General features: G+C 43.3%; 2 protein-coding genes across 2 annotated transcripts; both read left to right on the top strand.

Annotated features, from left to right (window-relative positions):
* Nucleotides 1-2,943: 2,943 nt before the first annotated feature.
* sv2a (synaptic vesicle glycoprotein 2A) lies at nucleotides 2,944-47,328 on the top strand. The gene is made up of 13 exons (XM_035609053.2): nucleotides 2,944-3,068; nucleotides 22,929-23,696; nucleotides 31,196-31,376; nucleotides 32,406-32,557; nucleotides 33,855-33,988; nucleotides 35,017-35,106; nucleotides 35,387-35,494; nucleotides 36,987-37,075; nucleotides 37,601-37,765; nucleotides 38,258-38,391; nucleotides 41,651-41,857; nucleotides 42,590-42,749; nucleotides 43,346-47,328. Exons 2-13 carry the CDS (start codon nucleotides 23,090-23,092, stop codon nucleotides 43,527-43,529), a joined length of 2,211 nt encoding a protein of 736 aa, XP_035464946.2. The 5' UTR covers nucleotides 2,944-3,068; nucleotides 22,929-23,089; the 3' UTR covers nucleotides 43,530-47,328.
* A 640-nt stretch (nucleotides 47,329-47,968) lies between these two features.
* bola1 (bolA family member 1) lies at nucleotides 47,969-49,612 on the top strand. The gene is made up of 2 exons (XM_035609034.2): nucleotides 47,969-48,050; nucleotides 48,967-49,612. The coding sequence occupies exon 2, from the start codon at nucleotides 48,991-48,993 to the stop codon at nucleotides 49,441-49,443; it is 453 nt and encodes a 150-aa protein (XP_035464927.1). The 5' UTR covers nucleotides 47,969-48,050; nucleotides 48,967-48,990; the 3' UTR covers nucleotides 49,444-49,612.
* Nucleotides 49,613-56,777: the final 7,165 nt, after the last annotated feature.

The following is a 56,777-nucleotide window of genomic DNA, read 5'->3' as shown; positions in this document are numbered from 1 at the left end:
ATTAGGAACACGTGTACAGGCGAACTTATCCCATCATCCAATCATGTGGCAGCGGTGAAATGCATAAGTTTAAGTTTCCTCAGAAGGGTCCAGGGGGCAGCAGCAGCTCTGCAGACAGAAACGCCCTGCAGATGAGAGAGGTCCGAAGAGAACGACCAGACTACTCGGAGCTGACGGAAAAAGTAGCTCAGAATGAACAAAACGTCGAACCTTGAGGCGGACGGGCTGCAGCAGCCAAGACCACAAATCTGAGGCTGCACTGAAACTGCCTGGTCTGATGAATCTTGATTTCTGCCGAGGCTCCAGATGATCGGGTGAGAATTCAGCTTTTACAGCATGAACCCATGGACCCAACCGGCCCTTTGTGTCAACAGTCCAGGCTGCTGGTGGTGTAATGGTGTGAGGAATGTTCTATTGACATTCCCTGGACCCACTAAAACCAATCAATCTTCATTTGAACGCAGCGTACAGCAGATTGTTGTCGCTGCCCTCTATGGCCACGCCCTCTAATGGCTACTTCTTGCTACATCATGCCGCAAAGCGAAACCGGAAAGAGGCTTTCAAATTTAATTTTAGCTGCTTGAAATACCTGGATGGTGTTCCCATTAACCCTCAAGCATTTACAGCCCCAGTGTGTAATTTCTGTTAATTTCTAGCGACATCTGGTGGTAAAGTTGCAAACCTTGCGCCGTGTTCCGGACCGTTTTCTGCAACCGTATTTAATGCCGCGTCCCATTACACCTCGGAACTGCTCACACGCTGCCACATTGTCTCTTTAAGACATTCGTTCCTCACTCGTCGCCATAACACTGAGCAGGACAGAAGGTGGAGGCCTGCAGATAGCAGATTGCCCTTCAGGCCAGCTGATCAATAGATGACCCGGACAGACAAGAGCAGCTGAAAGCCTGACGGCGAGATGACAGGCCTCCTCCGACTCCGCCTCGCTCCCGACGACAATCAGACGACGGCTGGAGAGCCAGTGGAGATGTGACTGAACGACCGGCAGACTGGGGGAGACGGCCGCATATGTCGGGAAGCTCAACACCCTGCCCTCTCTCCCTCCCCCTACCCGCTTCTTCACTTTCATCAGTGCCTTTTACATTCATTACATTTAGCCTGCGGTGGAAATGTCCTTCCGGTCTACTTTTCCTATCTTCTATTCCTTGACCTCAGTGGAAAACGTCATGAGGTCAAGGAAAGGTGTAAAGGAGGACTGATAGGACTCGAGAATCCGACTCGACTTCCACTAAACCACGTCATCACGCGACGGCGGATGTCATTGACGTGCGTCTGCCGTGGAGAAACTACTTTACAAAAAAAGATGCACCAAAAACGCAGCGGCTCCAACAGCATTCTTCAGTGTGTTTTAGCACCGTGTGACATCAGATGTTTTATTGATTCATATGCAACAGTAACTTACATGCTGACGTGCGTCTCTTCTGGGTCATATTCATACTCTTCTACTTATTCTTCCTCTATTTCGGATTGAATCGATTACGTACGTCCATGGCGCGTCACATTAAATGTCGCTGCCGCAGTGAATTGTGGGGCGTCTTTATCTCCTTACTCTCACAAAGGAAGCTCCAGTGTACCCTATGCTAAATGAGATGGGAAAGGAAGCATTGAAGCTCCTTTCCTATTCATTTAGAGAATCCGAACAGCTCGTATCATGGCTGCTGATCAAATAGTTCTGGGTCACATCAGGATTTGGGAAACTTCCACGGCCAATTTGACAATTCGGCCTCACCCTCAGTCCGCACTCTGTGTCCTTTATATCGCACATTTATCAATTTATTTGGTATCCATTGTATTTCACATGTTGTACAGTATGTCCTTTTATATTGCACATTTTCAATTTATTTGGTTTCCATTGTATTTCACATGTTGTACAGTATGTCCTTTTATATTGCACATTTTCAATTTCTTAACTTCTCTGTAACCATTTGATTTTCCTTAGTTTTTCATTTATTTATTGTATATATTACTTAACTCATCTTATCTTTTTCGTGCCTATTGCACCGTGGGTCGGAGAGAAAGGGATTTTCGATTCCCCTGTGTGCCTGGAACATTTTGCAGAAATTGATGACAAAGTTGACTCTGACTTTGATGTGTCATTAAGATCCACCAGAGGTGGAAAAAAAAAGATATGCTTAACGGTTCTTGTATAAAGAGGCATTTTGAGGGGTTTTTCTCACTGCCATGAGTTTACTGGGGGAACCTGAATAGAATTAGTGATGATTGAACAGTTTGGACCAAATTAAACAGCACATACACATTAAGAGTAGATATAGCTTTGGAAATATGTTTTGGCAGTACTTTTACGTCATGAATCATGTGTGGGGCAAGCGACAAATTTGTTGTACATCCTATGAGGAGTTCCGGTGTTCATTTACAGGCTAGATTGCAGATCTCTATGTTTTTTTTGTGGTGTTATATTTAAAGGCCTATATATGTTTTATCAAATCCTTGGAATGGGATGGGACTTCGGTTGTGTTTCCACCAGGGTCGTCCTTGTGTTGTTGGGCTTTTTCCTTCTTCCTTCTAACAAGGCCAATTAGAGGCACGAGCCCAAGCACGTGCAGGGGCAGAGGCCCGTCCTGCACAGTTCACTGCACCAGCCAATTGGCGCACATAGAGCGAGTGACGGTCCGATCGAGATCCGCTGGGCATGAGCGCACCTGGCTGTGCGCACCGAACAGTGTGACCTGATAATATCTGTAGACTGGTCGAATCCCTCGGGAGAGAAATGTATATCGCCTCCTCTGGTTTCGGTCCCCCCCCCTCTCTCTCTTCTTTGCTCAGAGGAGTGGTGTCTGCTGGAAGAGGGATGGGAGTGGATGAGGAGGAAGAGGAGGAGGGGGCGGCGTCTCCATCCAAGAAGGATGGCGTGTACTGTCTAGTACGTAAACGGGGGGAGGAGGGTGCAGCTCTCTTCTACTACGTCAGTGCACATCACAGGAGAGCACAACCCCTCTTTTTTTTTCTTGCTTCCAGTACTCGGGGTGACTCCCTCGCACGGAAAAAAACCCCCCACGAATTCCGGTCACCCTGAAAATTCCCACCAAAAGGTAAGACGATAATGAATCCTCTTTTAAAATCTGTCCTAACATCCCTTTTAGTGCATGATCATCCGATGCTGTGGCCGTTTTCAAACGTGCCTGCAGGAGCCGGATGGCATTCATGAATATGTTCTTGTGTTTTTTTATTTATTTTTTATCAATACAACTCGACATTTAATTATGACGATTGAAAAAACAACAATGTATAGGCCTTTGCTGCGCAATGCAATGACCCCTAAACATGTGTGCGAACGGAATCGAGGCATAAGTGGACTCGCGGTGGAAAAGCATGAATTAATAATCAAAAAAAAAAATACTACAACCGAGACATGCAGGATTTGAATAAACATCCTGACTGCGGATTTTGGCGAATTGCTTCTGCTCGTTCTTGTTCTTGCTGGGAGGTCTTTCTTGCGCGCGTTCGGAGCGATCACCATCAGCATCATCATCATCCATCCATCCATCCATCCATCCCAGCGCAGAGAATTCACTCCGTGGACAGTGGAGGAGGACGAGAGGGGATGGTTGGAGGTTACAGGGGTTATGGTTTCATGTTTTCAAACGGTTCCTATGACCAGCTTCATCCCCTCATCGATCCGGTTTGATCTCTTTGGACGATGCTTTTGGCACCGGCGCCCTTGTCTCTCTCTCTCTCTCTCTCTCCTCCTCTTCCATTACGCGGACGTACATTTGCAGTTCTGTCTTAATGGCACTTTCTCAAAGATCATAAGAAGCCTTCCCCTTTGCGTGATGTTACAGTCGACTCGCACGACAAGCTCAAACGTGCCCACGCAGCCGTGGTGTCCCGTCCTGCGTCGTGCGCCACAATGACCTTGTAGAAACCCAGCGGGGAGAATGTGACGGAGAAGGAGCTGCGGTGGTTTCTGTCAGTGGTGGTGCTGGAAACGGGCTGGTTCGTTCGATATCGCGTCGAGGCTCATTTGAAAGAGGAATGAGGCTGCTGGAAAACCAATTCATGCACGGTCCATTCTGTGTTTGGAGATGACGCTTTAAAACATTTCTTTTTACCCAACTTCTCATGTCTGATGTCGTGTCCCTCATGGCAGCCATCAATGCAGCTCCCTCCTCTCAGTTTCTGAGCTCAGTGCGTGTGGATGCATCCAGTCCACGCGAGAGGTTGGGGGTGATGAGTTACCTGCTGTGCAGTCCTTTCTTCGACAGTATATGATTTATAATAGTCGGATTGTACAACTCAAACAGCCTGAAACACCTAATTAGTCTTCATTCGGCTGCAACAAGAGCTTTGGTAACGGCCCAAGTCCACAGCCATCAAATGCATCCTACAGAGAATGTTGATTTTCTCTTTTGCCTAGTGCTTGTGACTGAATCTTGAACAGACCCGGATGAATTTGACACCCATGAGATCGCCCGCTCCGTCCCTCAGGAGGCCTGTTTTTCCGTTTTGTGCGTCGGGGTAAGGCAGCAATCGATTTCTACACCACGGGTCATACCGGATTGGAGCCCGAGGGAGTGAAAAAACCCACATCCGTCTGGGATGATTGGCATCCGACAGTGCCAGACTTTTTATTAGAGGTTATCCTGAGTTGGGTGTAACTGTGACGTGTACTCAGACTTTGCAGTGGTTCAGATATGTGACGAGAGATTGCTGCAAGCTGTTCACCCAGATCCAAGCTTCAGAGGTGCAACGGTTAGATGTTTAGTTAACCATTTTGATCATTTTGGCAGTAATTTTAGTCTATTTTTAAACCAAAATGACAAATATTTGTTGGCTCCAGCTTCTAAAATGCAACGATTTCATGCTTTTCTTTCTCATATATGACAGAAAAATGAAGATGTCTGTGGTTTTTTCTCGGTAGAATAAAAAAAAAATTAAAATTACTGCATCCCCTTGGGAATATTCTCACATTTTATGGACACAACGATTAAATTGGGAAAATAGTCAAATTAATCATGAAAATAATCATCAGTTGCCACCCTCTTCCCTTTAGATGAGTGAAGGTGTCAATGTTCTTCTACATGCTGGCTTCTGAAGGGAATCAACTAAATGTGGATCGATTTATTTAAGATTTTGATTCATTATGAAACAGAAACAATGCCAATTCACATCCTTGTTGGGGGTCGAGGCTGCCATTCCCGTTTGGCTGTTCACGCCAGTTAAACACACAGGAACTCCACTTCAAACCAGCAGGAGCTGAGGGAGCTGCTCTGTTTGCCTCTCTCATTTTCTGCCTGTTACTCCTGCTGATTGGGCCGTGCTCCGGTCCGTCCGCAGAGATTAGCCCTGTCACAAGTTACGACTCGCCTCTCTCTGCAGTTGGGAGAGGTGGTGTTTTGGATGTATCGCGAATGACAGTTTGGAAAAAAAGGGAAAGAAAAGAAAAACAGGCTGTAGAACGAAGCTATCCCCCTCAGCTAACTTCTCCAACATCACCATCAATGAGCAAAAGCTGTTTGAACAGTTGGACGCGTGCATCGAGGAGCAGTGCTTCTGTAGTGGAGCATTGCTTTTTCTAGAGAGATCTTTCTTTTTGTCCGTGCGCTGCTGCTGAGAGTGATTCCTCTCCGCTGAAGATTTACTGTGTCAGAGATAATCGATGGCCTTTCCCCTCGTCGCCAGATGAGGTGAGGTGGGGGGCTCGAAAGCGGCGATAAGTGTCGAGCCCATAACTCTCCATTAACAAGTGACAGTGCGTTTAGGCCAGAAGACGTGTCCGACTCTGCTGTTGTAAACAGATACATATGATTAATAATCATTGGCCCAATGACATGACAGTGAGGTATACAATTCTGCAAAGATGAAAATTTCCCAATAATAAATACATTTTTATTTGAATTTAACTGCATCTAGGTGAGTTTTTCTACATTCAAGATACAAGATTTATTTTGGCAGTTCTTTCGAGGAGATTGCATCTTTACTATAGTTTGCTCTGAAAAACTACTTTGGTATTTTGGGGAGTAAAAGAAGAGAAGAGAAGCTGAGGCCAGGAGGCTCTTAGCTTAGCTTAGCATAAATGATTAAAAACAACAACAACCTAGAAGCACTTTCCTTGTCTGAGTTTGAGTATATAAGTTAAAAGAAATAACAACATGTCCATTGGTGAGTTTTACGGGTGCTGGCCTTGAGACAGAGCCAGGTACGACGAATCATTATTCATTACCGATTTAATAGGATGATATGTGATGACCAAATATTGATAGGAGTCTTTGGCGCTTAGACTCCATGGGTACATATGGTAGTTGAGGGCATCAGTACTGAGCAGCAGCAGTACTGATGCCCCCCCCCCCCCCCCCCCCCCCCAGCTGGTCGCTGAAATGACAGCCTGGGGAATTGACAGCCAGACACTGAGAGTGACTACAACTGACACATTAAGTGTCAAGTGGTCTTGAATTTCTACTCTAACTTGAACCTATTGAAACAAAGAAGCGAGTAAGCATATTCCCTGAAATGTAAAAAAAAAAAACATTCCTTGGATACTGATACTGTCTCAGATCATCGCCTTCCATGCAATTACTGTAGTAGCTAATTACAAGGATCTTGTAATTAGACGCTTTCTAGAAGATTGTTATGGGAGCTGGAAAAAAGAAAGCACCTCCTCTCCTCTGCTGCACTATACTTTAAAGAACAGTGTTCAGTAGATTGAATTCAACACAGTAATGAGGTGACACACAAACACACACAGTTGTGGCACAGTCGAATTCAGACAGCCGTTAAAAAGAAACAAAAAAACATTACACCCACTGTTCAGTGAGAGAGAAGGGGTGCAGCAGAGCATCTGCGAAGTGCAGTGCCGACGTTATCCGAGGACTGAAGTTTGCCTGAAGAAGCTTTATAGTCCTTCTCCGTAATCCATGCAGCATATTCTTGGGAGTCTGGAAAGATTCCACTCCAAACCTGGAAGTAGTGGTGCTCTGCAGTAAATTTGCAGGCAAATTTTGCAGTTACTTTGATTGTATGCACCACTTTGATCCACAGTGAAACATTTCCACATCTACTGGAAGGATGATGATGATCAACACATCCGTGGTCTCTAGAGGATGAATCCCTCTGACCTCGGTGATCGCCTGATTTTTTCATTTACCATGACTGGCAGGTCAACACGTCCAATAAACATATCTCAACATCTGCGAGAAGGATCGATCGGGCTACAGACCTCCATGCCTCCGACATGTTGAATCCTAAAGATGAATCCTCTAATGCTGCGTTCACACGTACGCGTTTGGAGGCATCGACGGAAACGCTGCCGACCGGGGCAACGTCATGCATCGCCGAAACTCCATCGTAGTTCCCCGCGGAGTGTGTTCATGTGGTTGTGGAGTTTATTTTCCTTTGGCATTGCATGGTCAGCTAGAATGACAGGTTAGCACGAAAGCCATGTGCTGTGTGCTCTGAGTGGTAAAACTGTGATTGGTTGTTGTTATGACGATCGTGCAAGCAGAAAGAATCAGGAACACCAACCGCTAAGGACGTGGGAGTGTTCCTAGTGCCACCACGAGGTCACCATTTGTGGTTATAGATTTAATTATCTTGATAACTGTGGTTTGGATTACTTTGTAATCTATATAATTTAGTTTTTTTTTACCTGACCTTTCATCTAGCGCCATCGACAGGTCTAACTTTGAATTGATGGCATCCACCCCATGTCCCTCAGCAGAACTTTGCCAATTTAATAAGAAAAAAAAGAAATCAATCTGCAAATAGTAGCATGCTGATTGGTTAAACTAAAATGATGAAAAACTACACATGTGGAACATCAGCATGTCAGCATGCAGCGGAAAGCAGCGCACTGCCTACTGTAAGTACAGCACGTCAGTCTTGTTGGTCTCAACACAGATAACATTACTCACCAAAGTCTTGATTATGTTTCATTACCCGAGGTCGTTGTCAGTAGCTGCTAATGAGTCACATTGCTGAATTTAGTTTGCTCCCCTCAGCTGGCCAGTCAGTGTCCAACAAACACACCTTCTGTTCAAAAGACATTTCGCGGTGTCCGCGGCTCACAACGCAATGAACTTTGCACAAGCGGTGAATGCTAATGAACAATGCTAATGAACGACTTCACAATAAAAGACTGAGAGCAATGAGAGAGGCTGTGTGAGAAGTTTTGCACACCGCTGTGTTGTCGTGTCTTTAATCCAGCCTGATGCCCTCAGTCTGACTCCCCTTCAGTCCATTTTGCAGTGAGCAAAGCCAAAATGGATGCAGGGATCTGACGTCACTGTGTTTGACATGGTGTGGCTGGCTGCCTTGGTGCCACCAGGGTGACAGTGCACACTGAGAGCCTGAGCAGGGGAACAATGACGTGACTCGCGTTAGGCTGCACATTCTCCCAAAGGGGACTTGTGTATGCACGTGCATGCACCAGAGCATGTACTGGAGCTGTGACCCAGTAAGCCTAACAAACCAATTGTCATACCCTCCTCTCAGGCTGCTGTTATGTACTTAGCCCGGATGAGCCTGAAGCCATGAAGGAACACGGTGCAGCGGAACGAAAACCGTCACTCCCCGCGTGACTGTGTGCAGATGTCACACTGCGGTTGGTGCAGACGAGCGGGGAACTGGACCTGTGTGGCTCCGTGAGACGTTTATATCGCACCAATACATCACGGCCGAGGGCCGAGCCGACTCTGCCACCGCAAACGCTGTTTCCACACGTGCTGCAATTACTGTAATCTCTCTCTTTTCCCACACGTTTTTTTCTTTGATGCGTTCACACTATCATCTCTCATTCCATCTCGTTAAGTGCAGCGTCTGTGCCAGCAAATGAGCATCGACACTTAATTTGGTGTGTAAATGAAAGTTGGAGAAGAGACATGGAGCAACAGCACAGAAACTACATTATATAGACACAGTTTGTGCAGTATAATTAGATCTGCATCTCGATTTCTGTTGTTGACTTTACTCATTTCAAAAAATGAATCCTTCGCACAACCTCAGCAGGACTTCCCCTTGAAGCTCGGACCAGAGTAGCTGATGGAAAAATGAGGGAGGAGGATGGGTTAGGAAGTAAAAAAAAAAAAAAGAAAGAAATGCTGATGGATGGGTGAAATCCTTGTGGTTGCCAAAAGAGGATGGGGCTGTGGCAGGACGATGAGTAAAAGCCAGCATGAATCTGTACTGTGTCTGTGCTAAAGAAGAACACTACATTTCCCACCTCACCCAGCTTAGAGGGCATTTCAATGACTTCACTTGAGGGGGGGACGCTTCTAAACCAACACTCGCAGGAAGCTAGTATTATTTTGATTAGTGTCAGAAGAGGATGTTGATTTAACATGCAGGTTGCTTGTTGAAGAAAATAGTCAGTATTCTAACAAGAAAAGCTTCAATGAAACTTATACACAGTTGGTTAAATCACTATATCATGACTCTGACAGCTTGCTTCTTGTTGCTCAGCAGTCTGTACATCCTCCCACAGTTAATGTGATGATCTTAAATGAACATACGGCTGAATCTAATCTCCTGCTGTGGTCGGAGTCCGTCATGGCGGCGGGCGGCGGCGTGCTTTATCATGCGCGTGGGTGTTTGTTGACTTGAGTCTTGTGGGGGAACATCTTCAAACAGAGCAGGCGCGTGGGCCGCGCTGACCCGACCCGGGATGCAACGCTCTCGTTACACTCGTGAGAGCAGAGAAAGGACTCGCCAACTGAGATATCGGTGGAGTGAGCGGGAATACACGAGCAGATTTTATTGACGCCTGTGTGCGTCTCATTGGGTTGTGAGGAGGTAACAGACAAACCGGCATCTTTCCTGTTGGTCCAGCAGCGACTGTGAAGAAAACAATAAAACCTGGAGAACAAAACTGTACTATGTTTAGTTGACGTCAGAAGGGACACCCACCACCATGACAGCAGTGCCTTGTTTTGCTAAGAAACCTTGTGAGGAGTTCAGTTTCAGAGTTCCGCTCCACTCAAAAAAGTGTTTTTCTTCTGTTTCCGTCCAAATGTCTGACATTGACTATAGGGACTTGTATCTGGGCGAATTTTCTCACTATAGAGGTGTTTTCACATTCCTCTCATGGAGTAGGAGATTCCTGTGCACCTATCTGCAATTTGATTGGAGAATCTCCACTTCTCTGGTGAAGGGGCGCGACATTCCTTTCACATTTTGACAGCGGTTGACCAGTCACAACAGACTGGGCCAACTGGCCAATCAGAGCAGACTGGGGTTTATCGGGAGGCGGGGCTAAAAGAAATCCAGGTGCTGCAGGAATGGGCAGGATGAGAACACTGATGCCTTTTCTGAACATTAGAGCATGTGAGCCTTTTCAAGTAGTAACTCAAATTACAAGCATAAACCCGAATATGAGCATAATATGTCACCTTTAAACTTTTAATGGGGTAAACAATGTTGAACAAAATATTGGACATAGCATGATTATTTAATATACTTTAAAGCGGGACTAGAGGGGTTCTTTAAAGTGTCACATCAACAGTGAGTCTCAAAAAACTGGGACAATCACTAAATGAAAATAAAAACACTTAAAAAACATAAAAGATCATAACTTGCAAATTAAATTTGTTATATGACGCCAAGCCTGTATTTCCGAAAGACAAAGAAATAATCAGAAACATGTTGAATGTTAGGTAAATGTTGAGCCAATTCAGGAATCAATTAATCATATTTTATTCAGCTTCCCTGCTTTTTCTTCACCATCTATACTTCCATCTATCAACATGTCCACACGATCGGGGTTGCGCTGAGACCCAGGGACGATCTATCAGAGAGAAAATTCATTGCGTGCGTCACAGCGAGCAACCAGAGATGTCAAGTGAAATTAATTCAGCGCTGCATGACATTATCAGCCATCTGCAGCTGGGAGGGTCCACCACTGACCTCGCCGTTTCCACTTCACTCTCTCAAACTCAACGCACGCACGCACGCACGCACGCACGTGCTGCAATTACTGTAATCTCTCTCTTTTCCCACACGTTTTTTTCTTTGATGCGTTCACACTATCATCTCTCATTCCATCTCGTTAAGTGCAGCGTCTGTGCCAGCAAATGAGCATCGACACTTAATTCGGTGTGTAAATGAAAGTTGGAGAAGAGACATGGAGCAACAGCACAGAAACTACATTATATAGACACAGTTTGTGCAGTATAATTAGATCTGCATCTCGATTTCTGTTGTTGACTTTACTCATTTCAAGCTAGGGCAGCAACTAACGACTATTTCCATAATGGATTAATCTGTCGATAATTGCCTCGATTACTGTAATCGATTCATTGTTTGGTCCATAAAATGTCATAAAATGGTGAACAATTGCGATTGTGTCTCCCAAATCCCAACATGGTGTTTTGTTTTGTCCACAAACCAAAGATATTTAGTTAACTGTCACAGAGGAGCAAAGAAACCAGAAAATATTCACATTTTAGAAGCTGAAATAAGAGAATTTTGACGTATTTTTCCATAAAAACTACTTGAACCGATAAATCGAGTATCAAAATAGTTGGCGATTAATTTAGTAATCGTTTACTAATCGATTAATCGATTAACTGTTGCAGCTCTATTTCAAGCCAAATTATAATAACACGTGATTTATCAAGGGGTTCACCTTTGACGTTATGCATGACAGTAGTAGACAGTTCTTTCTTTCTTATAAATTTCAGCTACGCAGCCTTAATTCACTGTATGATTGTGTGTGATGAACAGGGAGCGAAGGTTAACTCCTCCTGTGGTCTAAGTCCATCAGGTGTTTTATCATGAGCGTGGGTGTTTGCTGACTGAGTCTTGCGGAGAACATCTTCAAACAGAGGAGGTGCGTGGGCCGCGCTGACCCGACCCATGATGCAACACTGTCACACTCAGAACAGAACAGAAGAGCAGAAAAGGCCCATTAATTCGATCGTACAAATATTCAAAAAGTTGGAAAAACATTCATACATAGGTCAATGGCATTGCCTGTATGATTATCTGTGACAAGGTGGAGAGACGAAACAATAAACAAGTGTTTTGGGTTTGAGACTGTTAGTCAGACAAAACAACACATTTGGAGATGTTAGATTTAACATCAAAAAAGTAATTTGCAGATTAAGCCAGAAAGGAAATTTCAACTCTATTACAGCAATACAACAATTGGTCGCTTAGAAGTTTTGTCGGTTGATAGATAATTAATTGCCAACTTTTTTGATAATCAATGAATCTTTTGGGGTTGTTTCTTTAAGCAATAAATGCCAAACTTCTCCTGTTCGAGCTTCACCAGTGTGAATATCTGCTGGTTTGTTTGTAACCTGAATAGATTTTGTATTTTTGGTCGCACAAAAAGAGGACGTGCGAACTCATCACTTTGATTCAAAGCCATTTTCCACTTCTTTCTTTTTCCCCCCCATTATATTTGAGTGCATAATCATTCCTTTCAGTCCTGATGGGAGAGTGATAATTTATGCATGAAGTTGTGTTAACGTGTATTGCATACGAGAAGTTGTATAAATGTGTGTGGTGATGAAAGCCGAGGTGATATGTGGAGACGGGAATGAGTCATCCCGGCGGCACACGCGGGGCTGTTAATTGGACGCATTTTAAATGAAGGCGTTTACTCCTGTTTGATCCGGCTTTTATTCCCACTAACTGCTCGGCTCGCGCTGCCGCCGCCTCTCCAGCTGTGGTAGAATATTGTGTCGCGATGCACTGTGAGGGCTACGCTAAGAGAAATATTTCAAGGGCTGTTTCACCTTCCAGAGGCATCAAGCAGAAATATACAGTAATGGATCAGCTCTGAATGTAAAATGTAAAAACATTATGCAGTTCTTCATTTAATTATAGTAAATTCATGATATCATTGTAAAAAAGCAGTATTTTTTTTTGCATGTGCGGTGTTTGTTTGTTTTATCCTTTGCTCTGTAGAAAAAGCTCCTTCAAATAGTTTGGAGGGTTTTTTCTCCCAGCCACTCTTGCTTGAATCGCTGATCCATAACCACATTGTGTTCATTATTACTGTAACAAGGTGATGAACTTTGACTTTATTTGTCAGCCGCAAGTGCGAATGAATCCTGTTGAGTTCCCTGCGGTCGAGCAGTTTTTTTTTTTCATGTACAGAAAACAAAGCCCATCAATCACCTGACGGGAGTTTTGACGTTGTAGTCGCACTCATTGAACTGAACCATGGCTGCACAGTGTTTATTCCTCATGATCCCCGGCTCCCGGAACTGGACGTGGTGTCACTGTAACAAACACGCCAGACCTCCATTTGGAATTCTTGATATTTTGAACGATTCCTCGCTGAATATCGTAGATGAGCGCTGGTTTTTAATGACTTCTAAGCCTTTTTTTTCCCCACTGATCTAAAGTTCAGTATTACTCTTGAACTTGCTGGGCCTGGTTCTGGCTGATTATTGTAGTTAGGCACTTCAAAACTGAAAATCGTACCCGCCCTCCACAATTACTGTACATCGTGCAAGAAAAGGAGCGTTGAGCGGGAATGAAAGACGCTCACTTCTCCCGATTGCAAATCTGTTTAGCATCAAAATTACTGTGAAGCTGTTGTTTTAAAGTAGAAATAGTTAAAATAATTGCATACGGTCGCTTTAAACCAAACCATGATGTTCCTCGTGATCTAACAAAGTTGTGCCTAAACCTGACCAACCCTCAACCAGTGGACATGTGACAATCTGCGTCATTTAAGATGGAGGATTTCTTTTGAAGAGTTTTGTGCAAGGAGCAAAAAAATTTCCCTAGTTCTGTTGATGACATGTTTTTCTCAGCAGTTGCATCTCAGCGTATTGTCATTCTCAAACGAAAATGTTTTTTCTTTGAGATGCTGATACAACATCTTGGTCTCTGGTGGTTTGACTCCTACTACCACACACACAAGTATCTCCACCAGTCACATGGAGGCGTGCAGTAAAAGGATGCTGCAGTCATAATGGGATTTTCATCTGATTGTCATGTGAGATAATTAATAATCATGTTTCATTTTTTATTGGGAGGAGAGAGAAAGCAGGAGAAAATGTATTCACTTTGTGTATCTCCTTCTGTCAGGAAAATAAATCGAGGTGTGAGCGCGCTGGGATTTCATCAAAGCCCGTTTATTCAGCGAGTGGTTTCGGGGCGACGGTCACAGCGGCGCGTATGAGCTGTTCGCCGGTTTCTTCCTCCTCATCCATCTTCGCCGTGCCAGTAGCCTCTTGTCTGATTCCCTGCCAAAGAACTGCCCGCTGCTAAATTGGTCTTGTATTTCCACCGAATAAAATGTGCTGCTGAGTGCCGATGTGGGAGAGGAAATCTAGTTTTAACAGCTCAATTTAGCAGATGCAGTTATCGGTCGCGTTTCAACAGTGCAGTAAAGAGCAACTGATAAATGTCAGGCTCTCAGCCCCGACGCTGAACGCTTTTATGCTCTCCGGTGTTGACAGAACTGTCTTGACTGAGTCAGACTAATGTGGTTACGACTCCTTTAGCAGCCGTTGGAAACATCCAGTGCTCCGCTGTGAGGTAGATAGTTGAGATGTGGGCAGAATGTTCGCAAATTGAATAAAATTAAATATTCCCAAAGCACAACTTTACTGAAGAGTCAGAACGTGTAGAAAAATCAAATGCGCTTTCAGCTCGAAATACAAACAATGACAGAGTTGTGCTGTTTCATTAATTTGCAAACACTGCAATAACTATTCCCCCTAATAATAACATTCAACATAATCTCATTTTTTAGTAAGAAAACTTAGAAAGTTAAAAAAGTAGTGTGTTGAATTGGTTCAGCAGCAACAATTTCAGTCTGTCCAAATCTCAGAACAAATAATGTTTTCAAAATGGCAGCATAAGTAATATCGTATTATTTTCGTCATCATTTTAGCCCTTCCACCTGTAATTACTGAAGTAAGGACTACACATGATGGACCTGCATTCATGGATTGTATTCATCTCTTGTATTCATCCTGTGTTGGACAGATTGTGGACAGTTGGTTTATTAAAGGTGACATATTATGCTCATACTCAGGTTCATCATTTAATTTGGGTGACCACTTCAAAAGGTTTACATGCTCTAGGGTTCAGACAAGGCATCAGTGTTCTCACACTGCCCATTCCTGCAGCTCCTCTTTCCACCCTCTGTCTAAAACATCTGGATTTCTTTAAGCCCCGCCTCCCGATAAACCCCAGTCTGCTCTCATTGGCCAGCTGGCCCAGTCTGTTGTGACTGGTCAACAGATTTCAAAATGTGTAGGGAATGTCACGGCCCTTCACCAGAGAAGTGGAGATTCTCAGATTGCAGGCGGGGCTAAAAAAAGAGTCCAGAATTCTGAACCAGTTGTTCAGAGTCAGGCTTTAGGGTTTAGCCAGCTCACAACAAAACTTTTTCCACACTGAAAAACCACACTGACGGGGTGTGGTGGTGAGCGAACTGATAGGGCGAAGTTGTGTGGCTGTAAAATTAAAACAATAAGCTGAAAGACAGAGCTGCAAAGATTTGTTTGGTGATTCTCATGCGTCGTCACTGTGAGCTGTCATTTGATCCAATGCAGCGGAATTGAGGTGATCACTGCTCCTTCCCTTTATCACGTAGGCCTGCAGTGCTCATCCAGATGTTCCCCGCCAGACCGAACATCATTATTAGCTGGAAATTGTAGACTAAACTACTCATTACAGACGATCCAAGTCTTTCTAACCTTTTCAACAAGGCACGTGTTCCACTGAGCAATCCTGTGTTGTGTCATGACAAAAACCCCAAGCTGTCTTTGTATTTTGGATGAACTTTAATTTTCGACAAAAGTAAAATGATCTAACTGATCTCACATTTGCCAGCCATATGTAATCCAAGCATGTGGACATTAGCATTGCCGTCAATATGGACACACTGACCATCAGAACTGAGAAACCTCCATCCATCCATCCTCACCGCTTATGAGAAAAATGAAACAAGCAATATTCAGATTTTAGTTTTCAATGTCTCCCATCACTGAAGATCCGTAAAAACTGTGTGAATGCTTGACTCGAGGCAGCCGCAAGACATTGCCGTTCATTTCGTTCGCACGTTTCTTTGCCCGCTATCCTTTGTGAGCATGCTTTTAGCCCGCCACATTTTATGTTGCACACATGTCAGTGTGTGTTAGTTGAATGTGTGTGTGGCCACTTCCCACCCCTCAGGCGTCTTCTCCGCTCACTAGAAGAAAAATGGGATTACATCATTCTGTCTTTTCATCAGCAGCAAACAACTTGAGCCGGGGGGGGGTCTTCCTCTCCTCTCTCAACTGTTAATATACTATCAGCTCACACTTCATTACCGATGCCAGAACTTTGTTTCACATTAAGTCTTTACAGTCTGCACTCCTCCTAGTATTCTAGTTCCTCATTACTCTACGAAGCATTTAGCCTTCTCTGATGGCTAGTTGGATTCCAAGACATCATTCATAGAACATGATTGTATAGTTACTTTTGTGATCTTGGCTATATTTCACTGCAATGAGAAAGCAGCTCCAGCTGCACAGTAACCTGCATATGGTATACCATACACTGGAAATATATTTGTTATTCATAGGCAGAGAGTCAACCAGCAGCCACTCTCATCTCTCCGGCTTGTGAACGGCTAATGGGACGGTGATATGCTGCTTCATTGCTTTCAGATTGGCTTCAAGAATCTCCTGGTAAAAAAAAGAAAGAAAAAAGGTTGTGACCGTGGTGACGAAGGAGGAGCGACCAATCGTCTGACTCCACAGAAAGAGACAGAACATTGATTGAGTCAGTGCAGGGATGAGATCGCAGCTGGATGATCTGTGGAAGTGTGAGAGAAAATAATTGCAGTTGTGTGGTCAACCCGCGAACCAAACGGACACCGGGTGGCTGACGTGATGCCGCAGGCCGACAGGACAAAGGGACCTGGAACAAGAAGCCACGGGCTGGAACTCAACAAAAGTCATCACCGAGCTCACACAAACTGAAAATGAGCAATTCGTAGGGGGGCGAGTGTGCCAGGCTGGTGACAAAGCACCAAATGTCTTTCACAACCTTCCCTTGTGTTGCTGCCTCTCAGCGTGTGAAGCTGTTGAAGCAAGAGAGCTGCACCACAACTTTTTTCCTTCATAATAATATGATCACAAAATGAAGAATAGTGGATAGATGCGGATTAGTCAATGATGCCAGATATCTTAAGTGGTGCTGTACTCAACTCTGGCCTGAATCATTTGAATCCACATCATATCTAAAATCTGTGGCCTGAGGGACGTTTGTGAGCCAGGAAAATCCAAACAAATATTTTTATAGCAGTCGCCTTGGACATAGTTATTCAGTTAGGAATTCAAAAAGTGCCACTGAGGCTCCAATTCGAATGTACACAGGAAATCAATTTATCCCCTTGTGTTTGTTCCGGTGGTTCGGCCTGACAGTGTTTTTGTTTTTGACACTCCAATATAATTGCTTTTTAACTGCATTTCAATTTACTGGCATTTCATAAGCATGTTAGCGTCATTGATGTAAGCATGTACAGTAATATATTCTTCTCAGAGCACTGGTGCTCTTGGACTGTTGTTCCTCACATTCTTGAGTAAACTTGGAGCCAAAGATCAAAATTGAACGTCCTAGTCTTTTAGTAATTCTGAATATTTCATTTTTGAAATGATCTGAAGCAAATGCATTGCATTTAAAAAAGATAAAAGAGATATTAAAGCAGATTGCTCTGCACTAACCAGCAGACAGGAGCCCCTTAACGCAACACTCCTTGTTCTTCTCTGGCCTAATTTTCTGCTGGCTCTCAGCGAGCATGTTCTTAGAAACTCAGATATCCCAGAGGACCTTTGGGTCGTTCGATGTTGGCTCGGCAGTAAAGAGTGTGTCTGCCCAGCTCCCCCGAGGCTACGCATGAGGCTTTCGAAGATCACCCCCTCCCGCCTTCCCTCTGCTGTCGATCGCTGCCTCCTCTTTTCCTGTTACATCTGCCGTTTTTTCTCGGCGTAATCAAATCATTGTGCACTTTCGCAAAGAGGTTACAAACATTTTAATGAACAGGAACAACCATAGTAATAGTGTCAGCGAGGTTAGTTTGGCACTTATCCAGTGTAATTTTAACACTGCGCCTCCATCCAGCCTGATATTAATTACATGGCTCATTGATTGGTACACTGTGTTGGCAGTCTGATCACTTCCTGGACATGGACACAGCAGTAAATACAGAGCTCATATTGACACCCTGGTATTACAAAAAATGTGCATACAGTAAGATGAAGTGTTGTAGAGGGAAACAAGATGTGTGTTACCATCTTTTGTCCTCACAATACGACAACATGTAAGGGCATTAATGAACCTTTCCTGATTCAGACTGAAGAAATATATAAAATAAAAAATAAGCAGAAAGGGGATCAAGTCCTGCAGGGTGTAATATAGATAATTATATTTTAAAGTAAACTGCAAAACAGGTCTTTTTTATGACAGCTCAATAAAAGTGAAGTCAAAAAATTATGATCGCCCCCCTGGTGGCTGGCTGCGGTATAGGTCATTAACCCCGCCTCCGTCATGTTAGTGGATTGGACATGGGGCAGAATTAAAAAGTACACATTTACTAAAGATTTTTCAAAGATGGTTTCTGTCCTTTCAGGTAGTTCTAACCAAACTGATGTGTTAATTCCCCATAAAAACGGGGTGAAACGTCATGATTGACAGCTGAGACTGACTGGTGATGGGGGCCACGATACCACAGCTCCACCCGATCACTGCTGTGCAGACTCTGGCCGGTCCCCAGCGCAAGATGGCGGCACCCATGTCTAGGATATCTTGGCTTCAGTTTTGTACAGTGCAGACATGTCCTCCGTCTTTATTTACAGTCACTGATATTTCTCCTTATCATTTTTTGCACTCTTGCCTTTGTCACCTGTATCCTCAGACCTGTGCACAATATCATGAGGTTTCTTCTTCATCAAAGGCCTTTTTAAGATAATTTCACACAGTCAACCATTATAAGACGAGGCTGTTTCAGATCCCAACCATTTTTTTTTAACCAACACCCACTACAGCTACAGCTGATAGAATAGTGCCAGGTGTCATTTATGTCCTTGAAACTATGAGAGTAATCACATTGTTTCAAGAATAACGAAGAATAATGAAATCTGCCACTGAACTGCAAATATGCAATGCTAAAAATATAAGCTTGACAGTTGTATAAGCTGTGTGGTCTCTCGAGCAGCCATCATCATTCCACACCTAAATATTTAAAGTACACACATTTTAAGATGTGCAAATAGATCCAGTGAAAGCAAACAGTTCTGATATAGGCTCATTTCACATGTCTCCAGCTGAAGTGGGATTTTGGGAAGGGAGATAATAGAGAGATAAACATGGTTAGTTGTTAAACATTTGGCAGGCTCGGACCAGAGCAAACACAGAGGATGACTCACACGCACTGGCCGTGTGCCTGCAGTGCACCATGTGACACTTTCTTCACCCTGTTATTACTGCAGGACGGGGACTGAGGCAGAGCAGGAATACTCGTTTCACTTTAATATCCGTAAAATTAAGGGTTTTATGTGATGGGAGAGGGGAGGGTGACTGTTCTGTCACCTGCTGATACTGTCTGTAGGTTTATGTTAACTTGCATGAGTGTCCTGGCTTCACAGATAAACAGCTGGGGAACGCACCAACCCCTTTTGATCGTTATGGGGTGTTGATCACAAAAATGAGACACAAGATATATTTTTTTTTTCATTTTCATTGTGTGTATGTAAATAGGTTTATTGTATGACAAAATAAGAAATAGAAAGTACCAAGTCATTATTATTTTGTTGGCAACACTTTAATTGTATTTATTAGTAACAGAATTTAGTTTTGGTGAGCATGGTTTATGAACAATTTTTTTCAACAACTCTAACCCATAAGTGAAGGCTGGTCTATAAACAGATAATGGATGAGAGTAGAGTTAAACACAGTTATGATATTATGAAATGTCTTCATTGGAGAAGACAAACTGTAATTGCTGAAAAGTACTAAATTAATAAATCTTTAAAATGACGTTAAATCTGCGCCCAACTGCAATTTTTCAACATTTTGTTTTCAATGAAGAACAAATGCAAGCCGTTCAGTGCGGCCGGCTCCTTCAAGGTGAACCATGTCTCTCTCTCTTGCTGAGCTGCTGCTGCACTCTTTGAAGAAATTGTTGGGAAGCCACTAGAATGAAGTCAGCGTTGGCTGCAGCAGCAGTCGACCCCCAGAGACTTGTTTCTCTGCTCATGGTCTCCTGAGCACACGCATGCTGGAGATGTGATCTGGTTACGGACGAGGTGGAAACAATGGTTCATGGCAGAGACCCTGACAATGCCAGGCAGAGATGAGGGCTTCAGTCGAAGTGGAAAGTGGTTCCCAACACTTATTTGTCAGCCATTAAATGAAACGTTCTGCTTGTGAACCCTAGTCACAGGTTATGACCTTTCAGTGGAAAGGGCATAAGAGCAGTGATTTGTCCTTTTTTAAGCAGCAGTCTGAAAAGTGGTTTCATACGCTGCTTTCAGACATGCACTGGCGTCCAGACATTTTCCTGCAGTAAAATCTCTGGCAGATTCAACAGAATTTTTCAGAAATGTACTGCTTTTGTGAGAGCATCTGACTCGGACAATCTCGTGCTGCATTCTTCATATGTGAACGGCGAGATCGGAAATTGCCCAGACCCGATTTTCCAGACAGTTTCCGGAGTTCATGTCTGAAAACAGCGATGGAAAGTTTCCCCTCTGGTGTCTGTGGTCAGTTGTGGTTCAGAAGTCGGCTCTATTGCACTTGTTTCCACATCCAATGGCAGCAAGATGAGAAGTTTGATCGAAGGTGGTTGAGTTCCTCTTCAAATATGAAATGAATTTGAAAGAAAATTAAGAAACAAATCTAACAATTCTTTCTCTATCCCTTTAATCATCTGGAGACCAGTCTAATCTATCCCCTAGATTGGATCCCATGGACTGTGGTATAGTGCTTTTGGAAAACGCCAAAATGCGTCTCTAGCACCAAAGACTTTTCTTTGCTTGTTGTTTTTTTTCATAGTTGATTTAGTGATTTTAGCAATAATAATAACAATATATAGCCTGTTAGATGCTCGCTAAAACACATGATGTTCCCCCTGCTGAGTTTGTTTTTTCCCACTTGTTGTCCTCGCAGCCTGTTCCTCGGCGCAGCGTGTCCCCGTCAGCGAGACAAACAAGGGCAGCATCACAGTGACAGAGGTGTCGGAGAAAAGAGCAAGTTTCCCTGCTGATAGATTCACGCTGGCCCCTTTTTTTTTATCTGATGAGGACAATGAACAGTATAAACGATTGAAAGGATGTAGTCAGTGTTAAGGGGTGACTGGAGACAGAAAACCTTTACTTCTTCTTCTTCTACTTCGGATTGAATCGTGTACGTTTGTGCATGGCGCTTCACGTTAAATGTCGCAATGAATTGTGGGGCGTCTATTACTCCTTTCCTTTCGCATAGGAACGTCCAGTGTACCCTGTGCTAAAGGAGATAGGAAAGGAAGCATTGAAGCTCCTTTCCTATGCATTAAGAGAATACGAACAGCTCTTATCATGTCTGCTGATGTAATACTTCACGTCACTTCAAGATTTAAGAAACTTCCTAAGCCAATTTGACAATTCGACCGCACCCATGGAGGGAAACACAAAGACTACAAAAAATGGCTGACAGGAAGTGTCCCAAACAAACATGAACAGAGAAATCAAAAAACAAAGGCAGATAGGAAACTAAACGTACACAATAGAACTCTAAAGTCCGGGTCAGAGGCAGGACGTTACAATCATGACATAGTGGCGGTAGCAGGTGCATAAGAAAGGATGACACAGGACAGGACAGCGGAAGTAGTGAGTCTGAGTTAAAACATGTCGAGGTTAAGAAAGAATAGTAGGAGAACAAGTTTCTTCAATACAATTAATGCAGTGAATACTTCCTCGATTTGACCACATCTTTTAAAAGCACAAAATACTTTAGCTATACATTGTGTAATATTTAGAAGAAGGTAGTCACAGAAATTGAATATGTTGTCCAAAACTATGCGTTGTATGTGTTGCAACTATGTATAATCATCTGCAACAAAGAACCAATGTTTTTTCGTCAACTTTGAATGAGTTAAATATAGTTACATCAGGTGGATCCGACTTCCGTATAAGTCAGCATGTTTGCTACGTCGTGTTGAATATAATGGTCCAGAATATGGCATTCCCGCTGCCAGAAGGCGGATATGGAATCAGCGGTCCGCCACCATAAAGTGTCCCTGTCGGGTGCCAGAAAATTACCAAAATTACACACTGGGGCTTTGAGAACTGATCCGTCTCTTAAAATAATGAAAACACATTTCACGAATTTCCCTATTTAGATCACAATTAACAACATATTATGACCCCCTAGCAATAAACATCATCATGTCCAAGACACTTAACCCTTTATAGCCTCTGGCAGCTCTTCAAGCAGTGTATGAATGTGATGGAAACAAAGCGCCATATGAACGTGTGTGAATGGGTGAATGTGACTTGTGCTGTAAGGCACTTTGAGTGGTCTATATGACTAGAAAAGTGCCGTATGAATACAGTCCATTTAATCATTAGTGTGATCCTCAGTCCAACCTTACCGTTGGAGGTACGTGTTATATACACTGACCTACATCACGTTGCAGCGCCGCTTGTTAACCACACATGTCTACGTCGCAGCACGGTTCATTATATGTCGGCTGTGCGGTGCGCCGCTGTAAATGCCGCTATATGTGACTTGCGCCGTGCTGAGGAGAGAGCTATGAGATAACTGCTGCTCAGTCCATGTAGGCCACTCGGCTCCTGCACTCCGACGTCCGCTCCTTAGAGCTGTCATGTCCTTTTTCCCCCCCAGATAACGCCAGTGGTCTTTCGTGTTTCAGTACTAATTGGCTTTGATCCGGACTGTTTGAACGCGTGAAACAAGCGTGTTGAATCATGCTTACAGAAGCTCTTCCCTCTGCTTTTCCACAGGGTTCCGCGTTTGAGCGCTCGCTGGCCAGAGGAGCAGGGAGCTGTCCGCGGTGCTGAATTCGCCAGCTAACAGAAATCCCCATTGCACACTCATGTGCTCGGGCCGCTCCTGATACCTCCCATTCCTAGCAGCAACTGACCGCCACCTCAACACAACCAAGATGGACGACGACGGGCGCTACAGAGACGGCCGCTCAGACTTCGTGCGCGGCGCCAAGGACATTGCCAAGGTGGCCAAGAAGCAGGTCGGCAAGAAAATGGGCCGCGGTGTGGACAAAATGACCGACGAGTACACCAAGCGCTCCTATAAGCGCTTTGAGGAGGAAGATGATGATGACTATGCCGCCGTGCAAGGCAACGACGGCGGATATTACCGCAACGACAGCCGGGCCAATGACGACGAAGGCCACAGTGACTCCACCGAAGGGCACGACGAGGACGACGAGATCTACGAGGGCGAGTACCAGGGCATCCCGCGGGCCGAATCGGGCAAGGCCGGCTCCATGGACGGGGCGACGGCGGCGCAGGCGCAGCAGTTCAGGGACCTGTCGGCCTACGAGAGCGAGCGGAGGAAAGACCAGGAGGAGTTGGCTGAACAGTACGAGGCCATCCTGCAGGAGTGTGGCCACGGGAAGTTCCAGTGGACGCTCTACTTTGTCCTGGGCCTGGCTCTGATGGCAGACGGCGTGGAAATCTTTGTGGTCGGCTTCGTGCTGCCCAGTGCTGAGAAGGACATGTGTCTATCGGAGCCGAACAAGGGCATGCTGGGTAAGAATCCAGACATCACTCCCTTGCATGCAAATAGAACAAATAACATGTATAACGCACATTGACGCAACACATTGTCTGAGCGACTATTTTCTTTTCCTTTCCACACATCTGCTGCCTCCTGTGCCCTTGCGCTGTTTACTTTCATCTCAGCGCCTCCGATGGGAGTTCACTGCTCCCCTTTACATTTTATCTCTGTCTCATCGTGGCCGTTACCTTTGCAGCTTATCCCCCAGTAATTGCTTTTTCCACCGCCTCGTAGGCACAGGAACTACAGCTGCTTAAGAATCGACTGCCCGTGCGGCATCTGAGCAGCAGCAGGACTTCAAATCAAACCCCCAGCCAGTGCAAACTACAACGTTCTCTGCTTCACTTCTGCTGTTTTTCTCGCTGGACTGTGTGCGTGTGAGAGAGCAAAGTTTTCTTTTTCAGAATGCCCACGTATTAACCGTTCGTTTGCCTGCTCTCAGTTCATGCTGCATGTCTGTCACTGTGTTTCTGCATTTGTGAAGTGGGCAAAGGCGTCGTGATCGTTTCCTGCCTAGAGGGCCAATGTCCAATCACAGGCCAAACCTGCCTCGCCATCTGTCATTGGCCGCCCTGCAAGGACACTGTGAGCGAGGGCCAGAGGTCTCCTGGTGAAAACAGATTCAAACACACGGCGTAATCTATGTCAAGTACAAACCCATCATGAGAAGGGATACATCTCCCACATAGAGATACATAGAGAGAGTGTTTGCCACCAAAATGAGATATTCCATTAAAACTATGTTGGTGCTTTTTAGTTAAATATAGACACAGGCAAATTCATAGCCATTTTCTGTGGGTTGTATTGCACTAAATTAAGCAGAAAAAATGTCTTTATGTCTTGAATGTGTAATTCAACTGATCTAGAACTAAAAACAGGTTGATACAAAATGACCTGTAAATACTACACAACTTCATTTTATAGTTTAATTCAAAATACAGCGGAATTAGCTTAGTCATCCTGATATGCATTCAGTCTGGCTGAAATGCTTCTGAATCCACAATTGTTGGAGTGTCTAACAAATCGAAACTGAAGAGAACGCGGAATTAGAAGTTCTGTTGATCCTAATCCAGATTTTAGTGACACAAACATCTCACAATGGACTTTTTCCGATGCACAGCACTCTGGGCTTTGACTGTTCAAACATGAACACCATTGATTCAGCGGTACTGTAGTCCTGGCTGAATTAATGTTGGTAAATAACAGAGGTCACACATATACATTTACATAGATTCGACCTTTTGTTTTAACCTTCGATAAAGAAGAGTTTGCAGCATCCTCCTTCCAGCCTTAGAGGATGATTTCTGCTGGTTCCAGTTCTTTAGTCTGATTGTTTTCCAACACACTTCTTTGACAATTCGTCTATGCTCCCTATTATTGTGTAGTAGTGTTCACTCTATAGAGGACAATCGGATTACACACACCTACCCTAGTGTACTAACTGTGAAGCAGTGCGATTGGGAGATTGCTAGAGGAAAGAAAAAAACAAAAGTGAGTGATACAAAAGGAATAAAGGGTGAAAAAAGGAGGGGAAGCTGAAAAGGAACAGCGTAAAAAAAAGTGAAGTAAGAAAATAGAGTTTTAAAAAGTACTGCAGGAAGGGAGAAGGACAGAGGGGAGGAATGAAGAAATGAAGGAAGGACAGAAAAGGCAATATTGTTTTCATCAATATTGTACGAGGCGACAGTGCAAACAGTCGCTGCAGCTGCCAGATAAATGTTGGAGCAGGAGAGTAAAATATTTCTCTCTGGGATCTGGAGCAGAAGAAGTAGAGAGTCTTACAATTACCAAAGTACAGTACATGTACGTCAAACCTTGAGCAAACATTCTCTCATTATTTCCACCTCTGGTCCATTGCGTCTCCCCCTCCCCCCCATTCCCTGACTCGGGTTTGTGTCATGCCACGACCAGTCCCGATTCCCTCCCCTCTCCCTGTTACGCAACGCGCCTGACTCACGCTGGAGCGCCGCCTTTGCTCACGCCTCCCTGCGTCCCATGATTCCTAGTGTCCTCTTCTCCACCCCACCCCCGCACTCGCCCCTTTCTTCTCCTCAACGCGCTCCAAACACGGCGTCCTCTGGCTTCACAAGCGCCAGCCACTTAAACCTGACGCATTGTGGCAGGAGCACGATTGTGCGTCTGTGTGCGCTGCATCAAGCCCCCCCGACAGACATTCGCGTCTATCACGAGGGAGGAATTCAGAAGCAGAAACAGATCTTTGCGAAATCCCCATAGACATTGCGAGATGTGTCTTTATAATGTGCTCGAACGGGCATTGAAAGCATATAAAACAGAGTGAGGCTCTTCGAGCATCAGCAGCGGTGCCTGTGGCGCAGTGCTTTTGCACGACGACCTTAAGAAGACACTTTCACACGCAGCAGCAGAGAAGCATGGACTGGGTCGACATTGATTTGCGTGATTGATTTGCCTTGTTGTGAAGCGGCGGAGGTTGCGGCTGAAGTGCGGCTGGTTTGAAGATGAAACAGCTCCGCAACACCGGAAAGAGATTTCTAGGAGGGGAAAAGGTGCTGCATAAGCCAACAGTTGGGATGTCAAGGAGATTTCCCCACTGTTGTGTGTGTTTCCAGCCACGCTTCAGCCCCGACATACCGTGTTCCTGAGGAGTCTGAATCCTTCGCGACACGACCCGGCTAAAGGGAACCTTTGCTTATCGTAATGTCTCCTTGGCCTTTTGGTGAACATAAAATCAAGAGCTGAGATCAAGGATGTAGGGAGACGAGGGAGGAGGAGGGGGATGGGGGACTCCTGTGAGAGATGCTGGCAGACGACAAGGGCAAACCAGGTTGGATGCTGCAGCCCGCCCCGATATGATTATCTATTTTTAGAAAAGGAATGTTGGTGTACATTTGGGAAATTAGCATCAGAAAAGAATCATGCTGGACATCTGGAAATAAATATGCAAAATATTGAGCCCCAGTTTAACTTTTCTCTCTCGGAGGGTGAGTGTTGTTTTGATCATGTGTCAAATATGTGAGCAGGCAACACTTCAAACAAACGGCTCATTTCCTGAGTTATTTCCACTGTTTGGTGGCGTGTTAATAAGCCTTTGTGTTGTCAGTTTAGGAGTGTTCCCATCCCAGCACTCAGTGTCACAAGGCCGGACTTACAAACAAATACATTTTTTATCGTATTTGATTTTTTTTGTCCATCTTTCAGCAGTTGGCAGTAGGGAGTGCCCAGGGGCTGAACTCGGCTGATGAGAAACTGCGTTCTCCTCCAGTGCTGACGAGCCTCGGCCCCCCCGGCTCATTCAAGAAGCCCTGTGCACTCTGGCAGAAAGGGGAAAACCGGCTATTAATAGTCCCCCCACCCTGTCCTGCCCCTCCTCCTTCACCTACGTACACAGACACACTATGATGCAGAGACACACACACCCTTTTTCTCTCCATGTTCAACCACACACGTACCGCACACATTCAATCCCCCGGAGGCTTTGGGAGTTCTGTCACGGCGCAGACTGGTCACCATCCTCCCCTCCCCTTTCCTCTCTCTCTCTTCCTCCCTCCCTCTCTCTCTCTCCCTCTCTCCCTCTCTCTCTCCAGAGAGCTGAGGTGCCCAGCTGCCTGCAGACCCGTGCTCGTCCCCTACGCCGTCATTAACTTATTATCCTGCTCATCTTTGTGAGCAGGATAATAAGCCTAAGAGTAGGCTGTCACCACAACATCGGCATGCTGCCTTTTTAGGGCTTTTCTTTTTCCTCTCATATGTGGTGCATCTTCTAAGCTGTAAGAAGTCCTACTTGGTGTTTACCCTGATGACACCAAATGTGGGAGTTAAGACAGAAAAGAATTACAGTAAAATAAAAAAAAACAGTCATGGATCCCTCACTGGCTTCCCACCAGGCAACATTGGAGCTGGAGCCCACACCTAGGTCTTTTTGGAGGAGGTGGTTCAGGTCTTGTGGCTCTGGTTTCATAATGAACCAACAACATTTTGACATATTCCATACGTTGATTTATTTGTGGCGGTGTGATTTTTTTTCATTTTTATTAGAGGAAACAGCTGTCGTGGCCGGAAAAAACATTGTGTGAGCGGTGAGCGCGAACTGATCGATGGGATACAAATATGGTCTCAAATGGGTCCATTATGTGCCAGTATGGGAAATTCCTCCTCATCTTCTGCTTCACAAGTCTCTGTCAAATTGCTGCATTTAGAAAACTGCTACAGCTTTGAAGTGTGAAGAGATACAGGACTTACTGTATGACAAATCCTGGTCACTGTGTCCGTCTGTCTGTCTGTGTACTCGGATGCTGCTGCATTGCGGCGACGGGGTTATTGAGGCCTGTTATCATCACTGCCTCGTTGGTTGTTACAGCTACGAGAAGGAGCCGCTCAGAGTTGTAACACACACACACACACACACACACACATGCATGAGAGTACGCACGCACACACAGGATCCGTGCAAAAATGGCCACATATGCACACAAAGAAACCCCTGCAATCGATCAAACGCGGGAGTGAAAGTCACCTTCTTCCCCAATTCAGCGCTGCAGTGTTTGCACAGAAATACAGAGACAGGCAGAAAGGGAGGAAGGACAGAGGGAATGAGTCACACACACACACACACACACACACACACACACGTAGAATCCAACACACTTTTATTGATGTCCCTGTTCGTGTGCATCCTCACAGCCAACCTTGGCTCATTCTCCCCCGTCAATATGATTCCAGATGAGCCAACTGTGCGTCCACCTGCCTCATCCCGGCAGTTAGCCTCTTGGACTGTGTGATGAATGAGCTTCGCTGATCCAGCGGAGCTCTTTAAAGCCCGAGTGGGTTTCTTCGTCCGCTTTCCTGCAAAATTGACTCCACACTGACTCGTCTGTCTGACTCATTTGAACCATTTGGCAACGTAAAGCCAGCGTTCACTGTCAGCAGTTTGTTCCCCCGTCGTTGCCGGTCATCTCTTTGCACGTTGCTGCTTTGAGGGTAAAGAACAGCGCACAGGAAGCTGGTCAATGTATCAACAAAATAAGACGTGACGTGGAGAGCGACGCATCTTTTAGTAGTACACCCGAAAGTTAGTGAAAGTTCCATCACGTTGGCTATTAGAATTGAAGTGATGATCATTAGATGTAATCACCTGCTTCAAATGTGGGTGTGGTTTTTATGTTTTTTAATTGTAAACCTACCCTAAAAATCGAATGACGATCAGATTCTTTCCATTTATATTCCTCAACTCAAGGTCCGCCAACTCAGTTTGTTCAGGGTTGTATCACGTGGTCATCATCTAGCCAGTTATCCATGGTATTATTTCCATGTTGACAGATTTACATCCAGGAAGCAGTGCACACTTTTATGTAGAGAGGCAAAAATCAAGGTCGTGGTGGTCAGTCTGATCAGTCTGACCGAGTTGCCCAACATTATTATACATATTATATATAACCTCAATGAGGTTTAACAATGTATTCTGGTTTTCTGAGGTTTTCTGGTCAATACAAACAATTATACACAATTAAACCAGTTTCATGATGTGATTTGGTCTGGTTAGGTTTAGGCACAAAAGCAACCTGCTTAGGTTTAGGTCAAGATGATTTGAATTAAAATGGCATACTTCATTAAGGTATGGGGATCTACATTATGAGTGTTGCCATATGGTTAGTGAAAGATTGAAATTCTGATGTTTTTGTTGGACGACTTCGGGGCCCTCACTGAAATGACTGATGCTGTAGTTCTTCTTATACATTGAATATATTGTAGAAAGGCAGAAAAACATGGGCACTATAAGTAAAAAGCCTTTGTCGCTAAAAAAGAAAAATCTGATGCTTGTGCAGAATCGTCAAACACTGATGTTCCTGTTTAAAGATAAGGTTGGAAATTCTATGTCCTGGATATGTGGATGTTCGAACGTCCCAATGAAAACCCTTTCAGGACTTACTCATCCATATTGGCTTCAAAGTTGAGCTTCACAGTTCCTATTTGACCATAACAGTGAGGAGATCCACCTCAGCTGAACCGAGATATGGTTAAAAGCTCTGGAGCAAGTGGACTTAGAGTCGAGTGCTTAACATACACAGCTGTATGGTTCATTTTAGACACATTCATGTTGGATTCAATTTACCCCTGTCATTAAAAGAATATATAGATGTTAGATTACAAGCTTTTTACAGACAGAAAGGTGGTGGAGCAGTTGTCAGGCCGGGGGAGCGAACACCGTCCCCCTCCTCCGTGTTCACTCAGAGAGATCTCACCAATAACTCGTGTCCCCGCAGGGCTCAGGCAGCGTGAAGGCTGTTGACAGGATGTCAATAAGGCAGCAGTTGCAAGCGAGCAAGTGGTACAGTGTGTGTGTGGGAGCGCCATCATTGCGGCAGAGAGAGAGAGGTAGAGAGACGGGCAGATGCTGTAGGGGCTGGGCGGAAAACTCAAACGTGAGTCACGTTGACGCCTCAAATCACAAGAGTGGGTTCGACAAAAGTGCTGCTTGTTTCAGCCTGTCTGCTCCCTGGCGCTGACTTCCTGGTGCAGGAGAGAAGACAAGAGAAAACGAAACAACATTTGACATTTTAGAGAATGTGCTTGTTCGCTGTTTTCAAGTTGATGAGCTGAACAAACAGATGCCTCAGTTACACAGAATTCACGTGGTAGCTCCAACCGTCTGTCGGCTGTTTGGTGGAGAGCAAGGAGCGCACACTCGTTATTTCTTTAGAGTTTTTCTTTGAACAGCTCCCTGCTGCTGCAGAAAACAGGGGAGAATGAAACTAAGCAATAAATCCGCGGACTGGACAGTGAAACAACAAACTGAAATTCGCTTTAAATCTCGGGAAACCGAAGGGGGCTGCGTATTTGAGTGACGTGACCCCTTACACATTATCACATTGTTTTCAAACTGTAATGATATATATTGTCACATGAAAATGTTGGTTGTTCACCGATTTTATAGTATACTACACCCCTCGTTTTACAACTTGAAAAAAGAAGACGTGTTGCTGGCATGAATCAAATTCTGATGAGGATATCATTTTCAACATCTGAAATATTGTCTTTGTGCTTTTTCAATTACATTTGGGTTTTCAGTGATTTGCAGTATCTTCTTTCTGTATCTTGTGCTTTTAATTCATTCGTTTAACTTCACCCTTTTTATTCAGCCCAAAGTTCCTTTCCCATATGAAAAGCATATGAATACTGTGCAGAAACAAGGTTATTAATAGAATCTCAACCCCTGATCTGTGGTGGCATACGGTTTAGATTATCATGCTGCTCGTGTTTCCCTTTTTTGTCCTTTATGCAAAATACTTGGCTGCCAAATGAGCTTATTCACTGGGCATTGGAAGCCTAATGAGAAGGGAAATGAGGGCTGGGAGTCATATCAATGAGTTTACTGATGAAAGATAACTTATTACCATGCCCCCTCTCTCTCTCCTCCTCCTCCTCATTATCTCTTCTCTTCTCTCTCGTCCTTCTTCATCACCGACCCTTCCCTCTCCCTCCCTCCTCCCTCCAGGTCTGATCGTTTACCTGGGGATGATGGTCGGGGCATTTGTATGGGGCGGCCTGGCTGACCGGATTGGCCGACGGCAGACCCTCCTCATCTCCCTCTCCATCAACAGCGTGTTTGCCTTCTTCTCCTCCTTCGTCCAGGGCTACGTCTCCTTCCTCTTCTGCCGCCTGGCCTCTGGTGTGGGGTAAGGAGACGGATGAGTCAGACGGGCACAGCAGCAGCTCACGACCCCGGTGGTTAATCGATTGACTTGACAGGCGGGGCAACGCCCCATGTCAGAGGACGGATAGAAATAAAGTGCTGGTATTGCTGTTCAAGACGAAAGAACCTACCCTCAAATACGTGGCTGTCTGCGAGGCTTATTGCAGCTCAGCAGATATTTTGCAACGAAATGTCGGAATGCACCTTTCAGTGTTTTATTCCCTTATTCCCAATAACAGTATTTGTCTACTTGCGTGTAAGGTTGTAATTAATGCACTTAACTTAGCAGCCTCCACACAATGGTCCAGAGCCCGAACTATTTTTGAGCGGGTTAGAGACATGAATGCAGCTACTGTCACACTCGTTATTTTGAAATGAATAACTTGAGGCTTTGTAGATTCTGGCGTTGAATGTTGGTAGGAGCGGAAATTCAGGATCAGTGACATTGCAGCTCTGGTTCTGATTGTCAGGGTCTGGCTCCAAAGTTGCTTTCAGACATACGATGGGAGTTCGGGCATTTTCCGGAACTTTTCCGTAACCCGCGTACGTTGCTCCCCCGCCTTTTCCTGCGAGCCCCCTTGTAACACTCCCGGCTAGTTCCCATCAGATTGTAAATTCTTGTAACGGAAGTGAGTGAGGCCATGAAGACGGTGCCATCGATTGCAACCAGCCGGGCCCATTCTCAGTGGCTTTTTCAGACTTAAATCGTAATATTCGATTTAATATAATATAACTTTGAGGCTGCTGGATTTACTTTCTCTCACACTCTCTTCTGCTGCTTAAACCTTTCTCTCAATTCAAACCGTTTTCTTAGCTCTCTGCTTTTTTCTTTCCTCTTTCCCTGTTGTCATTTTTCTGTCCGCTGTTTTCTTCCTTCACAATAATTTGCCTTTTTACTTTGCGACCTTCTTAAATCACCCCTGTCGTCATCCTTGTTTCCGTCTCTGCTCCCTCCGCTCTTCTTTTAATCCTCTTTCCCTTCACACCCCTGCCTCCCTGTTTTGCTCCGCAGTATTGGCGGCTCCATCCCCATCGTGTTTTCCTATTACTCCGAGTTCTTGGCCCAGGAGAAGCGAGGAGAGCACCTGAGCTGGCTCTGCATGTTCTGGATGATCGGTGGTATCTACGCCTCCGCCATGGCCTGGGCCATCATCCCTCACTACGGTGAGAGAAGCACATCGCTCAGTCAGAATATCATTGTCAAAGGCATGATCTGATAATCAATATGTCAGTTAGCTGAATAGCCATGGACTTTGTTTTCCATCCATAAAGAGAGAATTCAATCGGGGGTTTTCAAAGCAGGATCCAGGGATTTTCAGGAGTGTGTGAGTGGTTTGAAAAATGAAAGTCAGTCCAATTTGACCTTGTTTCTTCCGGTCCACAGCAGCTATACCTTAACAATGTTAGGTATAATCAAGGCTGATTTCATCAGTGGTTTCTCTCTTTCTGCCTACCGTCGACCACAGTAGTTACTGTTATACAAAATCTTAGAGGAATCATGTTAGAGGAATCAGTCAAAACATGTTTTCACCAGCTTCAGAAGAGAGAAAAGGGGCATTTTCTGCAGGGCTTTAACCCTAACTGATTTGGCAGACACTTTTATCCAAAGTGACTTACAACTGAGGGACATTAAAGCTGTAGGAGACATTTAAGTAAGTGCTCATACCCCTCCCCCATTTTGGGCGTTTATAAGAGGTAAATAAGTATATTAACCACACTACTGTAATGTAGTCGAAAGCACCTGAGCATTAATACATCAGTGCAGTACAACATTAAGATGATAAAACAATTTCCACATTGCTGTCATCAAATGTAAATGACTAATTCTTTAGTGTGTTGTAAATCATTTATCAACTGTTTGTACACATTTGATAATCATTCAGCCTGCAAACCTATTCAGAAACCACAGAAACATGTCAGGTGCATGCTTGACCTTGGAAATCATAGGTTCACAGAAAACATATCCTACTTCTTCCAGCGCTTTCATGTCACAACATCAGTGGATGGAGAGTTGAGGATGAAGTGTTCATAAATACTCGCATGCCAACTGAGGCAGAATATTTTCTGAATGTTGTAAATTGGGTGCATGTTCTGTTTCATTAACCTCCGTTGTGTGCGAGTTTGATAAGCATACGTTACACTTCAGCTGTATCGTAACTTCAACCTTACTGATATCATTCTCTTTACATAAGTGCTGAATGAATGGAGAATATTTTTCACGGTTTAGTCACATTGCACAGAAGAGTGGACAATTTAAAAATGAAAGCAGCGCGGCCATCAGTCAAAATGCCGCGCATGTGACAAATCACTGCAATGCAGCTGTCGGTAACTGCAGCCGAAATAAATTCATTCAATCAGAACAATAGGCTACAGTTTGAATAAAGTGGAAGCGTTCAGTCTTGCAGCTGCCTCTCTTCGCTCTTGTTTTCTCTGACCTCCCCTCTCTCCCTCCCTGCGCCAGGCTGGAGCTTCCAGATGGGCTCGGCCTACCAGTTCCACAGCTGGCGTGTCTTTGTGATGGTGTGTGCCTTACCCTCTGTGGCGGCCATCTCTGCCCTCACCACCATGCCTGAGAGCCCCCGCTTCTACCTGGAGGTCAGGCTCGCTGCCCACGCCTCACTCACTAAAAATCATTGGAATACATTTTGACATACGCATAAACAGCCAGGGAAATGCGAAAGCCTCGGTGCATTTGCAAAGTGGAAGGGGCTGTGCTGGAGACACAGTGCTGCTTACATACTTGTCCAGAATATTAAGAGTGAATGAATAAATATAACCCCTTGAGCATGGTGATATAAGATGCATACAGTATTACTGCTGTCGCTTGTTGCTGCATTTTGAATAATGCCACATAACAAAGTACGCATATTTCACAGCTAGTATACAGTGTACAGTTTTCTTTTTTGCCGTCTCAAATAATTATCTTCCACATACTACATTGGCCTAAAGGGGCAGTAAGTGATTTTAACTCAAAACACTTTTATGTAAAAATCTTTAAATTTTTTCTCATGGTCCACTAGCTGTCGGTTCTGTGTGTGCGGCCCTGGCTCTGTAAAAAAAAATTGGTGCAGATCGCACCACACAAAACTGTCCGTGCAGTTTGTTAACATCACTCCTTGACAATTTAAGTGATATGCTAGCAACAGACTCTACGTCTTTCTCCCGTACCCGAGGCTGCGGGTTCGAGCCCCTACCAGTGCAGTCACAAAAAATCAACAATCTTTCTCCAAAATCACTTACTGCCCCTTTAATAGAAGTGAGTACGCATATCTTCCAAAATGTCAGACTATGCCTTTTAGCACTTACACCTCTTATGAATATGCAGACTGAACATGTGAAGCAGAAATTGCTCAAAATAACCAGCAGGTTTATCAAAATAGCGCAAAGGTATTGAGAGGTTTTCACATCTTTTAATGTAAGGTAACATAAATGACTGTTTCAGTTTCAACATCCGTATAATTTGAGTAACTCAATCCAAAATTTAGGTTTGTGTTCTTGTTATATCTGTTTGAATAATGATTGAATCAAAAACAGTATTCAATCTCACTACAAATCCCACAATAGAAAAAAATGTAGTTATTTTTAATTTTTGATTTCAAATATGACTTGTTTTTTTCCTGCAGAATGGGAAACACGATGAGGCCTGGATGATCCTGAAGCAGGTCCACGACACCAACATGAGGGCCAAAGGCTACCCGGAGAGGGTCTTCTCTGTGAGTCGCAAATGTGAAGCTTTACATCGCAGCATCACTATTTTTTTAATTATAATTTAAATGCTAAGTAAATGGAACTGTAAAATGAAAACATTTAGCAAAACAAATGTGCAACAATTACTAAGGTTTTTACTGTCAATCAGAAACTAGTGTTACATTTACTTTAACTACTCTTTCCTCAAGGTGTACATACAGTATGTCATGAAAACAAATGTAAAAATAAAGCAATTGTAGATACATTACACAGTGTCATGATGGATGCTTGTGCTGTTCCTCACAGGTGACCACCATCAAAACTGTGAAGCAGATGGATGAACTGGTGAACATGGGCGATTCTGTTGCCTGGCATCAGAGATGGAAGTTAAAGCTCACAACACTTTTCCAACAGGTGACAAATTCTGCAGTTTTTACTCACTTATTCAGGTTATTATAACTGTTCAGACAACACAGAGAAACACGGCAAGAGATTGAAGGTGAATCAGAGCGGAGAAAAAAATACTGTAAGCAAAGCATATTGTAGGCTGGCGACCTGTCCAGGGTGTACCCCGCCTCTCGCCCAATGTTAGCTGGGATTGGCTCCAGCGACCCCCTGCGACCCTTAAATGGATAAAGCGGTAGACGATGAATGAATGAATGAAAGCATATTGTACCACATGTTTTTGAGAGTTTGCCAAAAAGGTAAACGAGAAATGTGTCCCATCATAAAATAAATCTATGTTCAAAATGTGGTGGCAGCCACAACCGCTTTCGTGTCTATTGTGAGATGCCAGGCCTAGGTCGAGGTGAGTTTTATCACCAGTGTTGCGCAGGAAAATGTCCACAACAGGACATTTTCAAAAAACAGATGGATAAGTACTCCGAGCGCTGCTCTGTTCCACTTTGTTCGGCGTCACCGAAATGTAATGGTGTATGGGTTGCTGACCCATCCCGACCCGGGAGGACGACGGCTGGTAAACATGCACCGGGATCATTTCTCACAAAGGTGTGCAGCGAACACGTCCTTACCGATCAGCTGACGAAACGGTGCCATTGTTGAACCGGACCAGAAACCGCTGAGCAGTACTAAGTAGAACCCGGACATGGTTGTGCAAGCATCCCATTGAAATGAAGTGAGCACAAGTCAAGTTTTCTAGGTCGACCGAAAGAGTGCCCAGTCGTCCCATCTCGCATATGGTTCCGGCATCCAGAATGAGAATCAACTCTATTGGCCAAATAGTGTTTGTGCTACTTAGGGACTGGACTCTCAATGTACTAATACACAGTAGATAGTACTGTACCAATAACGATGTCTGTGGAGATACACATGGGCATAAAGCAAAAGCAAGGACAACAAAACTGAGCAAAGAAGAATAAAGCATAAACATTTTTAGTTTCTCTCCATAAAATGCTTACTTTTACAGTTCTGTGTGTGTCCGCATTAAACAAACATGATGCGAAATACAACTGATTTAACTAATATTTTGGAACGGAGTATCAGTATTCTTATCTAACTCTGTGCAAGAGACGGAGTGAATATATCTCAAAATGTAACACTATTCCTTTCAAACAGGCTGTATTAGTGTTGAAAAATGTACATCATAATCACGAGAGGCTGTGTTTTATTATGACCAACGTTAAATAAAATATGTTGCTTTTCTTGCAACGCAAACTTAAACAACATTTGAACTCTTCTCAGCTCAGACTCTGTTCACGTGACACGTCTCTGTGGATTGTGTGGGACATGATTTTGTGCTGCTGTTGTTTTATCGGTTTGTTTACTCGATGCCTGGCTTGAAGGGGATTCTGGGACATTTTTTATGAGATGTGTGCTGTATGTTTGCTTTTGTGACGATCATTTTTTTTTTATCTTTGTGTCTGTGTCCATGTGTGTTTTCCTCCAGGTGTGGAGTAATTTCCTGAGTATTTTCTCCCCCGAGTACCGCCGCACCACCTACATGATGATGGCCGTGTGGTTCTCCATGTCCTTCAGGTAGGATCAGTTTGAATAGCCATGCAGCACTGCAGGTTATGTCCCCGACAGGTCCAGGGGATGAGGGGAGCTAACACAAAATTAAAAGTTCAACAACCAAACAAAGAATTTATTTACCACAAAAATAAATTAGAGATAGACAAAAAGCGAAATTCCCCGTCGAGGTTGTTCTACCTATAAAAGAAAACTATAGATGGAATTAGAAAAAGACCAATGAAAACAGACCAAAACGCCCTTCTGTACAACAAGGACAGCAATAGTCATGAGTCCCTGGGCGCCAGCAGACTGTATTTACATCTAGCAGTAAGGGGTATGGTTATCAAAGTGCAAATGGTATAGATATACGGTAAATATTTCAGTGGTCCTGGAATATTCATATAGACATTATCAATGCTCCTGTGCCGCTAAAACTTTTCTCAACTGGCCATGTACTCATTGGTTTGTCTTTTTGTGACAGTAGCTCTCTTTCTCTCTGGTCTCCTCCTCCTCCTCCTCCTCCTCCTCCTCGTCCTCCTACTCCTGCAGCTACTACGGTCTGACAGTGTGGTTCCCGGATATGATCAAGTACCTGCAGAAGCAGGAGTACTCGTCCCGCACCAAGGTTTTCCTCAAGGAGAGAGTAGACCACGTCACCTTCAACTTCACCCTGGAGAACCAGGTCCACCGCCAGGGACAGTACTTCAACGACAAGTGGGTTCACTGTGTACCCTCGTCCCCGTCTGCCCGTTGAGTGGGGGAAAACTCCTTTTGATAGGCGGATACTGTTTATTCCGAGGATATGTTAATATTTTTTTTTTAATATTTTGGATACATTTATTCGCAATATGTAAATACTTTGTGGTGCATGACAACAACTCTTGAAGCCTTATTAATTAAAAATTAATAAGGCTTCAAAAATATTTTATTCTGAACATTACTTTGAATACGAATAAAAAGGCCTGCAGACTTGCTCGTGTTTAACAATCCCATCTTTGATGCTTCATCTGACCTTGCCTTTTCAACCCAAACACTGGGTGTTTGCGATGTTCAAATTCAAACATAATGGTAATTGAATATCTGACAGCCGAATGGTTTCAAACCCCTGTGACAAAAAGACTTCTCTTTCTATCTCACCTTGTCCCCCTTCTCTCTTCACTGCCGTCTTCTCTTGATTCCGTCATCCCTGACTGTGATTGCTCGCAGGTTCATGAACCTGAAAATGAAGTCGATGGTGTTTGAGGATTCGCTGTTTGAGGAGTGTTACTTTGAGGACATCACCTCCAGCAACACCTTCTTCAAGAACTGCACCTTCATTGCCACCCTCTTCTACAACACAGGTATGAAACACTCGCACACGCGCACACACACACACACACACACACACACACACACACACACACACACTGTGTAATTGTTAATAAAAAGGTGGGAAACAATGGGATTACGTCAGTGCACACCTTTAGGTAACCAACAAATTAACATAGCAACAATCTGCTCCAGAAAGGATGAAAAGAGACGTGGATTATAACTAGGAAAGGTTTATTTGGTTCTTAAAAAAGCAGTGGCTGCAAGATCTGTAAATTGGAGGCGTCTGTTGTGTAATGAGTGGAAGATGTGCTGTGGAGGTGTCGTATGGTGCGGCCTGCTGTAACCAAACAAACCGTGGAAGTCAGGGAACAGAGACAACTGGCTGACGGAGTGCATCTGCAGTAGCATTCCCTCATCTCCGTCTTGCAGGCTCCCGAAGGGAGGAGTCATGAAGTTTAGGAAGCGAAAGGATTGTTGCCTTTGAAATGTGCAATTTTTCTCTTTTGCTTAAATTGTTTCTACTACTTGAAAGTATGCCAGTGAAACCTGTTTTCAAAATTAGGACAGAATTTTGGTGTAAGCTCTTTTCAGGTGCTGCTTGATCTCACGTTTTCCCCTCTGCCCTTGTTGTCTCTGTGCTATTTATAGATCTTGCGAAGATCTCCCTTCATAAATAACTAACGTAGAGCGATTTGGCACAGCTTCACTCTCTGTGTTTTCTCTCTGCGACTCCTGTCGAAGGTTTGTTGAAGGAGTTCAGTGGCTTCATCTCGCTCTGTACAACTTATATTCTTCAACTGCACCCCCCGCCACCACCGGCGACCGCCACCCTCCTGCAATGAATGGATGTACCCTACACCGAATGCAGCACTGCAGAGCTGCAATGTCTCCTAGCAAACCAGAATGAAAATATCAATTGATTTTTTTGGGGGGCTGTCAGCGTGTGACATGCAGAAAGCTAATGAGAACTGCATCTTTGTACTTTTTTGTAAAAGGACACTGGCCTCTATGGATGCTGCAGCTGTGCACACACACATGCAAACACAAAAGATGTATCAGGTGGACCTTCCTCTTGCTTTGTTAGTTGTCTGCAGTCTTTGCACACGTCAAGCAATCACTCACAGTCACTATCAGTGCAGGCCAGGACTTCCTCATTACACTGTTTGCTTAGTAAGGCTTCATCTCTCTTCGGGCTCCCTGTTCACGATTTAAGGCTTAGTGATTGTTGCCATAGTTTACCTTATTATTCTTATCGTCCCAATGTGGCGTAGTGGGAATTAACCACATGGCGAACGCATTCGGGCTGCACAGGTGTGACATCATGTTAGTTTATGTATTCTGTGTTGTTTACAGGTTCTCTCATTTTCACCTTTACTGAAATAGAGTGACTTGGCAAGTCTTCAAAATTAAAAAATACCTACTGATGAAAAAATTAAATACCTACCTTCAGTAACAATCTCGGGCATATCAAGTCGCGCCATTTTTTTAACACAAAAAGCAAAACGACATGTTTATTTTAGAGGGTTTTACAGTATGCACAACACTGAAGTGTCTTTTGACACTGGATTTAAGAAAGGACAATAATATGTAAGCGAATTTGAATTTTTTTCACACTGAATCTTTTTACCCAGAATTTTTTTACACATTCTGTTGTGTAGGAAACAAATAAGAAAAACCTCAGGGAAAGTAATAAAAGAAGTGTAGGTGTAAGTTTGCATAGTAGCAGTAGTAGAAACATGTAATCATGTAAAATGTTGTCCAATCTCTCTGGAGAAATCTGGAATCGCTGGTACATGTACAACACCTACAGCCGATACAGTGTATTGTAGTTTTTCTTATACTTTATCAACCTCATATTCAATATTTGCATCCACCTCTATAAACAAATAGGTCCAAGAGGGATGAATAGTCTACAGTTTACATTTATTATCATTAGTAAATAAAAAAATTGTCATTTCAGTATCAATGTTTTAGGTTAGAAACAGTATTTTACAGAATTATGTTCTTTCTTTTGAAACAGATGTTTCAAATATAAAGTTTGTCATGGTTCTATAAAAGCCCCGTTGTGGTTCACAGGAGTGATCCCGGCAGGGAGAGGCGTAAAGCCTACCACTCTTGTGCTGAACCTCTATCTGCCTCTCTACCATTGTCGCCCCGGGAATGAGACTTCCTGGGACGCAGAGACACCACAGGGTGCTGGCAGAACTTCAACGGTTTTATCAACAGACGAAGAAATAGACAGCAGCTTATTAAAACCTGCGGTGTCCATGGGCCAAGGATCCAGTGTCAAGTTGTTTTGTTCTGGCTGATGATGACTGAACTTTTTTTTCAACATGACGCAAGTAAGAGCTGCATATTTTTTTGATCATGGTCAGAACAAGAATTACTCTTTTTTCCAGGAACACAGCTAGAAGATGTAGAGGCTGTTATTTCTGTGGTCTGCGAATTAGATTCAGAGAAAGGTCTACTGAGGTTGGATCATCATGGCTTCCTCTAGACTCTTCAGATATGCTGCAGCTGCTTTTTTCCACACCATAAAGGAAGAATGGCAGTTGTTTTTCTCCAAAGCTGTTGTCTTCACGTCCACAGCGAGAACTGCTATAGGAGATCATGATTATGACATTTACTGCTCCAATCAACTGGAGAAATAAGAGCCGGAGTACGATCTGGGTTGACAGAGACTGAATAGTAGCTGCTCTCAGGCATGCCACAGTTTGACATGCCACTATTTTCGGAACTGGAAATTATGAAACTTATGCCCCAGGAGATATTAACAGCAAATCCCCTACCCCTGTGCCTGGAGTAGCAAAGTTCCATCAACCCCAGATTGTTCCCCAGATGATGGAGGCACAAACATTGGCATATACAACCATAACGTGGCACGGTGAAGTTTGCCTGTTCTCCCCTAGTCATCGTGGATTTGCTCTTGGTGCTCCAGTTTCCTCGCCAGTCTTGGGCCATAATAAAATAAAACTATATACAATGGAATAAATAAAATGATAAAATAATAATTTAACTATATATGAAAGATTATCTGTCTGTTTAAGATAAGTCAATGCCAATTGTCTAAATGAATTACTTTGAAGAATGTATTTACCTTGTCGATAAATTTAAACTACTTCCTGTAGGTTTTCCACATTTTATAAAAACAGCTCTTCAAAGGGACAATATTATATAATCCTGGCAACATGTTTACAAATCCACCCCTTCAACCCTGCTCTCTTTCTGTCTCCTCTCCGTCTCTCCATCCTCTGCACCCCCTCATCCCCCCCGCCTCCTCCTCTCCAGATCTCTTCAAGTACAGGCTGATCAACAGCAAACTCATCAACAGCACTTTCCTGCACAACAAAGAGGGCTGCCTGCTCAGTGACGTCAGCGACGACAACAATGCCTACATGGTCTACTTTGTCAGTTTCCTGGGCACCTTGGCCGTGTTGCCAGGCAACATTGTCTCCGCGCTGCTCATGGACAAGATTGGACGGTTGAGGATGCTAGGTAATATGAGTGCAGGGCAGAGGAATAGGAAAGGGAAGAGGAATAGGAGTTGCCAGCAGCACTGGCATCTGACAATTTCCACTCTTAAATAACGACAGCTAGAAAAACCAGATGTTAAAAGATAAAAGATCAGAATCACTCTCCTCTACCTTTGCAAACCATCACTTCAAGATGTTTAATTTACATGCTGCCAGTAAATATTTCATCGTATTAAAGTCAATCTACAGAACAAGTGTAATAAACTCCTGTTAAGACTCGAGGATTCATACATCTGTACATATATAGCTGAAAGCCAACGAAGTAAGGCCGGCCTACATAAAAAGTGCAGTTACAAATATTAGTGTAGTGGTAAATGATGTATCGAGGATTCAGAGAGAATTCGTGCTCAAATAACATAATTTAGGACTGAGAAACAAATGTCTATCGCTACCCTTTGTTAGCAGGATCTGGAAAAACAGAGATGATGTCTGTTAAACAGCTCCAACCTCATCCTCAGTTTATCAATGAATATTTTAACATGTGCTCTAAAGGTTTGTCACTAATCCAGAATTATTTTCAGACCTAGTTTTTCGGCGTAGTAGCCAAATGGTTTAGACCACTCACAGATGGGCACAGACATGTAATGTCTGTAGAAATGTAAGAAAAACAAAAAAAGTGATTGTCAGTTAAATTGTGCAGGAACACAGCACCCCTTTTTCAACACCGCCTCTTTCCCCCTCTTTTCGTCTGCAGCGGGCTCCAGTGTGATATCTTGCATCAGCTGTTTCTTCCTGTCCTTTGGCAACAGCGAGTCAGCCATGATTGCTCTGCTCTGCCTGTTCGGTGGAATCAGCATCGCCTCCTGGAACGCCCTGGATGTGCTGACTGTCGAACTCTACCCCTCGGACAAGAGGTAGGCCATTTAGGCATGCCCTGAAATCTGCTTGACACAGTGAAGACGCCGCCGGTGGTGCTCAGTGACGTGTGGAGTGATATCACAAGATTTACCCCACAATGATTGGCCGGCTTGCAGGAGTGGATGACATTGTGGGCTGGCATCATTGGCGGTGCTTCTGATGTAAATCATTTTAGCTGCCTTGTTGCCATCTAATGGCCTTAGCAGGAGGTGCTTTTAGTTTTAGCTTTGAGTACGGAAATCCTAATTAGATTAACTCATTAAAATTCAACCTCACATTATATAATACATGGTTGTTATATGGAACATAAAAAAATTTAAAAATCTAACCAAACCAGGAACATTCATCTTTCTATTGCACCTCTGGATTCAGCAGAACAGCTTTTGATCATTTTCATTTTAGGAGATGTAGCTCCACCTTGTGGTCAGACACAGGCCTTACAGTCTACAATTACTAATACTGCATGTTGATCATTCTGAGACGTACCTCAACGGTTAATATCAGCAAGAAAATGTTACAGTATAACTCCAACCAAGCATTAGACAAGTAACTGACCCCGTCTTCTTTATCTGACTCCTCTTTCTTTCTCCAGAACCACGGCCTTTGGCTTCCTCAACGCCCTCTGTAAATTAGCGGCTGTGTTGGGCATAAGCATCTTCACCTCGTTCGTCGGCATAACCAAGGCTGTGCCCATCCTCTTTGCCTCGGGGGCGCTGGCGGCGGGCAGTTTTCTGGCCCTCAAACTACCAGAGACGCGGGGCCAGGTGCTGAAGTAGTGTGGCGCCGACAACTTTTCCAGGGGGTGGGGGCGGGCAGAAGAGTTTTTCGCCACACTGTGAACGAACAGCTCAAGAGCCCTCCAGATCCTACCCTCTAACCCCTTCCCCGCAGTTATAGAGTCAAGTGAAGAGCAAAATAGATCTGCGAAGCTGTAAATATTTGGGATGGTGATTATTTGATATGGAGCTATAAAGATAAGTCCAGCTGTGTCAAACTGTTATAATGCCTGAATAAGCCCTGAGCTGATTTAGAGAAAATAATTCTGGATTGCTTAGAATTGGTGCAGAAGAAAATATGAGGCAAACATAACGTCAAGTTGTTGAAAAGAGCATTTTTTTTTTTTTTGTTCCTGGAATACAACATATTAGAACATACACCTGGGGTTGGAGGTGAGGTCACGGGGGCTCTTAATAATGAGCCATGCCAAGAGACTTATAAAAATGCCCACTAGCCATTGTTGCAGAGTTTTCTTCTCCACTCCATTCTTCAAATTACCATTCAAGTCTTGATGCTTTGCCGTTGTTGGACGTAGAATCAAAACAAAATTGACATTTTATGCCTTGATTTGAAGCATTTTCGACTTTGTGGGGCAAAGCCAAGACGCGCCTCTCTTGACCTTTCCTCATTCTTTGTCGCCCCAGGTCTTGTGTTGGCAAACAGACTGCCATTTTATAGATTATAGAACATTCCAGGTTTTTCTAGAGTGCGATAAGGAGATAAATCGAGTTCCTTTTCCCTTTAGAACATTGTTCTTTGATCATCTCGCTTGTCATGAGATCATTCACATTTCCCATGCTGAGTCAAATTTATGTGCCACCATTTCATTACAAAGATTAAGCTATCTGTTGAAATTTACACTTAAAGCACAGCGATTAGCCAACGTGAATGTCCCTAAGGTTTTCTTGACGTGATGAAAATGTTAAGAATCTCTCACTCGATCATCGTTTTTCAATCATATTGTACAACCCTTTGTGAGAAATGCCTTTTTTAGTACCTCGCCTCCCAGACTTACGGTATGTTGGTCTCTTATAAAACATGTTTTGGAGGGTGTTATGCATGTCACAAAGTATGTAACCTTATGAAAACTGAGAGTACAAAATGCGAACAGCATTTTGGACATGTTGCATTTGCGTATTGATCGACCTGTCTTACGTTGCCATAATATTTTGATATTTCTGATTCATAAGAGACCGCACAGGGCTTTTATTTTTTTATCAACAGTAATACCATGATTAATCTTACCCTACTCTCCTTAGAGCACACTGCACAAGATAGGTTTCAAAATTGTAATATTCCTTTATTCACCTAAATCATACTATTACATACGGAAGCAATCAAAAATGTAAAAAAAAAAAAAATAAAGAAGTTACACAGAAAGGCTACACCTTTAGTTTTGATGGTTTTGGTGCAGGCACAGTGTGTGGTAGGTGTGGAAGAGGTGACAGATAAACTATAATCTAATTCTTTGTGTGAACTGAATGTTTATATTAATGTGAGTGTGCTTCTTAGTGCAATATTGAACCTCTCTGCAATATTGAGATTTTATTTAATTAAGTAATATATTTGTTTATGTATTTGGTCTTTTACCATTTCACATTTGGCAAACTCAATTTGACTGGTCAATGGGTGTGGGTTACTTGTCTTATATTGATCACTGGACATGGTGTGATAACATACTGGACATGCTCAACCTGTTTTTTGGGGGGTTTTTGTTCTTGGATCAAGGAAGGTGTGAAAAATTAGAGCTGCGTGTCAATGGAGCAAATATTGGAATCTTTTGAATATACGGCACCCAAAGTTAAAAAATAGCAGTTAATCGTATTTTAACTAAATTTGGGATGTGTACATCCTTGGGGTACATAAAACGTTGAATGGTGGGGAAACGGTTATTCTGATTATGAGGGTTAGAATCTGTACCTTGTGTTTACTCGTGCTTCTTTTTTATTTTATACAAATGTAGCTTGATTCAACAGGAGATTCACCTTAGAGAACTCACTGCCAAGGGCTGATCGTCACATGTCCCTCACACGGGTAGCAGCACAGAGTGGCAGCGAAAACGATTGCCGCGTTCCCCTGATCTAGAGAAGTAAGAGTGATATGTTCACAATTGCATGGTAAAAGAAAAGAAAAAGCAATCACTGAAATGTCAGATTTAACCGTTTTTGTCCAAACTGCCATTTTGTAGGATAGCAGCCATACGTAGACTCAAGACAGTTGAATAACAAACAGACAACCTATTGCACTAAGTGTACAGTGTCGTACATGCACAATTGTGAATGCCTTGCTCAAGGCACAGTTGTCATGCATTGTTCTTCTAGACACGTCCTGACGCAGCCTTGCTTACAGCGAGAGTTAATGGAGAACCGGGTGAGGGTTCAGCAAGAGCACAAAGACCAAAACCTACCAAATGACAATGTTGCGAACACGAGTGCAGTTGTGAACATATGGTGCTTCGAGCTCTGATGACCTGCCCCTTCACATTTAATTGTCTCGCACTAATCTGGTTTCAAATTTGACATCTGACCCATTATCGATCAGTGTGCCATACCACCTCTCATTGATTATTGCCAAATATTTTGTATGGCCTGAGTTTACACATTACACCACCAATTCTCTGTAATAGATATTAATATATGTAAATAGAAAAATAATTATAATGTAACTAATAAGATTCAAACCCTCTGACCCCTGGGAATATACTATATTGCAGTCAGCCTTTGTAGGTTTTCAGCCATCGGTCATGTGAAACAAGAACAGCTGAGGACGACTGCTCATCTGAGAACTTGTCTTTAGGAGTCCAGATGCTGCTCTAGTTTTAAACACAGCAAGAAATAATGGCTTCAGAAGCCAAAGTGGCCAGCAAGTCAGAAAAAAAACTTTGCCCAGATCCCTTCTTCAAAGTACATCGAAAGTATATTTAATGCACATTAACTGTACAAATAGAAAAGCTGAGCATCAGCAGTCCTACTCTCTTTGTGTTGTTCTTTATCACCCATGGAATCAAGAACAACGATGTCAAAATAACTGTTGTATTTGTTCGACATGGAAAGCTGTCAAAACTCTAACGTCTCAGTGACTCAGTTCAGGCTCGGTCCAAGTCAAGATTGTCTCTCGTAGATACATATCTTAGCTTATGTTACAGGGTCTTTTGTATAATGAACTTGTTGCCTGAGCAACAGTTAATTGTGAGTGCAAAAAGTTAACAAAGCAATAAGTGTAGTCTCTCCTTTGAAGCTATTGGGAATTGGAGCACATTACCATACATGCTGGCCTTGTCCACTAAAATGCTGAGTGTTGGCTCAATAATGTCACAGGACTTAACAGCTAACAATCGTGAAAACAACCCTCGAGGCTTTTGTCAATAAGATTGCATTGCCATCAATTAAATGTAACAAAACAATTTATCACCTTTGTCATTGTATTGTGCTGTAGGAACTGTAGTTGATTGTTTGTAAGTATAGAAACTGTTTGTGGAAACATGAATACTAAAAAAAAAAACGTTATAAAAAAGGAAGTGTAAATGAACAATGCTGTATGCTGTCTTTGATTTATGTGCATTTTGTAAATGAGAATGGAAATATAAGTAAATACATCAATGTTACATACCAGTTATGGTTCATAGTTAGCCTAAATGTGACAACAACAGTTCTGTTTAAAAAGGTGTGTGAGAATTTTTCTTATATTTTCTCATTGTTGATTTTTGATCGGGTTCGCACTTTGTTGTGCAACTGACCCCTTGGAATCACAATGGATAACAAAAAAACCCCATGAAGAATAAACAAGTGGAAAAAAATATATAACAAGTCAATGTTGGTCATTTCTCGTCTATGTCTGTAAATATTGGTTGTATCTATGTCTAGACAGAGCAATTCGTTTGGACCTTCTATTTTACACTCAGGATTTTTATATTTATTATGGAAAGCATTAGAGCTTAGAAATGTCATTCTACTTGATATCACTTATGCCTTCTAATTCATAGGTTTATTTTATCTGTGGTAAAGTGTAACAGACAAAAAAAAAATGAACACATTCAGTGTTTCAGCTTTTATTTAGATTTTGAAAACTCCCCCTGGATTTTATTCTGAATTTTTATCTGAACTATTTTTAAATTGAATCTTTTAGAAAACTGCAGAAATTACAAATTGTACAGTATGTTAGTGTGTGTCCGAAGCAATAAACAAATAAATAACCACGGGAATAATGTCACAGAGTTTGGCATTATTTTCTTCTTAATTCATTTGCCTACAGGAAATAAAAAAATATAGCAAAAATATAATATTACTGTTGGCATTATAATTGAACTGGACAAACTTGCTATAGTGCTATGACGAAAACAGCCCTGTTGTTGCTGAAATCACTCAACTATGAATACTTGAGAGGCTGCAGGTCCCTAAAATGCTGCTGGATCACTGTGACGTTAGAAAACTACAAGTCCCAGGCGTTTGTGGGGACACTTCCGGTTCCGGTGAATAACCCTGAGTGCAACCGTTCCGGAGACTCGGTCTACTTTCTCGCAGGTGAGCAGCTAAAGTCACTTTGCACCCTAGCAAACGTTTGCCTCTACAGTTATTATTTAACTTTAGTATGAAACAGGAATGTTGTATAGCTCATGAAGCCACGTGGCGTAAAGACTCCCGTTACATTTATCTCCGTTAGCTTCCATATTGGCGATGTTTATCATGGGACGCTAACCGCTAATGCTAGCAAAACAACCACTGGCTGTATAGTTTAGCTTGATTGTTTATCCAACAATCAGCCTTTACCAAAAGATAAAGTCATTGCCGTGACTGGAAGTCGTGTCACCAACTCATGCACAAGTGTAAAAGTGACCGTATCTAATCTATTATTAATTTCAGTGGAAAACACGTGGAGAACGTTTATTGGTACTGTTTGTTTCTGAGCTAGTTTGTTTTAGATAACTTAAGCTTTAACTTAAATAATATGCAACACGTATGCTTTGTTAACGATAAACTCGAGCATATTTTATTTATTTTTTTAAATATTTCTATCAGTTTTTTCGTCTACTTGCACAACCATTTCCGGGTTCTACTTGGTGCTGCTCAACTGTTTCCGGTCCGGTTCAACAATGGCACTGTTTCGTTAGCCGATCGGTAACGAAGTGTCTGCTGCTGACCTTCGTGAGAGAGTTGACGGAGACGCATGTTTACGCCGTTTAATTTCGATGACGCCGAAAAAAGTGGGACACAGCAGTGCTCTGAGTACTTCATTGTCCTGCGTACACTCGTGACAAAACTTTGAATGAAGTAGTGAGTAAACACGGCAACGGACCGGAAACAGACGAGCAGCATTATTTTGAAACGGAAGAACGTCATGAAGCCTAGTGCATGTAGTGTATAGTGTAGGTAGGTGGGTGTACTTTATTGATCGCAAACTGGGAAATCCCGAATGTCATCTACCCATCTTCCTTTATAGGTGGTCTCTAGCCACATTCTCTTGATGCTGCCCGGTGTCCTCCGCTGTGCTCGGCCCGCCTTCACCAGTCTTGCCTTAAACCGGCCTCTGGCCCACTTCAGACCACACATGGACCCAGACTCGAGCCGGCCCGTTGAGAGGGCCATCACAACCAAACTGACCGCTGCACTGAAGCCGGACCACTTGGAGGTCCACAACGAGAGCCACATGCACGCCGTGCCGCCGGGCTCTGAATCGCACTTCCGCGTCCTGGTCGTTAGCTCCCAATTTGATGGTCTGCCACTGATAAAACGCCACCGACTGGTCAATGAGGCTCTGAAGGAAGAGCTGAGCGGCTGCGTTCATGCACTGTCGATTCAGGCAAAAACTCCTGAGCAGTGGGGGAGTAACCCCACCCTGGCAAAGAGTCCGCCCTGCATGGGAGGATCGAGGGGAGATCACACAGTGCAGGAGAAACTGAAGGCTGGAAGAGAATGACATGTTGGACTATGAGGCCAGTGCTTCATTGAAATATGAAGAATGCAGGTGAATGCCGTAAGGGAGATATATAGATGTGAATCTCTTCTTCTTCAGTGAGATTCAGTGAAAGCATTTTTGGAAAAATGTAAATACATTGAAAGTTAAAATAAAAGTATTTAACGAGGAAGGATATTTATTGAAACTGAAGTCTTTGCATGTGCAATTATGTGCAACTGAAACTTTGTCTATGGTAACACAAAATTTGAAGTTAGTGTTTTTTTATTTATTTACTAAAGTTAACACGATTTAATACATCTGTGAACTGTATTTGACTAATGAGACTGTTGTGCTACATTCAAGTCTAAAAAAAAAAGAATTTAAAGGAAAGGCTCAGATTTATCCAATGCTCATGCCCTCCTCGCATTTAAATTGAAACAGTTATTTGATTGCTAAAATCATTCAAAATGGACAGGGTGAAAATTTGTGGTGACAAATGTCCTTCAACACTTACAGGACTCAGGTATTCTTCGGATATTCAGTATGTTGTGCTAAAAGAAAAGGGTCCCATGGCTCCCAAGGGTTCCTATCGTCTGCTTTCATTGCATTCAATATATTCACAAACACAAATGAGATCAAGTTGGTCTCGTGGTACATTCCTTTCGCGTCTTCAGGTAACACTTACCAAGTCTTTTCACCCAGTTACACTAGTGTGTTGAATGTAATTTATCTTTACGTTGTAAGGCCCAAATAATCACTCAACATCATTATGTATAGAATATTTGAAATTGTCAGGTTGCTTATTAACATTGCAGGTATCTCAGATAACAATATTAGTAGGATATTTAACCAATGTAAATATTACATGAGATTCCTATTCTTCCACCCCCCCCCCCCCCCCCCCCCCCCCCCCCCCCCCGGAAAACAGTGCCACGAACTCAACACACGAGGGCGGTATGTGCACAAATTTCATGACAAATTGAACTGGCTGATTGGGCTGATGAATTCAAGATGTCTTCATTGTTCCCCTTAAAGTTTAACATCAATTACCCAGTTGTCATTTTCTCCTCGGGGTTATAATGTTGTCAGACCGAAACACTAAAACAACACATGTATGGACTAATTTGTTTGAAAGTAGCCAGCCAACATATTGTTCTTACTCCAAATCTATTTATACAATGGTTCACAGCATTTGCTAGACAGAACGAGTCTCTGAGGTAATTTTTGGTTAGAATTAACATGATTACGTAAATTAAAGTTTAAATTATATTTTGTGCTCTTTTTATCTCGGCTCTGCAGTGATGAGTGAAGCAACCAAAGGACAAAAGTACAGCATGTTTGGTAGTTTGCGCTTGTTCTCGGAATGACGCACTCCGTAGTGTGTGTGTGTGTGTTGATGGATGTGGGTGGCCGTCTATTTTTATAATAAGGTTGTATGTGTCACTGAAGGTCTTCTTGTCCTTCCGTCAACCCTGACGACGGCCAAAAATCACTCCTCCAGCCTGTAGGAGTAATAGGACAAAAAACATTGGTGGGAGTCGGAACCAACGATAGTCCTTTACCCCAAACTATCATCTATCTGCTTGATTAGCTCTCCTCATATATTTTTAAAGAAATTTGTTAAGATTTGAAGCGACACAAGAATGAGACAGCACCAAACGTGCTGCGCAGAGCAAAAGCAACATTTTTAATTTATTTGTCACGAAGCTATTCAAATTAATTGTTGGCTCATAAAGCCAGGCCTTCGGAGGAATGTGGTGTCACCTCAAGGTAATGTGTTTTGTCTTCTACAATTATCCTCCGCCTGGAATTGACAGCCTGTCAGGCCTCACAAAAGGCTCTGGTTAGGAGGGTGAACAACTGGTGTCACTGGTTTGGAAAAAGGAAAACAGTAACGCAACCACTTTATGACCTTGCTCGGCCATTAGAGCCAGGCCTGAGGGGCGAGGCGCAAAGGCCCGGACTGTGGGAGAAAGCAATAAGCTGGGCTGCAGTGCCCGGGGACCCGCAGACTGTCTCTGCCGATAAGATTTACGTGTCACAATTCCAGGTGCCGTTATGATGGAGAGGGAAAAGACGTCAACGGTGATTAGGTGGAGTGCAGGGACTTGTCTTGCACTTAAAAGGTTGGACTGCTTTACATGCGTGAGTAGTTCATCACCTATTTGGTCTGTGGCAGTTACACAGCAAAATATCAGTCGGTCAATCCACCATATTGTAAAACGTATCATTTTAACCAGAGGTAGAAACACAAGTGCTGTAATCTAGTCTTTCTTTTGCTGTTTCACGTGCTGTATATTGCAGGAAGAAGTAATCTTGCTTTTACTTAAATAGATGTTCCTGTTGCAAAGTGGTTTACTCAACTTCTCTAACTCTGGGAAATTGGGCCTAAATTTTCCGGAGTTTGCCGTTCACGTTTGAAGAACGCAGCAGGAGATGGTCTGGGTCATATATGTTCACAACAGTAGGAACATTTCTGAGACAATTCATGAGAGGGGGGTCGCAGCTGGGTGGAGCGCCAACTCACTCAACGTGAATCTCCAGGATTATTTTGCTGCTTGTTTCCACACATGGCCTCACTCGGACATTTTCGGGAAGGGTAAGCAACATTTTTGGAAATGTCTAGACCTCAGTGCATGTCCAATAGCAACTTAAGCAAGAAAAGCAGGAATTTGAGAGAAGCCCACAGCTTTGTAATTGAGGCCTTATCATAAAAAAAAGTTGTTTTTAAGCTGATCATGAGAAAACTCTCTAAAAACCAAAGATGGCCAATGGTTTGGTTTGTTGGACACTTCCCAGTGACTATATGTCACTGCTTTTTTACTTCAACTGGAGTTTTCGTAGAAAAATAATACTCTACTTGCGCCAAGTAGCGTTCTTGAAATAAACAATGTACAGTACCTGCTTAAAATATTCCTGTAGTTGATCCACCTGAATCTGCCTTTCTTATGCAGGTGATATTAGGCAGTTGGAGTCATAGGTGTTCAGTGTGATGATAAGGTGTGGTTTTAGTAGCAGGGTGTGGTCGTGCATGTATGTATTTTGATTAAAGCTGTCAAATCCAAGTATTCTGAATATTTTTGAACTTAGGTCCTTTTCCCAATATGTTTAGACAAAAAAGCCAATTTTTCAACTCTAACACTATTGTTCTTGTGGTGTTGATTTAATGTATAGGAATCCATGATAAGGAATTCCACATTTAATTAAATTTCACCACAGTATGAGCTCATTTTCACATGCATACAGAGCTGAACTACTGTATCATTGACGTATTGGGCCCCTCCATCACGTCCAGACTCCAGTGGTGATGGATCTGTCTACTCCCGGGTCTGGCCCACGTGACCCGGAGGGTACAGGAGGTCAGTGGGAACCCACCTTGGCAGCGCCGCTCCTGCGTCACAGTCCGGGGACAGATGGTGCCAGGCTGGGCTGGGACCCCTAGCAGGGCAGGGTTCCCGCGATGGAACAGCCGCTGATTTACGCCGCGGCTCCGGACCGAGGGCTGGGGTGCGGGAGGCGCCCTTCTGCGCAGCTGACCCCTGCTGGTTGCAGGGTCATCCATCGAGAGAGAGGAGGGAGGGAGGAGGGGGGGATGGGGTACGACAAATGGGTGTCTGAGAAAGGGTGGTTGGGTCATCCCAGGGGACCGGTTTCATCGTGTGGCCCCCTGGTCAGCTGCAGGATCTGTGCAGCATGTGTGCAGAAAGAGTAGCCTGTTAAAACATTTGATTTAAACCCCCACTGGGAACAGCAGACTTTACATTTATTCTCCTTCATGCAAAACCTGATGTCACTGTACAACAGCAAAGGTCTGTCAAAGTAGTGTCCTTGTAACCTTTGTGGTTGATTTTAATTGTGCTACATGTTACACACTATTACAGCAACACCATTATAAAAGCCAGCTCAAAATCATCAGTCCTAATTACAGTTTAATAATCACAGAGTAGCTTTTAAAAGCTCTCATGCTGGACTGCTGATTAATCTTTCGCAGGTTTCATGTTGTAAAAGACAACGAAAACTAGTTGAATTTAAGGTGATGGTAATAGGCTATTAGGCCTTTTAATTGGAAAGCCCCCCCCCCCTCCTTTCACCATCGCTCTCCCACCACACCACCAACTAATGAAATCAATGAATAGCTGGCTTGAAAGGGAAGCACAAAAGCAGAGATAGGGAGAAGACAATATCCTTGTGTGGGAGAATTAGTTACACTCAGTAGTCTAAGTATTCAAAGCACAGAGCTAAGAAAAAAAAGGGGGTGGGGCGTGGGGGGTAGAAGGGGATTAAGAGAAAAGTCCACACAGGTGGGTTGGTGGTAGGGAGGAGGGGTCACATGACAGGACGTTACCTCGTTTGATAAACAACAGCCGGGGCCCACAGGAAGGAGGAAGGGAGTTATTTTATAGGCGGAATTAACTGCTTCACCACATCAGGTATTCATTATGGTAAATCTCCCAGGTGCTGTACGAGTGAGTCAAGTCAAACATCTTAGGAGGTTGGATTTTGATGCAAAACAACTTGGGACTGATAAGATATTTGCCTTGGACCATAAGGATGGGAACGGGGAAGGGCCTCACAAAGCGATTCCTAATCACAGCCAAAGTGTTCTTCTTAGACAGACTATTTTAAGTTCACTTTTTCCAGAAACTTTTTCTACAATAATAAAGGACTGATTGATTGTGACTGCATTATAGTGCATGTTCAGGAAAGAAGCTACCGAATCACAGGCTTTTCCAGCGTGACCAAAGCAAAAATTCAGATTATTATTTTGGTTTATTTAGATTCACTGAGCACGCTTTTTTTTTTACTTATGAAAAGGTAACAGTGAAGTTATTACTTACATCAAACTGTGGAGATGGGGAAATACTATATTTAGTAAAATAATAATTTTAATTCAAAGGGAAGCAAGTCATTTCTGCTTAAAAAGGTTATTTGAAAATTATTTTCTTATTTTTCCAAATTATTGTAGCCACTGTCTGGTAGCATTTATTTATTTTACCTGACTTGCACTTTAGAAGCAAAAGTAAGTGGTTAGGTAAGAGAGGAAAAAATTGTGAAAATCATTAGGAAATGTCACTTGTTTGAGCTTCACTCCACTGGTAAGAATTAAAAATTCGGATGTGGATGACCTGTTGTATGTCTGTTTTTAGCTCAGTAATAGAATTCCTCTTGGAATCGATGATACCTCAAACATTAATCTTTTAGGTGTTCACCATTTACAACTCAAAAGTTCCCCAAATGCCCACGTGTTCATCATTCACTCCCTCCGCTGATCCGGTGATCCTGTCTCTTTCCCAATTGACCAAAAAGAAAAATGAGACGCCTCTGACAAGGTTTGTGACAAATCAGCTGACAGCACAGATGAAAAAGTGAATTGTCAAAGAATGTAACATCTGTATCTTCACTAATGTGTGTCAGCCTTTTTCGTGATTGTTTCTTTTGTTCCCCTGGCGCAAGCTCAGTCTATCACATGATCACAGCGCTAAGTCATGGGAGTTTTTCCTGGGGGTGTAAATGCATGGGGCTGGTTAGGCTGGTTTGCGGGCCAGAGTGCACAGGCACAGGCCAAAGCCTGAGCCCTAAGCCCTGCACACTCAGTTACTGACACGCATGCTGCTTCCCTTCCCTCCCCTCCAGGGCACTAACCAGAGGAGTGTGCATGTCAAGACAGATGGGTCACAGATAAGACTCTTTCAAGGCCTTCTCTGGGCTCCCTCTTTACCCTCTTTCAACTCCCTCTCAACCTTTATGCTCAACCTCTGTGATCTTTCCACCCCTGCTCACTAACTTTGAACCTGTGTTTCATTCCCATTGCACCCCCTCTGTCAGGGGCGCCGCCAGACATTTTGGGCCCCATGAAAACATATCACGTAGGGCCCCACCACGCCACCAACCAAGGTCACGGCAACTCTGATTTGATGCAACACTGATACCCTCTATGAGAATTGTGCTTAAGGCTAAACTTTTACTGTCTAAAATTAATTTACTGGTAGAAAAATATTGAATGGACTAACAAAAAAATGAATACAATCATCTTTGATAATCAAAACATTTGTAAATCACCGCAGACTTTGTGTAAATATACCAACTTGACAGACTCTTTTCATGTTTTACCTTTTGACAAAACAAAAATATTAAATTCATGTAAATAAAATATTCTATTAATGATGAAAGGTTAATGATTTATTTTCAAAAAAATATATATTTTTAAATAATTTCCTGGGCCCCTGTCAGTCACACTTTAGTCCTAACTCCTCTCACAACACCCCAACCCGGCCCCCCGATGGCCCCCCCTGCCCTCCACCTCCACTCGCTGTCAATCACATCATTTTCGAGCCATGACCCAGTTTGCAAACTTCATTCATAAACTTCTTTTGACCTCTCTTCGTCCACTTTCATTCAACGTTTTAAACAGCCCGTCCTGTGTGTAGCGGAGCTGAACGTGCTTCACGTTTCCTCTCTTGGCATATTGATTCCCCCAAAATATTCCCTCGGCTTCTCCCGGGCTCCCTGTTACTCACGGCTGAACCCTGACGCATAACTTTCCCCGCCTCCCCTTTCCCCTCCTTCTTTAGCACTGTGTCTCAAGCAGGATTACATTCACTTGACCCCCTGGAGTACTCAACACCCTATATGATCACGTTTATGTCTCATGCACAGGCTGGAGCTATTATCATATCAGCATATTATGTTATGGCTTCTCCCCTTGGGTATCACTCAGGGCTGATGTTTTTAGCCGAGAGGCTTTCAGTTATTCAAACACTAGTGTTTAGATTATTTAGTGGGATTTGAATGACAGCCAGGATATAGGAACATGCAGCAGACCTATGAAGCATATGATATTCACATAGCTGCCTTTATAGTCACTGCACAAAGACCCAGCCACACTCATAAACCTCCACTCCGACATGTTTATCATCATAAAACCAAAGGGAGAGTTAACAGAGATTGGGCACGTTTATGGCTAAGCTTCAAATATCATAAAAAAAGTTGATTAGCATCAGGTTTTCTCATATGGTGAGCAGTGTCATTTGCACCTGCTGCACCCCAGTATTAGATGACGCACATAAATGTTTGTGCTAGATATTTTTTTTTCAGGTTTTAGCAACTGTTTGGTTCAATTTGATGGCAACGCCTGTCGTTTGGTCACTAGTTCCACCGCTTTGTCCCAGAAACATTTGAATAAGTATTGGATGGATTGCAGTTCCGAAGTCTATGAGAAAATGACCCTGCTACCTTCTTGATTTATAACATCAGTAAACATTGTGTATGGTCACAATCGTTAGTTTCAATACAGCATGATTATTTATTTTTTAAATCATGGTCCCATGCATTTAGGCATGGATACCGTGTGATTG

Source organism: Scophthalmus maximus, chromosome 20 (genome assembly GCF_022379125.1).
Source record: "Scophthalmus maximus strain ysfricsl-2021 chromosome 20, ASM2237912v1, whole genome shotgun sequence".
Taxonomy (NCBI): Eukaryota; Metazoa; Chordata; class Actinopteri; order Pleuronectiformes; family Scophthalmidae; genus Scophthalmus; species Scophthalmus maximus.
The sequence above is the reverse complement of the archived record's forward strand: the minus strand, read 5'-3'. Positions and strand labels throughout refer to the sequence as shown.

What these genes read in the sequence shown, in the direction of transcription:
- bola1 (XM_035609034.2), top strand. Translation starts at nt 48,991, where the DNA reads ATGCTGCCCGGTGTCCTCCGCTGTGCTCGGCCCGCCTTCACCAGTCTT.
- sv2a (XM_035609053.2), top strand. Translation starts at nt 23,090, where the DNA reads ATGGACGACGACGGGCGCTACAGAGACGGCCGCTCAGACTTCGTGCGC. An exon ending in TGGTTCTCCATGTCCTTCAG is followed by an intron (nt 37,076 to 37,600) that starts GTAGGATCAGTT and finishes CTACTCCTGCAG; the next exon opens with CTACTACGGTCTGACAGTGT. An exon ending in TGGACGGTTGAGGATGCTAG is followed by an intron (nt 41,858 to 42,589) that starts GTAATATGAGTG and finishes TTTCGTCTGCAG; the next exon opens with CGGGCTCCAGTGTGATATCT.